At 43.8% G+C, this 60,948-nt stretch overlaps 1 protein-coding gene across 1 annotated transcript; it reads right to left on the reverse strand.

Annotated features, from left to right (window-relative positions):
• Positions 1–48,749: 48,749 nt before the first annotated feature.
• Positions 48,750–60,625, reverse strand: CFAP97D2 (CFAP97 domain containing 2). The gene is made up of 5 exons (XM_065417016.1): positions 60,521–60,625; positions 56,466–56,546; positions 54,065–54,183; positions 51,034–51,226; positions 48,750–48,917 (listed from the first exon to the last, which is right to left on the reverse strand). The coding sequence occupies exons 1-5, from the start codon at positions 60,623–60,625 to the stop codon at positions 48,750–48,752; spliced, it is 666 nt and encodes a 221-aa protein (XP_065273088.1).
• Positions 60,626–60,948: the final 323 nt, after the last annotated feature.

The raw sequence follows: 60,948 nt of genomic DNA on the forward strand, positions 1-60,948 counted from the left end.
GTGTGACAATATTTTAAATTAAAAAAGTTCTGCAAAACAGCACATTCTACACATTTGTATCATTAGTGGCAGAAGCTTGCTAGGAAAGGAACATGGGAAAGGTGTGGAGGCTTGTATCAAAGCTAGGGTACAGAGAATTAATTTTCCATCTAGTCCACTGTAGTCTAAATGCAGAGAATTTGAGAATGCTGACAGAGCTGCCATAATCCGATTAAAAGGCATTTAGGGAAGGGACTGTTACTACCTAGCCTAAGATAATGGGGCCCAGATATTGCACTTCTGTAATATATGTAAAACAGTAATCTCCTGCTTCAAGGATAGGGTCCTGGACTTCAGTTCAATGATGCTTTGCTAGTGTGGACAGTTAACTGCTTTCTTAAGAAGCTCCACCATGGGCAGAAAGCAAGAAAGGAAACTGAGGTTGGAAACAAGATAAACTAGTTGTAAACCTCAAAAAAATTCTTCTACAAAAGTGAGCTCTGTAGGACTGTTTGTCTACCTTGACTTGTTCTCTCTTTTGGGAGATTAATGTGAAACTTTTATAAAAGAGATCATGTGTAACACTGTTCTTATCTAACTAGGCATCTTGGTTTTGAGTGTTTTCTGGGAAACATTTGGTTGATTTTTAGGTGTTTTGGGTAATAAAATCCTGAGATAAGGCCCTCAAGGGGCCAGTTTCAACAACTGAACTGAAGCTGGAGAATCTATCAGTTTATAGAACATTAAAAGATTATTCAATAAAGCACATCAGTAAACAACAAAAAAAAGCAGATTTTTTTTAAAAAGGGAAAATATACTGAATTACTTTTTGAATGATGTTTGAAGACTCCTGTTTAAAATTAAAGGATACAGAAAAAGAGAGAGACAGATTGTATTCCTAGGGACAGTCAATTTTCCTTGCTGGAGTGCCAAATTTAGATTTGTTCAAAGAGTAATGAGTGTTTACAAAACTTATTGAACAGAAATGTTTGCATTATTTTAAAAAAAATCTGAAAGCAGGTTTGTTAAAATTTGAACATCCTCCTACAGTTCTTTGAACCCAAGGAATAAGCATACTGTACTATGCACGCGAGTCAGAAAGTGAAGGTGACCAATCTATCCTGAGTGTCAAAGTCAACTGGTAGGTGCATTTATGGGGGCTAGTTTAAAAATGTAAGTAACATTCACAAAAGTAAATAGTTATGAATCAATTACATTGTAAAAACTAAGAGAAAATAAACACCGGGTTATTTTCAAAACATCTAATGACATCATAATTTTCTGATGACTAAACCATACTAATACTATTATAACAATATTGTTAAGAAACCTATTTTATACTATTCTGCAGTAGAAATTTAATTTGTTCTATAACATAACAGAAAAACAGTGATAACAGATCAGTCATTAAAGGCCAGATGGTGATTTATACCAATGAAAGTACCCGAGTAAGTGCTTACCAGCGTGAGTAAGGGCTCAACAAAATCTATCAAGTTCTGCACATAGCTAGCCTCTCTAACAATTCATATTATTACTGTTACCCTTGATCTTCTCATCTCCTTTTGCTTGTTATCCTCATTTGTTGCATCTTATCTTAAGTGAATAGTAAATAAGCTCTCTGGAGAAGGGATCATATCAACCAGTGTGTTCATACTGTACATAGCAGTAATCCTGACTATGGCCTTTCAGTGGTACCACAGTATAAATAATATCACCAATTCCATATTTTTACTAGGACAAAAAGTTTTAAGGAAGATGAGGGGAAATAAAAAGAACACCTGGAAGTAACTGGCTGCTGCAACTTACATGTACTGCTGGATTTGCTAGCACAGCTTCTAAATTGTTTGAACCAACAACTCTCTGCTTAACAAGATGCACATGTATATTTATTTTGAAGTGTAGACCTGGAGACTTAAGAACAGTCTGCTGTGACTGATCATTGTGCAGTTTCATAGAATCATAGAATATCAGGGTTGGAAGGGACCTCAGGAGATCATCTAGTCCAACCCCCTGCTCAAAGCAGGACCAATTCCCAACTAAATCATCCCAGCCAGGGCTTTGTCAAGCCGGGCCTTAAAAACCTCCAAGGAAGGAGACTCCACCACCTCCCTAGGTAACCCATTCCAGTGCTTCACCACCCTCCTAGTGAAATAGTGTTTCCTAATATCCAACCTAGACCTCCCCCACTGCAACTTGAGACCATTGCTTCTTGTTCTGTCATCTGCCACCATTGAGAACAGCCGAGTTCCATCCTCTTTGGAACCCCCCTTCAGGTAGTTGAAGGCTGCTATCAAATCCCCCCTCATTCTTCTCTTCTGGAGACTAAACAATCCCAGTTCCCTCAGCCTCTCCTCATAAGTCATGCGCTCCAGACCCCTAATCATTTTTGTTGCCCTCCGCTGGACTCTTTCTAATTTTTCCACATCCTTCTTGTAGTGTGGGGCCCAAAACTGGACACAGTACTCGACATTGGTGAGGCCTCATCTGGAGTAAAGGGGAACGATCACGTCCCTCGATCTGCTGGCAATGCCCCTACTTATACAGCCCAAAATGCCGTTAGCCTTCTTGGCAAGAAGAGCACACTGTTGACTCATATCCAGCTTCTCGTCCACTGTGACCCCTAGGTCCTTTTCTGCAGAACTGCTACCTAGCCATTCGGTCCCTAGTCTGTAGCTGTGCATGGGATTCTTCCGTCCTAAGTGCAGGACTCTGCACTTGTCCTTGTTGAACCTCATCAGGTTTCTTTTGGCCCAATCCTCTAATTTGTCTAGGTCCCTCTGTATCCGATCCCTACCCTCTAGTGTATCTACCACACCTCCTAGTTTAGTGTCATCGGCAAACTTGCTGAGAGTGCAGTCCACACCATCCTCCAGATCATTAATAAAGATATTAAACAAAACCGGCCCCAGGACCGACCCTTGGGGCACTCCGCTTGAAACTGGCTGCCAACTAGACATGGAGCCATTGATCACTACCCGTTGAGCCCGACGATCTAGCCAGCTTTCTATCCACCTTACAGTCCATTCATCCAGCCCATACTTCTTTAACTTAGCAGCAAGAATACTGTGGGAGACCGTATCAAAAGCTTTGCTAAAGTCAAGGAATAAACACATCCACTGCTTTCCCCTCATCCACAGAGCCAGTTATCTCATCATAGAAGGCAATTAGGTTAGTCAGGCACGACTTCCCCTTGGTGAATCCATGCTGACTGTTCCTGATCACTTTCCTCTCCTCTAAGTGTTTCATAATTGATTCCTTGAGGACCTGCTCCATGATTTTTCCAGGGACTGAGGTGAGGCTGACTGGCCTGTAGTTCCCCGGATCCTCCTTCTTCCCTTTTTTAAAGATGGGCACTACATTAGCCTTTTTCCAGTCATCCGGGACCTCCCCCGATCGCCATGAGTTTTCAAAAATAATGGCTAATGGCTCTGCAATCTCATCCGCCAACTCCTTTAGCACCCTCGGATGCAGCGCATCCGGCCCCATGGACTTGTGCACGTCCAGTTTTTCTAAATAGTCCCGAACCACTTCTTTCTCCACAGAGGGCTGGTCACCTTCTCCCCATATTGTGCTGCCCAGTGCAGCAGTCTGGGAGCTGACCTTGTTTGTGAAGACAGAGGCAAAAAAATCATTGAGTACATTAGCTTTTTCCACATCCTTGGTCACTAGGTTGCCTCCCTCGTTCAGTAAGGGGCCCACACTTTCCTTGACTTTCTTCTTGTTGCTAACATACCTGAAGAAACCCTTCTTGTTACTCTTAACAGCTCTTGCTAGCTGCAACTCCAAGTGTGATTTGGCCTTCCTGATTTCACTCCTGCATGCCTGAGCAATATTTTTATACTCCTCCCTGGTCATTTGTCCAATCTTCCACTTCTTGTAAGCTTCTTCTTTGCGTTTAAGATCAGCAAGGATTTCACAGTTTAGCCAAGCTGGTCGCCTGCCATATTTACTATTCTTTCTACACATTGGGATGGTTTGTTCCTGCAACCGCAATAAGGATTCTTTAAAATACAGCCTGCTCTCCTGGACCCCTTTGCCCTTCATGTTATTCTCCCAGGGGATCCTGCCCATCTGTTCCCTGAGGGAGTCAAAGTCTGCTTTTCTGAAGTCCAGGGTCCATATTCTGCTGCTCTCCTTTCTTCCTTGTGTCAGGATCCTGAACTCGACCATCTCATGGTCACTGCCTCCCAGGTTCCCATCCACTTTTGCTTCCCCTACTAATTCTTTCCTGTTTGTGAGCAGCAGGTCAAGAAAAGCTCTGCCCCTAGTTGGTTCCTCCAGCACTTGCACCAGGAAATTGTCCCCTACACTTTCCAAAAACTTCCTGGATTGTCTGTGCACCGCTGTATTGCTCTCCCAGCAGATATCAGGGTGATTAAAGTCTCCCATGAGAACCAGGGCCTGCGATCTAGCAACTTCTGCTAGTTGCCAGAAGAAAGCCTCGTCCACCTCATCCCCCTGGTCTGGTGGTCTATAGCAGACTCCGACCACGACATCACCCTTGTTGCTCACACTTCTCAACTTTATCCAGAGACACTCAGGTTTTTCTGCAGTTTCATACCGGAACTCTGAGCAGTCATACTCCTCTCTTACATACAACGCAACTCCCCCACCTTTTCTGCCCTGCCTGTCCTTCCTGAACAGTTTATATCCATCCATGATAGTACTCCAGTCATGTGAGTTATCCCACCAAGTCTCTGTTATTCCAATCGCATCATAGTTCCCTGACTGTGCCAGGACTTCCAGTTCTCCCTGCTTGTTTCCCAGGCTTCTTGCATTTGTGTATAGGCACTTAAGATAACTCACTGATCGTCCCTCTTTCTCATTATGAGACAGGAGTCCTCCCCTCTTGCGCTCTCCTGCTTGTGCTTCCTCCCAGGATCCCATTTCCCCACTTACCTCAGGGCTTTGGTCTCCTTCCCCCGGTGAACCTAGTTTAAAGCCCTCCTCACTAGGTTAGCCAGCCTGCTGGCGAAGATGCTCTTCCCTCTCTTCGTTAGGTGGAGCCCGTCCCTGCCCAGCACTCCTCCTTCTTGGAACACCATCCCATGGTTGAAGAATCCAAAGCCTTCTCTCCGACACCACCTGCGTAGCCATTCGTTGACTTCCACGATTCGACGGTCTCTACCCAGGCCTTTTCCTTGCACAGGGAGGATGGACGAGAACACCACTTGCGCCTCAAACTCCTTTATCCTTCTTCCCAGAGCCACGTAGTCTGCAGTGATCCGCTCAAGGTCATTCTTGGCAGTATCATTGGTGCCCACGTGGAGAAGCAGGAAGGGGTAGCGATCCGAGGGCTTGATGAGTCTCGGCAGTCTCTCCGTCACATCGTGTATCCTAGCTCCTGGCAAGCAGCAGACCTCTCAGTTTTCCCGGTCGGGGCGGCAGATAGATGACTCAGTCCCCCTGAGGAGGGAGTCCCCGACCACCACCACCCTCCTCCTCCTCTTGGGATTGGTGGTCGTGGAACCCCCATCCCTAGGACAGTGCATCTTTTGCCTTCCAATCGGTGGAGTCTCCTTCTGCTCCCTTCCCTCAGATGGGTCATCTACTCCACTCTCCGCATTAGTACCTGTAGAGAGAACATGGAAATGATTGCTCACCTGTATCTCCATTGCTGGTACATGGACGCTCCTCTTTCTCCTTCTGGAGGTCACATGCTGCCAAACTTCTTCATCATCCGTCTGTCCCTGCTGCGCCTGCTCTGAATCTTCAGAACATTGTGGCCGTAGAAGCATCTCCTGACGTCTGTCCAGGAAATCTTCATTTTCCCTTATGCAATGCAGAGTCGATACTCGTTTCTCCAGACCTCGAACCTTCTCTTCCAATATGGAGACCAGCTTGCACTTTGTACAGACAAAGTCGCTTCTGTCCTGTGGAAGAAAGACAAACATGGCACAACCTGTGCAGGTTACAACAGCTGATCGCTCACCTTCCATATCACCTTCCTCTTAAGAGCCTCCTCAGCTGTTGCAAGAACTACTCAGAGAAACCCACAGATGAAAGCCTCAGTGAGCTCTCCCCAGGCAAACTCCCTCTGTTAGCCTCTGCTGTTCGCCGCTCAGCTGGTTCGCTGCTGACTGCCCTTATATACCAGTCAGGCCCACTCAAGGCCCACCTGGAACAAAGCACTCCCAATTCACACTTTTCAAACAAACAAGCAAGCAATCAAGCACACGGTCAAACTGACAAACTGTCCCAGCAACAGACACTCAGATACTCACCAACACAGCCCCCCTAATGCAGCACTTATCGTACCTCCTCTCGGACAGCTCCCAGGCAAACTCCCTCTGTTAGCCTCTGCTGTCCGCTGCTCAGCTGGTTCGCTGCTGACTGCCCTTATCCAAATGGTCAGATTTTTGTTGACTCAAACCCAGTATTTTTATTAAAAAGAAGCAAAGACACTAGTTCTCAGTGAGTACCAGGGGGTCCATGCCCTCCTAGGAAGATTCTCCTCCCTAATACAGTCATCCATGAAAGGCTTTGCCTCTACCCAGGTTACTTGTTCCAGCTGTCTAGAGTAAAACCACTGAGAGTCTTGTGAGAAACCTACAGTTAAGCATGAAGTTTATAAGGAAGGGTGATTAATCTGAAGGATGATGTAGGCAGGGTTAATGCTACCAGGGAGCATGTAAAACTCCTGACGAGTGGAAAGAGTATAGCCTAATTTCACCAAAGCCCCCTCCAATCAGATAGTAGAAGAGAGGGTATAGTTCAAAATTGGGGAGTATTAGTAAAAGGATATTTTGTTAATTAAATAGACATGATCTAGGGCTGGAGAAATGATCTAGGCCAAAGTTGGGGACTTAAAATCCTGACATTTACCAAGACTGAACAGGCATTTTTCCTACTCTGTAGAACTCTCGATCCAATTAAAGAGCTACTATTGAATCAGACTTGAGATTTTAAAAGATGATCTCCTGCCCTCTAGTGTTCAAGAGCTTCTCAGTTGCTGTGCAGTGTTTTGCCTGGTTTTCAGAACACTTTCCAGTCTTGCATCAATTGATTAATTAACATCACATTTTTCTTATCCTGCTGTCTCTCTGAGCACCAGTGATTATTAGAAACTTAGAGAAAGTATTAGTTTGTAGGGGAAAATTACAACAGAGGATTAATTGTGATCTGGTCATTCACTATTGACAAGCTGGAGGTGGAAAAGAGATGAGTCTCTTAAATATACAACTCACCACTGTCTATCTGGTTTAATTTGTCTCTCTTTTTTCTTTTTTGGAAGTCTGTAGTTCTAACTGGTGTACCAAGATTTCTATTATGAATTTTCCATATGTCTCACAATCTGAGTCAATAAAAATGCTGGTCATGATGTGCAACATAGACACCAGACTGATGTAAAAGGTACAAGAGGATACGTGTATTTTAAGTACATCTAAATGACTAAAAGGAAGAGTTGAGGTATTCTGTACCAAAACTCGTATTTAAAATGGGGATTCCCAATGGTGAATCTGCTATTTATCTATAAAGAACTGGCTTCGTGGCTTCTGAGGATGAGAGGGGAATTTGGGCTCTCTAGTGGTGCCACTGGATGCTCAAGGTGCTAACAGAACGAAATCCAATGTTGGTAACTATGGAGGGATGCAGGGGGTGTATTAAACCTAACAGGGGAACTGAAGGGGTTAAGAAACAACTCTGGGCCAAGGTGACCCTGCCCATCTGAACTTACTGTGCATGCTCCAGCTGGAAGTGGATCTTAAAAAGGAGCCAGGCAGCTCAGTAAGGGGCTGACAGGGCAGGGAGAGGAAACTACCCTGAGAACTCCTGAAGAAGGGCATTGCAGAAGCCTTTCCTGGGCAGTGGGGAAGGGAGAGAGGCCTGCTGAACCTAGAAAGGCTGAAGATTCAGTTACTCTTTTTCTTTACTAGTGTGAGTCAAACTGTAAGACTTTGGTGGGTAGGAAGTGGCCTAGGGAGGCAGCTTTAATACATTCCTGAGTGCTGGACTTCGTGGCTTCTTACAGGGCCCTGGGCTAGGGCCCAGACCATAGGTTCTGAAAAAAATAGTGTGTGCTTAGCACTCACCAGCAGCCCACTGATCAGCTGGAGACTGCATTTTTGACTTCTTGTTAACCAGTGTGGTGAGACAGAAGTTTACTTTGTTACTGGCTTGGTATATCTAATGATAGAATAACCACCAGTCTGGGATGGGTCTGCGCTATTTCTCGGCAGTTTGTCCTGAATCTGGCATCCTAAGCTGTGATCCACTGAGGCACGGTGACGGGGTCAATACATGGGCGGAAGCCCTCACTCTCACCCCGTGTTCATGAAGGCGGGGAACCCAATATTTTCCTTGAGACTGTTATCCCAAGTAGGGATAAAGTTAACTCATGACCTCATTGGAGGGCGAGTCAACCCTCCACCAAAGGGCAGACTGCCACAGGGCGGGACAGCAGTCAGTGAGAGACATGGGAGGTGGGGTGAGCAGAGACCTAGTGCTCTAACTATAGGCAACACTGCCAGTGAGCACTGCCTATCACAGTGCACATCGGAAAACATAATCCCAACCATACATACAAAATGATGGGTCTAAATTAGTTGTTACCACTCAAGAAAGAGATTGTGGAATCATAGTGGATAGTTCTCTGAAAACAGCTGCTCAATGTGCAGTGGCGGTTAAAAAAGCTAACAATGTTAGGAACCATTAGGAAAGAGATAGATAAAAAGGCAGAAAATATAATAATGCCATTATATAAATTCATGTTATGCCCACACCTGGAATACTATATGCAGTTCTGATTGCATCATTTAAAAAAAAAGATATATTGGCATTGGGAAAAAGTACAGAAAAGGGCAACAAATATGATTAGGGGTATGGAACAGCTTCCATATGAGGAGAGATTAATAAGACTGGGACTTTTCAGTTTGGAAATGAGACGACTAAGGGGAATATGATAGAGGTCTATAAAATCATGAATGAAGTAGAAAATGGAGAAGTGTTATTTAATCCTTCACATAACGCAAGAACTAGGTGGTCACCCAATGAAATTAATAGACAGCAGGTTTAAAACAAACAAAAGGAAGTACTCTATCCAATGCAACCGTCAACCTGTGGAACTCATTGCCACATGATGTTGTGAAGGCCAAAAGTATATCTGGGCTCAGAAAAGAATTAGATCAGTTAATGGAGGATTGGTTTATCAATGACATTTAGCCAAGATGGTCAGCGATGCAACTGTATGTTCTAGGTGTCCCTAAACTTTCACCTGCCAGAAGCTGGGATGACCAGGGATGGACCACTTCAAATTGGCTTGCTCTGTTGATTCCTTCTGAAGCATCTGACATAGGCCACTGTTAGAGACAGGATACTGGGCTAGATGGATCATTGGTCTGACCTGGTATTGGCTGTTCTTAGGTCTACTTGCTCCTTGGTGTTTTTGCTGATGGTGCTACTATATTTTGTGTGGGTAGTTGGTTATGATGTAGACCAGTGGTCACCAACCGGTCGATCATGATCGACTGGTCGATCCTGGAGCCTCTGCCGGTCGATCGCGATCTCCAGCTCCTAAAAGCCGGCAGCGCAGCGGGGCTCAGGCAGACTGCCTACCTGCCCTGGCCCCACATCACTCCGGAAGCTGCTGGCATGGCTCTGCGGCCCCTGTGGGGGAGGGGGAGAGGCGGCTCTGTGTGCTGCCCCAGCCCCCAGGACCGTTGGGAACCGGCCACTGGGAGCTGTGGGGCGGTGCTTGCAGGCCCGGGCAGTGCACAGAGACCCACTGCCCCCGTCGCCTCCAGGGGCCACAGAGATGTGCCAGCAGCCAGCCGCTTCCAGAGCGGCATGGGCCAGGGCAGGCAAGCAGCCTGCCTGGGCCCTGCTGTGCCGCTGACCAGGAGCCACCTGTAGTAAGTGCCTCGCGCCAGAGCCTGCACCCCGCATCCCCTCCTGCACCTCAAATCCCTGCCCCAGTCCAGTGAAAGTGAGTGAGGGTGGGAGAGAGTGAGCGACAGAGGGAGCAGAGAATGGAGTGATCAGGGCAGGGCCTTGGGGAAGGGGCTGGGTAGATCCTGGGTTGATCTTAAATTTAAAAAGTGATCTTGTGCGTAAAAAGGTTGGAGATCACTGATGTAGACCATGCTCCCCCAGATATGGATACTTCTAATGCTTTTCATATAAACCATCAAACAGTAGTTGGATAACAATGACTATTGGGCACTAGTGACCTACTCCAAATTTGAATCTGAGACCTACAGGTGAAAAGCCTCATATTTCATTATCAAGCCCCTGAGCCATCCCCTGTTTACCAAATACAACTTGGCTATGTGATCATGTATAATAAAGTGTTTCTAAAAATAGCTGAAAATCATGTAGATACAATTTTGCAAAGCTTCATAATCTGAAGTCTAAACCATTGCAGTCATCAAGTCTGAGAGTGCAGAGCGAGAAGGCATGTTGGGCCAAGTTCATTCCTAATGTGTCCCCATTGAGGTGAATAGTTATATCAGGGATAAATTTAGACCCTTGATTGAAATTTATAATCCATGGAGAACCCTTCTGAACAAGACTCTAGGAGTGAATACTGAAACTTCCTGCAAAAGCCATAGACACTTATAATCTTTATCTCTGTTATTCTCCCAAGTGTAGACAGAAAATATTCCATTTGACACAGGCCACTGCAAGAAGCCCTTTTACATAAGAAGATCTAATTTAATAGTTTCTGAGAGTGCAGGAACCCAGAGTGAAATTCCAGCCCTATTGAAGTAGGATTTCACCCCAAATGTCCCAACAATGAGGGTGCTATTTTTTTCACTGGGACTTTTTCTTGACTTGGACATTGTTTTTATTCATTATTCAGGAGTAGTTTTACCTTCTATTTTTGATAAATGGCTTCATTTATAAAATGTTTATTAATTTTACAGAAGAGACATGTTTTAATCAAACAACTAACAACATAAAAACTAATCTCTTCTCAAAAAAGAATGCATGAAATATAAAAACATATACTCAGTCCTTAAAGGTGCATACAGGACCAGTCCTGCTTGTCTGGTTTATATGAATAATCGCATAAAGAGAATAATCTTTGGCCCGCAGTACAACATGTAACAACAAAGTACAACTATGCAAATATAGAAATAAATAAAAATACTCCCACCCAGCAAACAGGCCCATGCATGTTACATTGTACTGATCTGTATGTTCATGTATACATTTCACACATAGCACTATAAAACAACTATCTGTACTTCCCCAAGTCTGTAGATTTTCCCCTATGAAATTTAGAAATGGATTCTATATTGCATTAAAGTAATTCAGTTTAACTTTTATTCCAAATACAATATTTTTGTATGAGACTGTTGTTGCAAGGTCTATCAGGTGACTGTAGATAAATTTTCCATGTCCTTCCATTATTGTAGAATAATCCTTTTAACATTATTAGACTAGGAGAAAGTCATTCTGCTAATGCTTTAGGATTTCTTTAATTTCTGAAAGATGAAATATGGCAACAGAAGGTTCCAATTATAAGGTATATTATTTAATTACTAACATTTTGGACTAAATTAATTGTACCTTTTTGCATTCCAGGAGTATGTCTGTGGTATCCAGTTATAGCTAAGTAGCTCCATCATTTATTTCAAGTATACATATGTGACCTATGTATTATAAAGAACTTAAATTTCAAACATGCAGACAGAATCTGGAACAAAATCTCAAAAGAAGAGTTACCAGTCAATAAGCAGTATGCCATTAAGACAATGTAAATCAATCTTCCATAGATTATATTGGATCCCAACTCACAATTGCTGCATGCATATTTCTAGTTGCCATCTTTTACTTTTTTAATTATAAGACTTTTCATACTCCTCTTTTAGCAGATCTATGAGAATGATTTTAAAGAAAACATAATATGCATATATGCAAAACTTGTATTGCTTAGAATGTTGTTGGGCATAATCCTATTACCACAAATGAGACAGAAAGGCTATGCTACAGGAAGTGGGACAGAAACCTCTTTACATCCTGTTCTTTTATTCTGTCATCTGCATAAAAACATGTAAAAGAAAATCAGCATCTACACCAAGGGTCTCAAACTCACGGCCCACAGGCCATGTGCGGCCCGCGAACCTCCGCAATGTGGCCCACGGGGCTCCAGCAATTTTGGGGCCAGGTCTCTCCCTTGGCCCCACCTGCCGCCCCCAGACGCTCCCCCCACCCAGGCAATTTGCAATGGCCCAGGGCCCTGGCAGCACAGCGGAGCTGAGCAGGCGTCTGCCTGCTCGCTCCACGTGTCTGCCGGCCCCTCCCTGCTGCCGCAGGGCGGGGCTGTGCTTCCATGCGCTGTCCCCACCCCGAGCGCCCCTGCAGCCAATGGGAAGCTGCAGGGGCGGTGCCTGGGGGCAGCAGCATGCAGAGGCCCCCCAGCCCACCCCACCTTGGAGCCCCAGGTAAGCGCTGCACCTCCTCCCCCCTCCCCGAGCCTGCACCCCCACCCCCTCCCCACATACCCCTCCTGCCCCCAAACTCCCTCCCAGAGCCTGCAAACCCACCCCCTCCGCCTGCATCCCCACCCCCTGCCCCAGCCCAGAGCCTGCACCCAGCACCCAAACTCCCTCCCAGAGCCTGCACCCCAGACCTCCCCCCCCCCACCCAAACTCCCTCCCAAAGCCTTAGGCAGGTGGGGGCGGAGTTTTGGGGGGCGGGTTCTGGGCGGCATGAGTGACATTATTGGCCCGCTGGGAGGATTTGAGGACTGGCACTGGCCCTAAGGTAAATTGAGTTTGAGACCCTGATCTACACACTGTTTCTCCAAAACCAAATGTTTTCATGTCAGATGTGACCTGCTGAAGAGACAACAACACAACACAGGATAAAATAGTTATTACTTATTGCTGATGCTGAGGTGTAGCATCAAGGGTAAAAGCTGTGGCAGACTGACTATTTCCTGAAATATGAACTTTACTGAATTAAGTTAAACCTTACTGAATTAGGTTTAAAGCGTTAGGGGTCCATTGTATTAATGCAGTTGTGCGTGTGTTATTGTGGAATTGTATGTAACTTAGGCAGGCCATTAATTCGGTTTTAAACCGGACTGTCTTCTTCTTCGGTGCTTTGTCCCCCACCTGGTACTGAGACAAAAGTAGGGGGGAGGGATAGCTCAGTGGTTTGAGCATTGGCCTGCTAAACCCAGGGTTGTGAGTTCAATCCTTGAGGGGGCCATTTAGGGAACTGGGGTAAAAAAATCTGTCTGGGGATTGGTCCTGCTTTGAGCAGGGGGTTGGACTAGATGATCTCCTGAGGTCCTTTCCAACCCTGATATTCTATGATTCTATGAAAACCAGATGTGGTTTTGTCCAGTATCAGAGAGGGGATGCTATTTTGAAAAGCACGCTGTTCTCCCCCCCCCCCCCCCCACCACCAGTGTGACCTCACATGCACTGTATGCATGAGTTCATGCCAATGGAGGCAGAGCACTGTGATTTTCCAAATAGCGTCCTCTGTCCAGTGTAAGCTTGTACACACATTGTGTTTGAGGTCACACTGGTGGGGGTGGGACACACGATTTCCACAAGTACCAGAATGTCTGGTATTTTGGGAATACGTGAGTGATCACCCTAATGTAACTCCCCTAAGAGGAGGGGGAGTCTCATGTAATTCCTTCAGTTATCAGCACTTTGAAGGCTTTGCACCTCCCGGAGAGCTACACACTAACTAGTTCAAACTGGATTCACTAGGGATCAACATACAAAGAAAGGATTTTTGGATAAATAGCCTGGTTTTAAACTGACTGAGGGCCAGGGGTGAAAGTAACTTACAGGACTTACTGGTACTGCCGGAGTCCGGAGGGGGCGTGGCCTCAACCAGAAAGAGGTGGGGCCTCTCAAGATTTAAAGGCCCTGGGGCACCGGCTGTGGCTGGGAGCCCCAGGGCCTTTAAATCAACCTGGGGCTCCCAGCTGCAGAGGTGGGTGGGAGCCCCTGGGGCAAATTAAAGGGCATGGGGCTCCAGCTGCCGTGGAGCTCCGGGCCCTTTAAATCCCCACGGCAGCTATGGCAGCCGGAGCTGCGGGGGGGGGGGGGGGGATTTAAAGGGCTTGGGGCTCCCCGCAGCCGCGGGAACTCCGGGCCTTTTGAATCCCAGCCCCAGCCCGGCTGCTGGAGCTGCGAGGGGGATTTAAAGGGCTCGGAGCTCCGAGCCCTTTAAATCCCGGCCCCAGCCCGGGCGCCGAGCTGCGGGCGGTATTTAAAGGGCTCTGGCTTCCTTGCAGCGGCGGGGAGCTCTGTGCCCTTTAAATCCCGGCCCCAGCCCAGCAGACTGACAGGATCCCTGGTCCATGGAGGGCCACAGTACTTAGGGAAGGAGGGCTGAAAGGACTGGGCCTACTGAGGCTCCGCAAGACTGGGTGCTTGTTCTAAGCAGAAGCTATGAATCCACAAGGAAATCCTTTGGGTAGGGTTTGGAAGGACTGCTCCTGCTAGACTTTATGTTAGGATGGGGTGAGCTCTGATAAGCTTATTAGCATGTGGGTAGGTTCTTTTGTTGTCTTTAATATGTTTTCTCTGCAGTGCATTTACCTTAAGAATAAAATAGGCTTGTATAAAAAGAGCAGTGTGGTTTCCATAAGTGTGGGAAGTCACAATGTTAACTGTCTCTGAAGAGAAACATAGGTGCCAACTCCCTGGGTGCTCCGGGGCTCAAACACCATGGGGAAAAAATAGTGGGTGCTCAGCACCCACCAGTCACACCTGTCTGGCAGTGCTGCCAATCAGCATTTGGTGGCACCGCCGATTAGCTGTTTGGTGGCTGGGGGAGGTGCTTGAGGGAGGGCAGAGAGCAGTGAGTGGCGGGTGGGTGGGGGTCTCGGGCGAGGGGTTGGAGCTAGGGCAGGAATTGGCGGAGCAAGGGTGGGGCCTCGGGGGGAGAGAAAAGGAGGGGGCAGGACCTCAGGATGGAGAGGGAGTGGAGCAGCCCCCCCACCCCCACGGAAAAATAAAAGTCCGTGTCTATGAAGAGAAAGGAAGTTGTTGTGCTTGGGCAACCTGTCTCTACTGGGAATAACACAGTCAAGGCCTGGAACTGTGCAGCCTGGAAATACCCCAGTCTGAAGAGAGTGAGACGTGTGTCTCCACCCAAGAAATGAAACAACTGGGGAGCTGAAAGTCTGAGAGTAGGTGCCTTGCTGGAATAATGAGGGGAAATGCAGCTGCAGTATGGGACATATGCCTCAAAAGCCAAGACTATACAGTGCTGAGCATCTCCTGCCATGTGCTGAGCAACCTCAACTCCCATTGATATCAGTGGAATAGGGTCTCAGCTTGTTTCTGTATAATCAATAAGAACAGAGGTGCTCAGCACCTTGCAGGTTCAGACCCTTAATAAGCCACTTGTTTGTATTTTTTTTTTTTTTTATCACTACAGGCTTTTATGTTGATGTAAGTGCCTGGCAAAGAGGCTCCTGCGAAACCAGCATTTTACTCTTAACGGCACTGGTTTGAGTATATGTGTATAAACAAAACACTTAAGTGGATTTTGTGAAATAAATGTCATCATCATTGGGACCTACTGTCTAATGTCTCTTGTAGAAAATGGTCTCAAATAGATTTTATGCTCTCTTCTTCTGGTTTTCTTTCCTCTGTAAATGTGCTTCCTTGTGCAGCTGGTTGTTTTGTTTGTTATTTTTTTGTTTTGTTTTCTATGGTATCAGGATTATGATGAGGTGTCACATGGAGTGGGTGTATTTAGGATACCTCTTGGAACAGGCAAATTAGGGAGATAACAAGGAGAAAGCACTTCAGGCTTCTTGAACTAAACCATTGCATAGTCCTGCTGTGTACTGTTGAACAGTTAGCATATTTCAACCCAGAGTGTGCGGGAGTTCAGTGGTTAAGTGAACGGAGCTGTTATAAGGCTTAATTAACTAATGTTTGTAAAGTGCTTGAATCAAAGTTCTGAAATCAGTGAAGTCAATGGAGATTTGTCTAAATAAAAACTGCTCAAGAACTTCGGAAATGTGGGTCACAATGTATAATTTGAGAGCAATCAACCTTACTAGTTCCCACTGATTCTCCTCTTTGATCCTATTCCTGATTTTAGATGCCCCTCTGCACATCTGCTCCTGTCCGCTGGCATGGATCCCTTTCTCTCTTTCCTGATAGCCAGGCTGCATACTCTAAAACAGGGGTCAGCAACCTTTCAGAAGTGGTGTGCCGAGTCTTAATTTATTCACTCTAATTTAAGGTTTCACGTGTCAGTAATACATTTTAACGTTTTTAGAAGGTCTCTTTCTATAAGTCTATAATATATAACTAAACTATTGTTGTATGTAAAGTAAATAAGGTTTTTAAAATGTTTAAGAAGCTTCATTTAAAATTATATTAAAATGCAGAGCCCCCCAGACCGGTGGCCAGGACCCGGGCAGTGTGAGTGCCACTGAAAATCAGCTTGCGTACCGCCTCTGGCACACGTGCCATAGGTTGCCTACCCCTGCTCTAAAATGTCTCGCAGTATCTGGTGTCCTTATCAGTTCTCTGTGGAAACAACCAGCCAGCATTTGTTACCCATCAAATCCCCAAAATGTGAATTCATAACATCCCTAGTTCAGGCATTATAACTGATGCTAACCTGTGTGAGCATGGGGGAGGGGACACGCAGTCGCTGGCACGGGGAGATGAGGGGAATGGGACCATTGCAGGGAAAGGGGAGGAATGGAGATGCACACAGAACCCCTGGTATAGGAGGAGCAATCAGAGCTTGTGGTAAGAGGAGAATGGGATACACACAGAACCCCTGCCACGAAGAAGGGGTTGGGGGGGGGCGAGGGAGAGGTATCAGTCAGTCCCTGAGATAGAGGGGGATGGGAAGGTGGTGGTACACCAGGACCTTGTGCAGGAGAGTGGAGAGATGTAAAGAACCCCAGGTGTAAGCTCAGTCTAAAAGAAGCAACAAAATGTACTACACCCTCCAGCAAATAATTTTTTGAATGTGGTTAATTAACTCATTGCTTGTAGGAGACACAGCAGAGTGAGCTTTAGAAGAGTTTTTTTTTTTTTTTTTTTTTGAATGAAGAGGAGCTGGTGGCCTGGCGAACAGGTTGGGTGAGGAAACCCAGTATGTTGTGTCGCTCGCACCCAAAATCAAATGATTTGTATTAAAGGTGAAATTCTCACCTCTGCCAATGGCCAGCACAAGGCCTAGCCACAATTTAAGCCCCACATATATCCTCAAATAGGGCTTCTATAATTCATAGGCCTTGTGCTGGTGCTGTCCCTCAATGCTCCAGATTTCACCCATAATGTTCGATTCCTGCCACATTTTGTGGTATGTTAAACATGCAGTAAAGCTCACCTCCCTGTGTGTTTTTGATATGCTATCAGGCTACAGCATGCTACACCTTAACTAAATTATATGAGAGAACCAGAAATCATTTGGTGTATTCCTTTCTTTTTCCTGGCATGTGCCTCATTTGCCAAAAATACATCAGGAATCAAACATTATGGGTGAAATCTGGATTTAAATAATGTTCTTTCAGAGATGGTGTTCAACAGCTAAAACACCGTTTTCCCTATTTGGAGCCTCACTTCGTATGTCTACCCAGACAAAACAAAAACCCCAAAATACCCCAAACCCTGTGGCAGTGAGTCCCAGAGCCTGGCTCAGCTGACTAAAGGGCAAGTCTGCTCTACAAAATTAAATCGACCTAAGTTACTTACATACAGCCACAGCAGTAATTAAATCGCTTCTGGGCGTCCACATTACGCTCCTTGTGTCGGCATTGCACGTCCTCACCAGGAGCGCTTGCACTGATTTAACTGTCGGTGTGGGGCATTGTGGGATGGCTTCTGAAAGGTAGCAACAGTCAATGTAAGCAATGCGGTGTCTATGCTGATACTGCGTTGACCTAACTACGTTGACCTAAGCGCTATGCCTCTCACAGAGGTTATTAAATTGGTGTAGTGGGTTAGTTACATCGGTGGGAGCTACAGTTTACTGTAGATACTTACAGAGTTAGGTTGATGTAAGTAAGCTGTTTTACGTTGATCTTAGGGCTTGTGTACATTTACATTTTATAGCGCTCTAACTTGCTGGCTCAGGGGTGTGAAAAATCACCTCCCTGAGCGCAGCAAGTCTGAGCACTTTAAAGCGCTATTGTAGACAGGCTCCGAGTGCTGGGAGCCACGCTCCCAGCACTCGGAGCTAATCCCCTCATGGAGGTGGATTGCCAGGAGCGCTGGGAGAGCTCTCTCCCAACACTTGTGCGCAGCCACACTCGCACTTCAAAGCGCTGCCGCGGGAGCGTTCCCGCAGCAGCACTCTGAAGTTTCCAGTGTAGACATACCCTAACTCTGTAGTGTAGACCAGGCCTCAGGCTTGCAGGGCTCAAGATGTGGGGCTAAAAATAGCAGATTTTTAAAATAACAGTAGATGCTTAGGCTGGAGCTCAGACTCTGTAAACCTGCAAGGGGTAAGGATCTTGAAACCTGGTCTCCAATCCAAGCCCAAATGTCTACACTGCTATTTTTAGCCCCGTGGCTTGAGTCCTGTGAGCCCAAGTCAGCTGACCAGGACGCTAAGGGTATGTCTATACTACCAGCCGGATCGGCGGGCAGCAATCGATCCAGCGGGGGTTGATTTATCGTGTGTAGTCTAGATGCGATAAATCAACCCCCGAGTGCTGTCACGTCGACTCCTGTACTCCACCGCTGCGAGAGGTGCAGGCAGAGTCAACGGGCTAAGACTTGCTGCCCCAGATTTTTGTTTTTGCTGTGTAGACTTACCCACTGAGGCTGTGTTTTGTCCGGGACAATAACAAGCGTTTTAAACATTTTTCCTTATGCCGAAATGTGATTATTTTGTTATTCTGAATGCTAGTATTAGGGATGTGGGTGTCCTTTCAGATGGCCTGAGATGCGACCTGAGAATTACATCTTTCATTAACTGCCAACCTGATTGTTCTGGGGGTCTTGATAAACCTGTTCTTTTGGTAGCATCCTGAACTAGCTTTATGTTTTTGGTTACTAATATATGTTTTGTGACCTTTACGTTTGCAGATCCATTTGTAACATGCATTCTATTTGCCCAGTGTCTGTGATATAGCTAACACATTACACTACTTACTCCAGATAACGGATGAAATAGCTTTTCCACCTGATGTAGCCTTCATTTCCACTTATTTCCAGGGGGTATAGGCATATTTATGGAATGGTGTAAACAAATGTTCCTTTCTACGTCCTTTTGGAGAACTTGTGAGGCCAATGTGATTGTGGCTGGGCTAGGGTTTGTGCAGCTGGAGAGAGTCTTCACAGGAGGCCCAGGTGATGTGCGCATGTTCTCACATACAGGCCCCACCGGGTGAGGTGGAATTCTACAGTTTAAAGGGTAGGTCCAGAGGAGCATTAGTGGGACTCAGCATGCTCCCCTTGGATGCAAGCAGATTTCTCACAAGTTACTGTTGGTCACACCAACAAGGACTATACGCCATATGACTAGAACACTGTATGATTGCAAATACATCCCCTGCCCCATACATTTGCTTGGGTTTATTTTGGGCAACTGCTGCCAGCAGGTGCTACATGGCAACATAGCTCCTTTAGCATGGGGAAGAGGGGAGCCATTGGAAAGGTGGCAGTCTTGGGTCTCCATGCAAAAGTCCCTGTCCCTCTAAGCACTCAATCCTGAAATCAGTGGGAGTTTTTCATGCAAAGGTTTTAGAGGATTAGGCCCCATGTATCCCAAGGTCTTTGTGGCACTAGGATTTTCTTGGATTTAGTGGGTTGTACCTCCTGCCATCTCAGTGTGTGTGAATGAAACTCCCCCTCCAATGGGACAAAGGCCATGTATGGAAACTGAGGCCAACATTTCCAACTTGACTCTTTAAAGTTAGGCACTTATATATCCGTATTTAGGCACCTACATTTAAATGTGCTTGATTTTCAAACAACTACACTTCTGAAAATCAGATCTTTTATTTACGGCCTAACTTTAGTCCCAAGTTTAAAAGATTGGCTTCTGTTCTCAAACTCTCATGTGGGGTTATAATGTGGCCCTGTATGTTACAGAGAGAATGATAACCCAAGTTAACTTAATGAAATTTGGAGATCAAGTATAACAAAATCAGGCCAGAGATATTGTAGAATTCAACTAGGGGGACCAAGTGTCCTGATTTTATAGGGACAGTCCTGATATTTGGGGCTTTGTCTTCTATAAGCTCCTATTACCCCACCACCACCACCACCCGTCCCGATTTTTTTTTCATGCTTGCTATCTGATCACCCTAAATTCAACATAAAGTTTGATAGTGAGAGCCCACTACAAGTCAGATAAGAAGACTAAATATGAATTTAAAATGTACTTGTCTAGTAATTAGTGATCGTGGAAACTGTTCATCATCTTTTCTGAGAATGATGATCAAAACTAAAATTATGCTTGTGTAATATTAATTGCATCAGTATAATATCTTCTACTGTGGGAAAAAATGTGCAGGTTTGTATATACTCTAACCTTGCTTCTTCTCCCAGAAAGGTCAGAAGATAAAAGTATTATGCTCTGACAGGCAGCCAGCACCACTTTACAGCTGTTATTAGTTGCATTCAGCATAAAGGAAATAGACTCTCCCGTCCAACTCACAAAATCAAAGCCTGAAACACACACAGTTCAGCAGAACGTTCAACTCAAACCTGTAGCAGTTGAAATCAGTCTTGGTTCAAGTTCAGACAGGCTTTGTGTCCTGGCGTTGGTTTGCTGGAATTTTGGTTTGGGACTGAACTTTCCATCAAAGATGAGTATGAGCCTTTTTAGGTGTATCTGTAGATTTGCAATCATTCCAAGTAGTTTATCGCCGTTGAATTGAGTGCTGTATTCCTTTTACATAGATGGCCTGACCACATGTCCTCAAGGGATTGCAAAAGCCATTTTACTTGGGTTTTTTTTGTTTTTTGTTTTTTGTTTTTGTTTTTGGAATGGGGGTTGGGTAAACTTAGCTTAGTTTCCCTGATCCAAATAGAAAAATCAGAAAAAAAAATAGTGGTCACCTCACTCTTGATGTAACTCCCATTGACTTCAGTGTAATTACACTAGGATACAATCTATCTAATTATTTTATCATCTCTGTCTGTCTGGCTCTGCCACTGTGTCTTTTAGCATGTTATTTATTCTTAATTCCATCAGTAAGACTTTGTCTGAAGTAGGATTTGAAGGCGTGGTGTTAGAATGTGTTAGAGAACACCTGCTAACTAACACCTTCTAAAAGTCTAGCATAGACAAGACAGTGTATATTTTAACACATGCTAAACTATTCAAATTAAAGCTTAGGGAGGAGCCTAGCCCAGACTGGAAAGCAGCTGTGCCATTTAGGCTCTTTAATGAAGATGTCATTTCAGTAATGCTTTGTGTGCTTCTGTTACACTGAAGTGCAGTGCAGGTAGGGAGGGCAAATAAAACTGTTGATAAAATGGTATCTTGCAAATTCACTATTGCTATTTAGTATAAGTTTCTGGGAGTATCTACAATGTGCTAGGTGCAGTATGAATCCACAAGACAGCAGGCCCCTGCCACTAAGAGCTCAAAGTCTATAAAAGACAGAACAAACAGAGAAAGAAGAACAAACAAGGTGGTCAGGAAGTGATTGTCTGTTTCCTGAAAATGAGCCAAATTCTCTACTGGCATAAAGAAACTGAGATCAGTGGAATTATGCCAGCAGAGAACTTGACTCAATATGCTTTAACACATGTAATTCCTGGATTGTGCAGTACTGTGATTCAGCAAACTGCAATCTTTATGGCAGTTTCATTTACACTTAAAAAATTTAGGTTTTTCCATGAACTGATTAATATAACCAGTGCAGAAACTCCTGTGTTTCTCATTTTGATAATGCATTCAATTTTGTCCCCAGAGTTTGTTTTTAATATGCCAAAGCCATTTTTATTGACTACACGCAACTGCATCATGTAAATTATCAGGCTACAAGTAGAATGGCATGGTATCGCTGCAGCTACACCGCAGTAGTAGTAGTATAGTGCCGACATTTGCTATAGCAATGGTGGTGGTGGTGGGGGGTTCTGTTGCTGTAGTAAATCCACCCTTTCAGGAGGCGGTATCTAGGTCGACAGAAGAATAAGTCCCCACAGGGGCTTAGGTCAGCTTACCTATGTCTTTCAGGGATATGAATTTTTCACACCCCTGAATGGCATAGCTAGTTCTACCTAAGGTGTGTGTGGTTTTTTTGGGGTTTTTTTTTTTTTTAAGGTGTAGACCAAGCCTCAGCCTAAGCATCTGACTTCCAAGCTCTGCCAGTGCCATCATGTCCCACATCACCTAGGCAAATATCCCTCCAGGCCTGCCTGTTTTGTCTGCACTGTGTGTGTACAAAAATGCATGACTACATTGCAATTTCATTATCCTGGCATCACCACCACTACCATGACCAACCTGCCCTTCTTTGCTTATGGAAAGAGTACTATAGAATTGAACTGGGAAAAATCAATAGGACTCTATAGAAATTATTCCACCAACCTATATAATTCAACAGAGAATTTTAAAAATACCCTATAGCATGGATATTATTCTTTACAATAAATTTTGCAGGATGGTTAACATTTTCTATAGAGAGTCTTTAATTCATTATTAAATTCTTGTGGGAAAGTTCTTCAGAGAAATATCCTCCTATGTTTCCCCAACCCCAAGGTGCTGCCACATCACTGTGGTTCATATGCTTGTTCAGGCCAGGACTCTTCTTGTCTTTGTGTGAAAGAGGAAAGATGTCCAGTGGTTAGAACACAGGGTGCTCTCACTTGGGAAACCTAGATTCAATTTCCTGCTCTGTAACAGATTTCTTGTGTGACCGTGGGCAAGTCCAGATCCACAAAGATATTGATTTCAATGACTGTTAGAAGCCTAAATACCTTTGTGGATCTCTCTGTGCCTCAATTCTGTTCAGGTACAATGGGGATAATAGTCTCTCTGTGCCTCAATTCTGTTCAGGTACAATGGGGATAATAGTCTCTCTGTGCCTCAATTCTGTTCAGGTACAATGGGGATAATAGTACTTCCTTACCTCATAGGAGTATGTGTTGTTAGGGTAAATATATTTTAAAAATTGAGAGCATTCAGCTAATTTGATAATGAGGGCCAGTAAGTACCATAGCTAAATTGCAGAAGACTTACTATTCTGCAGCACAAGCAGTAGCAATGGAACACTTTTAATAGAGGGGGTGCTGAAATCCAGCTCCCTTACCCCATCCACGCCCCACCCCGAGCTGGGAGCAGGGCTGTGTCTCCAGAAGGGGGAGACCCAGACAGGGGTAAGGAGGCCAAGGCTGGGGCCAGCAGCCAGGACCCCAGGCACGGGACCAGGAGGCCGCATGCAGGGCCAGGAGCGGAGCCCTGGGAACAGGGACAGCAGCGGGGACCCCGCATAGGGGGCCAGAAGTGGAGCCTGTGTGTGGGGCCAGGGAGCCCCATGTAAAACCTTTTTAAAGTAAGTTAAGTTTTATTTGTGCTCCCCTCTCTCTCCAAATAAAACCTACCATTATAGTTTCCAAAATTACAGCTGTTCTGATTAACCTAATGGGGAAAATGTGCATGAACTCAAACTTTGCCTATGGGTTTGCAATAAGATTCAAACTTAGGGTGTCAGAAAGGAACAACATTTTCCCCAGGTCTCACACTTGTTACTGAGATTCTTGTGATATTTGGTGATTTTCTTAAAGCCCCTCCTGCTGGCTTCATGTTATTATATGAGAATCTCAGCTTTCTTTCTTCTGAAGGCTTCTGGCTCTTATGGTTGCAGAGTAAAGCTTGAAAACATGAAACCAGAAGGCAAATAAAAAGATCCAAAATGTATTAGTAGTATAAGGGCCCTACCATCAATCAAACCCTAACCCCGCCCCTTGACCCTTAAGCCCCGCCCCTCGACCAATTGGTCCCTCCCACCTGTCACCGGAAGTCCCACCCCATGGGGGTATTACTTCCGGGGTCAAGGTGCCACCTGACCGGAAGCAAGGTGTGTCATGTGACCCCTCTAAGAACTCCCCCCACCACCCTGTACCAATCAGGAGGGGTTTCGTCCCGATAGGACCGCCCCGAGGGGAGATTTTGACCAATCAGGGTGACTTCCGGGGCAGGGGTGACCCGTCCGGAAGTGGGTCATGTGACCCCTCTAAAAATTCCCCCCACCACCCTCTACCAATCAGGAGGGGTTTCGTCCCAACAGGACCTCCCCGAGAGGAGATTTTGACCAACCAGGGTGACTTCTGGGTTGGGGTGACACCTCCGGAAGTGAGTCGTGTGACCCCACTAAGAACGCCTCCCAAGGCCCTCCGCCAATCAGAGTGCAGCACAATTACCCCATAAATCCCAGCGCCAGACAGAGGAGGCGATCATCTCTTACCAAGGACACGTGTTTTCGAAATCGCGGAAAGGTTGCTGAGAGGAAACATGGACTCCTTCATCACCCCCGTGAGAACTTCGGACTTTGTTTTAGGCCCAACCACCTTTGACCTTGTGTGGAGCAGGCGTTACATCAGCGACAGTTCCAAGGAGGACCGTTTGACCCAGCCATTGATGGATACGTCGGAACCCGACCCCGAAACCCTCGTGAGACAGCCCGATGAACGTGACGGCCTCTCTTTGTCCACCCCCTCAGAGGTGGAAGGCGATCGCGGCTCGGGGGAGGCACCGGCGGACAAAGCGAACGGAAAAGACGGAGCTCAGGTAAAATGAATGATTAAGAAGCGGCGGTCAAGGAGGGGTGGGTAATGGGGTAGGAACCGGGGGTTGCGTAAATTAAAAAAAAAAACAAGCAGTGGGGGTGCTTACACGGTTTCTTTTCTGAAAATCTCTCAACAGGTCGACGATGCCTTTTTAGAGGCCTTTAAGAACTTACACATTGGAAGCCCTTTGGGAGTAAACATATCGTGCGTCAGCTGCTTTTGCTCATGTCTGAGACACAGATCTCAAGAAAAGGACAAAATGGAAGAATGAACCATCTGAGACTCCCTTATGATAGGGGTCATGGCATTTTTACAGGTGGCTGTAAAAGGTCGTGTTAAACCAGGCGATTAATAAAACTTATTTAAATGTGTCAATATGAATGTGTCCCCTTTCATACTCGTGGTAGTAAAAGACGGTACCAGTAATAGTCATGTCTACACAGACGGCACTGTTAAAGAAAATATATTACGCCCCCGGGGAAGTTGGGAGCTTCGGCGGGGTCAACCCTCTTTTTCAAGCGGCCAGAAAGCATAGTAAAACTTTAAACAGAAGACAGGTAACAGCATGGCTTTCAGACCAGGATGCTTACACTTTACACAAACCGGCTCGAATACGTTTTAAAAGAAACAAGACCATTGTTTCAGAGGTGGATGCGCAGTGGCAGGCAGATTTGGTGGATATGCTCCGGTTCTCCAAACACAACAGCGGTTTTAAGTACATCTTAACAGTGATAGACATTCTATCCAAATATGCCTGGGCCTTAGGCCTAAAAGACAAGACGAGTGGTGAGGTATCCAAGGCCTTTAAAGCTATTTTCAGTGAAGGTTGCGCGCCTCAAAAATTACAAACCGATCGGGGGAAAGAATTTTTAAACAAACCTTTAAGTGGATTGTTAAAGCGGCATGGAGTTCACCATTTTGTTACCAATAATGAAGTCAAAGCAGGGGTTGTGAGTGATTTAACAGAACTTTAAAAACTAGGATGTGGAGATATTTTACAGCCCATAACACCTTTCGCTACATTGACGTCTTACCTGACTTTATAAAGAGTTACAACCAGAGCTTTCATAGAACTATACGTACCAGACCCGTTGATGTTAACCCTTCAAATTCTCTGAAGGTATGGAAAACGGTTTACGGAGATGGTTTTAAAATAAAACCGGTTGTTGCCCCTTTTAGAAAAGGTGACCACGTGAGACTATCTAAAACCAAAGGCGCTTTTGAAAAAGGTTATGAACAGACGTTTACCGATGAGATATTCATAGTGGATGAAGCCTTAACCAGGGGCCAGAGACCTGTATACCGCTTAAAAGATTACGAGGGTGAGGCAGTTACTGAATCTTTTTACCCTGAAGAATTACAAAAAGTAAACCCCAAACGAGACAGGACTTACAGGATTGAAAAAGTTCTAGCAGAGAAAGGAAAAGGGAGAAAAAAGCAGCTACTGGTGAAATGGTTGGGGTGGCCTGATAATTAACAGCTGGGTGGAAGCTTCTCAACTCTGTGACATCTAGACACGAACAAACAAACAAACAAACAAAGAAAAAAGATTCCTTCTGCAAGGACAGAGAGAGAGAAAAATGAGTGATGGCGGGTTTTACATTACTTTGCCCAGCAATGCCAGCTCTGCAGTTTTTCCCCAAAACACCATCTCGAACTTTACAATACGGCTAATTAAGCCCTTGGATCTCCCGGGTGCCTGGGAGGTGGGGTTAGTGGAAATACAATACCCGCACAGCTGGAATACTATCAACGAAGACACCCCTTTCGAAATCACCTTTGGAGCTACAACGTGGAATTTCATCCTACGACGAGGTTATTACTCGACCATACCCGAATTACTGGAGCATATGAACAGCAACGTGGCTCGACATCCCGGACCGCCTGAGGTGGTCATGAACTACGACCCTGTGGGTAGAAAAGTGAGACTTAAATCTACCGATTTTATGTACGTGTTTTCTACTGACTGGGAGCTAGCTAACATTCTGGGTTTGGGCCACAAACGCAACGTCCAAAAATTCCCCTTCTCGGCAGACATCACAGGAGGTTTTAACTCCTTGTATGTATACACGGATATCGTAGAACACCAGTTTGTGGGGGACTTTTACGCTGCGTCCCTGTCCGAGGAAGGAACAACGAGTTTGTTACCATCACCTACGACAAACCTCATTACGTCCCTGTCAGTAAACACCACATCAACACCATCACCATTGAAATAAAGACAGATCAGAACAGACATGTCTCATTTCGCTTCGGCAAGGTGATCGTCAAGCTGCATCTGCGGCCGCGGAGAGAGCGAGGTTTCTAAAAAAGCAAAACCCTATTATGGCGATCCCAAAAAATTATGGCGACCCCACCATCTACAGGAACTATTACAAAGCCCAGGCTGGATACGCCCTTCCTGGATATCATGGGGCCCCCGTGATGTACGGGGCGGGTGTGGGTGGAATATTTCGTAGCCTCTTTCGAAAAGCCGTACCACTTTTCAGGAGGGGGCTAGAGATTATTAAACCCCACGTAAAAACCGCCGCTCAAAACATAGCTAAAGATGTGGTAGGTCATGTCTCCCGTGCTGTTCTGGAGAAGGTGGGGAATACAGCTTCACAGGAAGGATCGGGGCTGATGTACATTAAAAGGAGGAAGAGAAAGAGAAATACGTCATACCCGCGACGCACAGGTCCCCCGAAACTCTTTAAAAGAAGGGCTTTGACACGCAGGGCCGGCCATAAGCGAAAGTCCAAGAGGAAGCCTGGGCGAAAGAGGAGACGCGCTCTGCCTGGTAAAAGAGACATATTTTAATTAACATGGCTTTTGTTCACTGCGGGTCTGAAGAGTGCACCAAATCCGAACTAGACTTGTTTCAAATAGCCCCTACGCAGACCAGCATCGAGAAAAGCATCTACATCGAGGTGCCGCCTCTATCGGCCATTACGGAGTCTGCCCCCATTGACTTTTTTATAGCAGGGAATGGCATAGATTATATGGATTTAAACAACACGCTGCTGTACCTGTGTTGCAAGATTGTAAAAGGAGACAGAACTGAACTCGCCGCGGACGCCGAAGTGGGTCTGGTGAATTACCCCGTGGCCTCTATTTTCAGTCAGTTGGATGTCACGCTGGGAGACCGCCTCATAAGCCAAAGCAACAACTGCTACCCTTACAGGGCCTTTATAGAATCAGTGCTCAATTACAGCGACGACACCCTCGCCACGCAATTTTCCGCCGGCCTGTTTTACAAAGACACTGCTGGACAACATGAAGAAACAGAGTTGGATGGAGGGAATCTAGGGTTTGTGAGGCGTGCAAAGCTGACGGCCGGGAGCAGAACGGTAGAGCTGCTGGGCCATTTACATAGCGACCTGTTTTTTCAAGAAAAACTTTTGTTAAACGGAGTGGATGTGAAAATTAAACTTACGCGCAGTAAAGACGCTTTCTGTTTAATGGGCAGTGCGGCTGAAGGCTTTAAACTGCGCATTGTATCAGCGTCCCTTTTTGTGAAGAAAGTACGGGTGGCCCCGGGAGTCCGTCTGGGGCACGCGGAGGCCCTGCTTACCACTAATGCTAAATACCCCGTGGACCGTGTGGGAATGAAAGTGTTTAGCATCCCCGCGGGCAGCAGGGTCAGTAACCAGGAGAACCTGTTCTTGGGACAGTTACCCAAAATGCTTGTCCTAGGGTTTGTGGATAACTATGCCTTTAGCGGAAGTTACGCTAAAAATCCCTTTCATTTTAAACATTACGATATTAATTTTGTGGCCTTGTATGTGGATGGTGAACAGATACCGACCAAGCCTCTGCAACCGGACTTCGAGGCAGGACGCTGCGTGAGAGAATATATGAATTTGGTACAGACAGCTGGTAAACACATGAAAGATCGTTCTCTGTTAATCGACCGTGAGGAGTTTGCACAGGGTTACACCTTGTTTGCCTTTGACCTGTCTCCCGACCAGGAATGCGCTGATCACTATTCCCTGATTAAAACCGGGAACCTGAGAGCAGAAATACGTTTTGGGAAGGCTTTAACAGTTACCGTCAATAGGATTGTGTATGGGGTTTTTGACAATGTCCTAGAAATAAATCAGAGGAGAAACGTTCTGTTTGACTACATGTGAACATGGACACCGTGCAGCTCTCACGTGTCTTATCAACGGACCCTTACATAAAAAAGAATTTCTTAGATGTGTTCCCTTGCGATTGGCTCCCAGGAGGCAAGCTGTCTCAGAGACCCCTAGGCTTGGTGGTGAACACGCATCCACACAACCAACCGGGTGAACACTGGCTCGCCTTGTATCTGGCGGAGCGTAACCGTGGAGAGTTTTTTGACTCATATGGGCACCCCCCGAACTGTAAATGCCACAGACATGGTGTTTCATAATAGACAATTACAAGACCCCCGCTCCGTCGCCTGCGGCTATCACTGCGTGTTTTTCTTACATCATCGTAGCAAGGGTTTATCTTTTGATCGGATTTTAAATTTGTATTCTGACGACTTAGTGCAAAACGACCAGCTGGTGATGAATTTTGTAAAAAGTAAATTTAAATTCTTGGGCATGCTTAGCCTTGCTCAAACCATGTTTCAACCAGCCCAGACATGTGTATCTTGCAATGATTTTCATAGCCATGTTACCCAATAAAGCACCCCACGTGAGGGGTTTAAAGACAAATGATGTTTGGTGTGGTGTGTTTTTTTTTTTTTTTTTTTTTTTTTTAAACCAATTGAGGAAAAAGTACACAGATTTTTTTTTTTTAAATTATAGAAATGTTTTATTTAAAGCAAAACATTACCAATTTTTTTTTTTTTTTAAATTTAGAATGTGAAAAACGTTACACAGAGCCATGCGGCTCTTTTAGCCAATTTTCGTTTTTTAGACAGCAAAAAAGGGGTCACGGTTTCTCGATCCACCCCGGTGTCAGCAGTCGAGGCCTTGAGGCGTTCCAAAAGATCTCTGTTGGCCGCATTGCCCATGACGGAAGATGGTACGTTCAGTTCCGCCATGGCATTCATAAACACATCCCATCCTTTAGGTACATGTCTGCTAGGAACAGAGCGAGTCTGGGTGACGGCCCTGACTAAGTCGAGCATGTTAGAACCATTAACCACAGAGCCTTTGTACACAAAAGACCCTTTATCGTTCCATGAAGAGAGATTTTTATCCTGGCCCAGCTTATTTAGCAATACTATTGCATTTTTCTTATAACGCTTATTTACGTTATCCAACACCTCCTGAGCAACAGAGTCTGAGTTCTTTGGTGTTTCTGGGGGTTTGGCAGTCACACTTTGTTCCTGTTCCGGTAGAAACAGACTTATTTTTCCTTTATCCGCATCGCTCTGCTTCACGTACATTAGGTACCTTTGAAGCACGGCGCTGTAAAGTTTAGCCTTTTCATATTCAGCCAAGTCAGTTCTTTGAAGAACAGACTTCATTTCAGCATCCAGTAAGCGAGTTGCGGTTGTTCTGATATTTTCCTCTGCCGGAGGGGGAGCCCTTAATTGCTCCAACTGGTGGCTGGGCACCAGGAACATTTTTTCTGCATACTCCATTATCGATTAGTTAAAAGCCCCGTTATCAGAGGGATAGCAAAACTTAACAGAGGTCCGATAAACCCCCCCAGACTGCTTTACCCGATGCTTTTTTCTTTTAAGTGAAACCCTTTTATTACACACAGTTTTTATAAGCGTGCGTTTCTTTTTCAGCACACGCACTTGATTCTGTGTTAAAGGTACGTTTCCTTTTAAGATATTGTGACAATGCGGTTCTGGCGGAACCCAACTGAGAGTGCCAACTCAGGACAAATTGCTCAAACAGGGCAGTTACAGCCTAAGGCTGGGGTTTTTTCCACCTCTAAGGCAAACCAAACCAGCCAGACTAAGAGGACTTCGGTCTCACCCCACTGGCTAACCGCAAGTCTCACAAGCAATCTCCTTAGACACTCCAGTTTCCCAGTATCACCACCAGTGCCACTTGTTATGGGGACAAATGGTTATGAAAACCAATACCCCAGTAAAAGAAAAAGGTTCTCCTGATCCCAAAGGACCAAGCCCCAGACCCAGGTCAATATACAAATCAGATCTTACCCACAAATCACGCCAATCCTTTAGAATCTAAAATCTAAAGGTTTATTCATAAAAGGAAAAAGATAGAGATGAGAGCTAGAATTGGTTAAATGGAATCAATTACATACAGTAATGGCAAAGTTCTTGGTTCAGGCTTGCAGCAGCGATAGAATAAACTGCAGGTTCAAATCAAGTCTCTGGAATACATCCCCCGCTGGGATGGGTCCTCAGTCCTTTGTTCAAAGCTTCAGCTTGTAGCAAAGTTCCTCCAGAGGTATGAAGCAGGATTGAAGACAAAATGGAGATGAGGCATCAGCCTTATATAGTCTTTTCCAGGTGTAAGAACACCTCTTTGTTCTTACTGTGGAAAATTACAGCAAAATGGAGCCTGGAGTCACATGGGCCAGTTCCTGCATACTTTGCTGAGTCTGAAGGCATATTTGCCTTCTCTCAATGGGTCCATTGTATAGCTGATGGTCCTTAATGGGCCATCAAGCAGGCTAGGCAGAGCTAATCCCAGCTTGTCTGGGATGTCACCCAGCAGCATAGCATAAATTTGCCATACAGACAGTATAGAGCCAATATTTATAACTTCAACTACAAAACTGATACACACATATAGACAGCATAATTATAACCAGTAAACCATAACCTTGTCTTAGACACCCCATTTGACCCCCTTTATACAAGATTTGCATGCCACTACAGGACCTTGGTTGCAACAATGATCTATATGGTCCCAGATTATATCAATAACGTCACAGGTATTGAGCGCTATTTCTGAGATGGCCGCTACTAGATCGTCAGAGGCCGAACACAGTATAGCCCTCCTTTGCTGTGGGGACGATTTGCTAAGTAATTTTAAAAGGCCCAGGTTTCTCTTCACGCAGCTAGACATGTTTTCGGTCAGCAGCCCCGGCTGTTAAAAAGGGGCCTGCCGATAAGTCATCTCTTTTTATACCCAGCTGTTGTTCTTTTCAAAGTATAAACCGCTGACCAGTCTGGAGGGAAAAGACCAGTTCTTAGTCTATAAGCTTCTGGTGTGGAAGCATTTAAATCCACCACCAGGTAGCCATAAGGTCTTTTGGTAGCATCCTCAAAAGCTTCTAGAAAGAATTGAGCTTTGCCGGGGTACATTTGCCGAGCGAGCATAGCAATTTGTAATTTATCCCTGGGGTTTTTGAACAGAACCATGTACTTTGTGTTTAGGTTAATCGTGCGACTCTTTTTTCCCTGACAAAATACGTTTTGAACTATATACATAATGCTCAGGTTTCTGTGATGCACGTACTTGGTAAAGGCTTTCTCGATTTCAGCGCTTTCACAAGCCGAGTTCATCAGATCGTCTACGATAATCATATTTACTTTATTAGTAGGAAACAAACTGTCATCGTCAAAAGCATCAGGCAAACCCTCCACAAAATTGATAAAGGGATATTTACAAAGCAGTTCTTTATACAGAGGTTGCCAACAACTGTAACACCACACAATATTCTCAGGCATAACAGACAGTGTGTGTTTGGCATTATCCAACACGTTTTTTATAAAGTAACTTTTCCCGCAGTTGCTAGGCCCCGCGAGAATCGCAGAAAAGGGGTGTTTCCACCTCGTATCCATTTTTTTTTTTTCAAAAGCCGTAGGGCAGGGTTTTAAAACCTTCTCCTAGGACCCTCTTGTTGTAAACCACTTTTTGTGTCTTTTTTTAAGGGTTTTTGTCTCTATTTGCCACTGGTTTTTGTTTCTTACGATAGAGGGCTGCTGCACCTCTATCTTTTTTGAGGTGTTTTCTTGCAGACCCGTGCAATAGTCCAAGACTAGATCTTTCAAACTGTCGAAGTTGATCTTTTCGCAGTTTGCTATGTTTAGGGTAATACCTTTGACTTTCATATAGGCCTTTCCACCCGACAGCTTATACCCATAGGTTTTCGGGCCTGCCGACACAAACTCGGTGATGTGTTGATCTGGCGGGATCTCGCTCGTGAGGTCCCCTAAATAATCCCCCAGAGGGGGATTCCAGTCACCCTCCCTTTTCACAAATATCACCGAGTCAGTGTCGTGGTACAGGCACCGCTCTTGCAAACCGTCTAGGAGGCTGTATAATTCTAAGCGGGCATAAGCGGTGGTGAAACAGGCTATGAAAACATTGGTATTGCCAGAGACAGAGTACCGTTCTTTTGCGTGCTTCCACGACACGCACGCTGTTTCATCATCGATAAACTCGCAGGATGAAACCTCATAATTGGGGGAGAACAGGTACTGCAAGAGTTCGTCAGGGGCTCTCACGATGCTGGTGTTGGGTAGGTTGGATCTTTGGCCGAATTTACCCCACAGAGAATTTAAAAACAGTTTAGCGATTTGACGTTTAGCAGGGTTTGATCTGATCTCGTGTTGGCGTAAATGCACGCCTTTTCTGGTAGAAATCGCTAACGTACTTATTTTGTTTTTCCTCGTCTGTGCACCAACTGGGATACCCTGAAGCCTCTTGTTTCTGACGGAGGTGTAATTTTATGTACTCTGAAAAGAGTTTATCAGATTTTTCATTAAAATGCCAGATTTCATAGATCTTAGCCACCGCGTACCCCTTCGCTATGGCCGCGTTCAATTCCACCGTGCACCAAGTCCCCAGGATGGCCTGCTCCTCGTCAGTATGGGTGCATGTCTCCCGCTGCTCGGTTTCCGCACAGGTTCGGCATAGCGGGAACATAAGCTTGCCACCCACTCTGACAGGTAACAATGGGAAAAAGAGGCCTCGTGGGGGGTACACTTTAACTTTTGCAATTCCAAAATAATTTGCAAGGGGCCCAAATTTGTCATAGACTATATCGGGGTGTCCAATAGGGTATTCTTTGGTTTTGTTTACGAAAGGGTACAGGCTGGTAAAATCATAATAGTGGATTTCTTCCCTGGGGTTAGGCTTGTAATATAGGCGGATAGCGTTTGTCCTCCCCCCAAAAAGAGCATCCCTAGGCACGAGAGGCTGGGGTAACTGGGCTCGGTTTAAAAAGTCTGCAAGCTCCCTGTCTGTTTCTTTCATCACCTCCCACTCGTGCTCCCAAAGAGTCCTCACTACAAAACCAAGTCGTTTCAGATAGTCGGTCTTGAGCGGCGTCTTGTAATAAAGAAACCCAAAAGATGTCCCCGTCATAGGATTTTGTGCTTTTTCACAATAACAGGTGACACAGCCATGGAAAAAACACCCGTTAAACTCAAAGGCTGTGCGTACCCCATCAACATCGGCATAGCCGTCTAAAAGGTAGGGGCCTACCTGTAGTTCCCCACCCTGTAAAGCGTGCCGTATTTGTATATTTTCTTTGTGAGAGATATACAACAGCCACTGAATAGATGGGGTCGAATATCTCTTTTTCTGCCTGATAGTTGTCTGGAGGGAGAAGAGCTACCGTGTTAGGCTCCAAAAACATAAACCTGTACATAGCCATGCAGACCGATGCCAGTGTTGTGTACCGGAATGGATCTATACACAGTTTTATCTCAGTGAATTTACCAGGTTCTTTCTCTACTACATCTCCCTTCTCCGTCATTTTCATAATCTCTTTTCTGTATAGGATAGAGGCCTGTCTCAAAATTTTTACATCCTGCTGACAGTAATACGCGAGCTCTTTCTGCAAGTCAAACGCCTCAGAGCTGTGGTCCCGATACCAGTCGAGAAACTCTGCTTTTTCTCTGGGCATCATGCTTTCTACACCATAGTGCTCCATACCGGGCATAGGCCCCACGTAATTTTGATTTTCTAACGTGTTAAAAAAGTGTGGAAAATACCCTTTGCACCCTTCAAACCCCATCGCCTGCGGTAGCTTGCTAAGCTTTATGGGCAAGAAGTTTAAAGAGTCTATAAAACGAATGCCCAGGGCCTTAACTTCCACGCACATTAGTTTACTACCCTGAGTGATCAGTTCTAGGCCCATCTTTTCCTTGAGTAACTGTCTAACAATAAAGTATGCATCATAACCTTTAGAATTGTGTGCTAGGAACGTGTAGTCCCGAAACTCTTTGCCAATAAAGGTCTTCACAAACACATAAAGACACTCATCGCCCTTAAATTCCCAGGATTTTTCTGGCTTTAGGGACATAGCAAAAATGTAATTGGGAGTGTGCACCCCGGTCTCCTGTGTGCATTCGAAATCCTAAAAAATATACTTTTCTGAAGATTCGGGCTTTCTAAGGTGGTCCATAAAACAGAGGTGCCCATCTACATCACCAACGATCAAACCCTGACACTGCTTACACCGTCTCCCTTTACACCTATGCCGCTTGTCCACGTAAGACTGACACTTCTCACACAAAGTTTTAGACAGGCATTCAACTTGGTTTTTTGATGCACAGTCGATATGTCTGTCTAAACACTCTTTGGACCGACAATACAGTCTACAGCTAGGACACCGCTGCTGCATGCCCACACTGTCTGAGCACGTTACGCTCAAGCAGAGGCGGCAATGATGCCTGCAAGAGTGGTCGTGGCTGTACACCATGTGGCAAAACTCACAATAATTTTTCGCTCCGAACAACTTTTTTACATCCAGAACCCCATAGTAATGCTCATCGTGCAACAGGATAAAATAAGTCTTGGGGTACACTGTGCCCCCCGTTTTAAAAAAGCCCCAGCCGCCTTTCGCCGTATACAGCACCACCTGTATGTTAACTCCTAAATGCTGTTCAAACTTTGCTACGTCGCTGAGCATAACCTTTTTTTGATCTGACCACCCCAGTTTCTCATGTAACTTTCTCGCCTCCGCTAACAATTCCGCGTCCGTAGGTTTACGATCGGACATGATGGCCAAGAGCCCACCCGCAAAACACAAATTGGTACCGGTGTAAGTCAGGTCTACTAAACACTGTCTCTTTTTATGAATAATTTGACTATTAAGGATAGTATTTAAAACTCTACGAGCGCCCCCACCCCTGTTTTTTACAACTGTCACAACAAGGCGCAACGTCCCATCGAGATGCAACTCTCTATTGCTCTGTAGCAGTTTTGAGGTCTGATTTAAGAAATCCTCAGCAGACAGCTCATCCCTAGTTCTTTTGACCGAAAACAAAGAATTAGTTAAATTACAGCTCTCTAAACGTAACTGAACATAATCATCAGGGCCTACCCTACCATTAATGTCATCGAGCACTAACTGTATTCCCCGGTGTATGGCTTCAACAACCTGCTGAGCTGAATTTATTTGCTCAAGATTAACAAAACGAAATTCCTCACAATACACCGACCCCCCAAATCTGGATACTTCACGTTGCCAACTTCTCACTCTCTCCATATACACCTCGGCATTTTCGGGGTTACTTGGGGGTTCCTCTACGGGATCATTAGCGGCATCTTCTACATCAGATGCTATTTGAGAGTCAGACTCTGAGGCGCCTCCATGAGGGTCATTGGGAGTAGAACGGGACCCATCTAGAGAGCCCTCTGGGGAATTTGCTAAACCAGAGTCTGATTCCGCCTCCCCATTTTCAGACAAGTCAGTTTGAGAGCCTCCAGTAGGGGTCATCTCTTTTTGTTTTTGTTTTTTTTCTCTCATTACCTCTTTAGCCCTTTTTAAAATTTTTACAAAAACCCGGGCCTGGAACTTTTTGGCAGCCATCTGTTTATCCCCCAAGCGCTGTCCCCCCTTTTGTTTACACATGAGCTGATGTGTACCCTGGAGGGTGCCCCTTTTACCCAGGCCCCTTTTCACGACTAGTCATGTCTGCTCAGAGCCACCCTTTCCAGCCCTTATGTTTTTCAGCATGGCTCTGAACCAAGCATCATATTTTTCCCATTTCTTTCTAGAATCCTGTTCTTTTAGACTACCCGAGGATACATCCTCCACCACTTTTCTGAGGGAAGCCTCAAGCCCTTCCCAACTACTAGAATATGGGGGAGCTGGGACAAGCTTATGGTTTGGGGAGAATGGTTTGTCAGTTCTTGGTTTTTTATTCACAACCCCTAGAGCGCATGCTCCGGGTTTGTGAATGGGGGCATTTTCGCTCACAGTTTCCTCAGGGCTTGGTGTGGTGGTGGCCGCTGAGGAACTGGAGTGCTGGTTGTGTAATTGCAATACCTCAGCATCACAGAAGCTTTTAGTCCTTGTTTTTTTAAACGCAGCCGCTAGAGCACATGCTCCGGGTTTGCGCACATTCAGAACCCCTAGAGTGCGTGCTCTGGGTTTGTGAATGTGGGTTTTTTCGCTCACAGTTTCCTCAGGGCTTGGTGTGGTGGTGGCCACTGAGGAACTAGAGTTGTGGTGGCATGGTTGTTTTTTACCAGAGTCTTTTGTTTTGTCCTTGGGTTTGACGTATATGAGGTTTGGACCGCCCGGATGTTTCAGCTGCACTCTTGTGCTGTTCTGCGTTGTTAAAGGTCTCAAAGCAGATTCCTGGTTCGTTGGCAGTTCTGGAGGAGATGTCCTTGTATCTCTGACTACAGCATTGTCAGAAAACACTGGTCTACAATTTTTGAGAAGTCGTCTGCTTCAGAGATAAAATGTGCTATTTATTATGTATTTTGATGTGCTGAATTCAAATATGACAATTAAAACAACTGATTGGCTACTGTTTCTAAGATATTTAAGTTTACATTTTATGTCTCTGTATATTGTGTAGATAGTAGAGTTTTAATCATAAATTGTAAACCTAGGTCTTTTCATGTGTTTATGGTTGCTTTACATGATAATATTTCACCTGTCCTGTTTATGTAACACTTTAAAAATCAGCAAAAGGGTTATATAAATAAAATTTATTATGAAACAAAAGGCAAAAAACTATTCTGTACATAGTTTAGTCCTATTCAGTGTCTACTCGGCGCTTCTTGGCTTGTCTCTTGTATTCATTAAATGGAGCATCTCTTGTCACTGTCCAGCAGTAGTCTGCAAGCATTGATGGGCTCCATTTGCCTTGATAGCGTTTCTCCATTGTTGCAATGTCCTGGTGAAATCGCTCACCGTGCTCGTCGCTCACTGCTCCGCAGTTCGGTGGAAAAAAAATCTAGATGAGAGTGCAAAAAATGTATCTTTAGTGACATGTTGCAACCAAGGCTTTTGTATGCCTTGAGGAGGTTTTCCACCAACAACCTGTAGTTGTCTGCCTTGTTGTTTCCGAGAAAATTTATTGCCACTAACTGGAAGGCTTTCCATGCCGTCTTTTCCTTGCCACGCAGTGCATGGTCAAATGCATCATCTCGAAAAAGTTCACGAATCTGAGGACCAACAAAGACACCTTCCTTTATCTTAGCTTCACTTAACCTTGGAAATTTTCCACGGGGGTACTTGAAAGCTGCTTGTGTTTTGTCAATGGCCTTGACAAAGTTCTTCATCAGACCCAGCTTGATGTGTAAGGGTGGTAACGAAATCTTCCTTGATTCAACAAGTGGTGGATGCTGAACACTTTTCCTCCCAGGCTCCAATGACTGTCAGAGTGGCCAATCTTTCTTGATGTAGTGGGAATCTCTTGCACGACTATCCCATTCGCAGAGAAAACAGCAGTACTTTGTGTATCCAGTCTGCAGACCAAGCAAGAGAGCAACAACCTTCAAATCGCCACAAAGCTGCCACTGATGTTGGTCATAGTTTATGCACCTCAAAAGTTGTTTCATGTTGTCATAGGTTTCCTTCATATGGACTGCATGACCAACTGGAATTGATGGCAAAACATTGCCATTATGCAGTAAAACAGCTTTAAGACTCGTCTTCGATGAATCAATGAACAGTCTCCACTCATCTGGATCGTGAACGATGTTGAGGGCTGCCATCACACCATCGATGTTGTTGCAGGCTACATGATCACCTTCCATGAAGAAGAATGGGACAAGATCCTTTTGACGGTCACGGAACATGGAAACCCTAACATCACCTGCCAGGAGATTCCACTGCTGTAGTCTGGAGCCCAACAGCTCTGCCTTACTCTTGGGTAGTTCCAAATCCCTGACAAGGTCATTCAGTTCACCTTGTATTATGAGGTGTGGTTCAGAGGAGGAGGATGGGAGAAAATGTGGGTCCTGTGACATTGATGGTTCAGGACCAGAAGTTTCATCCTCTTCCTCTTCCTCGTCTGACTCAAGTGAGAATGATTCTGGTGCATCAGGAACCGGCAGTCCTTCTCCGTGGGGTACTGGGCGTATAGCTGATGGAATGTTTGGATAATGCACAGTCCACTTTTTCTTCTTTGACACACCTTTCCCAACTGGAGGCACCATGCAGAAGTAACAATTGCTGGTATGATCTGTCGGCTCTCTCCAAATCATTGGCACTGCAAAAGGCATAGATTTCCTTTTCCTGTTCAACCACTGGCGAAGATTTGTTGCACAAGTCTTGCAGCATATGTGTGGGGCCCACCTCTTGTCCTGATCTCCAATTTTGCAGCCAAAATAAAGGTGATAGGCTTTCTTAACCATAGTGGTTATACTGCGCTTTTGTGATGCAAAAGTCACTTCACCACAAACATAGCAGAAGTTATCTGCACTGTTCACACAAGTACGAGGCATCTCTGCTCACTTTGGCTAAACAGAAATGTGTCCCTTTGCAAAATCAAACACTGACAAATAAGAGCACGACACTGTATGATTTCTAGAGCTGATATAGGGCAATTTGTTCAGCAGAGTGATGTAAGCTTCGTTAGGATTGCATCATCCATGACTTCTAGGAATAACATGATGCAATTCATATCATGTATGACGCAATACCAGCTTCAGATTGCATCATTCATTGTTTTGCCTAAAAAGCAAGTACTGTCCAAACCCAGTCATAGATTTATTCATAGATCCAGTCAAAGATGTATTTTAGTCATTTCTGGTTTAAATTGAGATCCCTTCCCTTTATAACTCACTTATCCTCTGCCATTCCCAAGTCAAGGGTCGTATATACTGACCCAATGGCATATCTTGAAAACTAGAGCCAATCAACAATTTTAAGCATCATTTTCGTTCTCAGTGACCCAGAATTAGTAACGTTTGACTACATTTATTTCAGAAGCATTTTGGCTGTAGAGCAGTGAAAGTTGCCCAGGCCTATGACGGGGAAAAACAACATTTTACAAAAACTGAACTTTACTACCTCTCTCCACCCACACCTATGTATTTACTTAAAATACAAAACCTCATAGAACAACCAAGCCAATAAGCAAAATATATTTACAGGGCTTCATCCATCCACCAGTCACTGATGCTGGTGAATTTTCCTTTTCAGCGGTCTCTTTCCTTTTTCTTTTCAGCTTGTTTTCCCTCTGGTCTAAGGATCTCTCATGTTTTGACTGTACTGTGGAGCAAACAACAACATTATTATAAAACACATGAAACCGTCTTGTAAACATACATCACACTTACTTCATTAGGGTGTTTTTTTATTTAAAAAGTCATAGCTTTACAACAAAATAATCCATTTCAGGCTGTACAACAAACAGGTTTTTAAATACATCTCATTTTGCAGAATAAAAACCAAAACTGCTTTTAAAATCCATTTTGCAGAGAAACCCTTGTTAGTTTAAAATACACATACCACCAGTTTAAAACCCACAGTTTGCAACCAAATACTTTTCAAAAACCCCACATGCATTTAAAAGCCACATGGTTGTTCTGACCCCCAGCCATGTGCCTTTGGTTTAGTTAGTAGCATCCACCCCATTTTAAAAACCCATCACATTATGCACAGTAAAAAAAAAAAAAAACCACCTGTGCCTTGCACAGGCCACACACACACACACACACACACACACACACACACACACAAAACAGCAGATTTATAAAACACACCAAACCAAGTTTGCAGCCATATACTTTTCAAAAACCCCACATGCATTTTAAAAGAGCATGGTTGTTCTGACCCCCAACCATGTGCCTTTGGTTTAGTTAGTAGCATCCACCCCATTTTAAAAACCCATCACATTATGCACAGTAAAAAAAAAAAACCCAAGCCTGTGCCAAGTACTTTAAAAAAAAAAAAAAACCTATGCCTTGCACAGGCCCCTCTCTCACACACACACACACACACACACACACACACACACACACACACACACACACACACACACACACACACACACACACACAACAGTAGATTTATAAAACACACCAAACCAAGTTTGCAGCCATATACTTTTCAAAAACCCACATGCATTTAAAAGCTTGTTGCAAAAAAAAAAAAAAAAAAAAATAAAGTTACCTTTCACTATGGGATAAAGTGTTGCAGGCACATGCTTGTTTTGTTCCCCCTCATGTGTGCTTGAGCCTTCAGCTTCAAGAACAAGCAAAAATGTTAGTTAGTATTACCACCAAATCCCTATACAGCCTGTGTAATACCTTTTTTTTTTTTTTAATTCAACAGTATTAAGCACAACTATAGTTAAAATGGTTTTTACCTTGGCCTGGTGGTGAAATGCAGTTTAAAGTTACTGGTTCCATGCTAAACAGATCACACTGCAATAAACATAGGCACCATTATTTACTAAGACAGCAGGGGCAAAGAGTGGCCTTATATAATATATAGTTTCAGAGTTAAAGACAGCAAGTCTTACCTCTCTTTGCAGTCCAGCAGCTATCCAAGAAAGTTTTCTGTTGAAAAGGACAAACTGCAGCATACCTGAGGTTTTTATACCCTCTTAGCCCATTGTTTCAAACAAAACTTCAACATAGTTGCTAACAGGTTAATTTAATCACCCCTCCCATAGCATTCCCTTTTGTGATCTGGGATAGTGAAACCATTTTGTTTGGGTGTGTGTGGTTAAAACCCCATTCAGTTCAACAGACTAAGGATAGCTCAGTGGTTTAAGCATTGGCCTGCAAAGCCCAGGGTTGTGAGTTCAAGCCTTGAGAGGGCCACTTAGGGTGCTGGGGCAAAATCAATATTTGGCCCTGCTAGTAAAGGCAGTTCTATGAGATAAGTATATCTCCATATTAACTCTATTGTACTCAGACACATGTCTGAACTAGCCTTGGTTTTGTAAGCACATTTTTAGGATTTTTTCCCCTCCCCCACCACAACATACATTTCAGCTTTTTGCTATACATGCAAAAACACAAGAGCTAATTCTCACAAACAATTTTTTTTTTATTTAAAAAACATACAGCTTCTTGAAAACAAAACCAAGATGCTTCATTAAAACTTTTTAGCTCACTTAAAGGCCAAAGGCCTTCTAACAAAACACAGATAGTCACAAACCCCCCTTTTTAAAAAATTTACAGCTACCAAGTTTTATATCGCATGTTTGTCCCCTCACCATTCTCTAACTCAATCCTTTTAGATTTCTTACAAATAGTTTTTTTCTTAAGCAGAGTTCTGTAACTCTTTGTGCGCACTAGATGGTCAATATAATGCTCTAAGCAGGCATCTTCCGGTTTGGTCATTTTCCTTAGAACATGGTCAGGGTCTGCACTGAATTGCACAGCATTTATCAAGGTCACCCCTTGCGCTAAATGTTCTTGGGTTAGGCACAGACATTGCATACCATAACCTATGGCAACAACAGTGTTTAATAAGCTTTCCAGACACAGCTCAGCACACAGGCCCCGGAGCTTGCAATTTATATCCACTGAAGTCCAAGTCACACAATCATAGTGCCTTTGGCCTGGCGCATCTATGACACAGCCCTCACAATCTTCAAAAAGCTTTTCCCTAAGGCAGTGTTTAAGGATAGCATAAACAGCAACGCGTACAATAGTCTGCATGACTTTTTTACGCTCACGACGTGGCACTGGCTCAGTTAGTTCTATGCCAAGCCGCCTCCTAAACTCCTCATAGCCATCATCCTCAGAGTCCTCTTCAACAACTCGTATTGGCGTTGAGCAAAAACATGGTGGGGCCAGTTCATCTTCGCTGCTTGATGCAACGCTGTCCGGGTCCTCTAGAAAGGCATTGTCGAGCTGTTGAGAGATTTTCTGAAAAGAAACTGTGTAAGCACCCCTCACTGCTTGTTTTTTAATTTACGCAGTCCCCGGTTCCTACCCCATTACCCACCCCTCCTCGAAAGCCGCTTCTTAATCATTCATTTACCTGAGCGCCGTCTTTTCCGTTTGCCTTGTCCTGTTTCCTCTCAGCAGCCTTTCCACGATTTCTATGCCAAGCCTCTTAAACTCCTCATAGCCATCATCCTCAGAGTTACCAACCCCTCCTCGACCATCGCTTCTTAAGTATTCATTTACCTGAGCGCCGTCTTTTCCGTTCGCCTTGTCCGCCGGTGACTCCCCCGAGCCGCAATCGCCTTCCACCTCTGAGGGGGTGGACAAAGAGAGACCGCCATGCTCATCGGGGTGTCTCACGAGGGTTTCAGGGTCGGGTTCCGGCGTATCCAGCAACGGCTGGGCCAAAGGGCTCTCGGTCGCTCCCTCCTCCTCCTCGGAACTGTCGCTGATGTAGCGCTTTCTCCGCGGATGGTCAAAGACCCTCGGGGCTAAAACAAAGTCCGAAGTTCTCACGGGGGTGGTGAAGGAGTCCATGTTTCCTCTCAGCAGCCTTTCCGCGATTTCGAAAACACGTGTCCTTGGTAAGAGATGGCCGCCTCCTCTGTCTGGCGCTGGGATTTATGGGGTAATGGTGCTGCAGTCTGATTGGCGGAGGGCCTTGGGAGGCGTTCTTAGTGGGGTCACACGACTCGCTTCCGGAGGGGTCACCCCAACCCAGAAGTCACCCTGGTTGGTCAAAATCTCCTCTCGGGGCGGTTCTTTCGGCACAAAACCCCTCCTGATTGGTAGAGGGTAGTGGGGTGAGTTCTTAGAGGGGTCACACGACCCACTTCCGGATGGGTCACCCCCACCCCCAGAAGTCACCCTGATTGGTCAAAATCTCCTCTAGGGGCGGTCCTATCGGGACGAAACCCCTCCTGATTGGTAGAGGGTGGTGGGGGGAGTTCTTAGAGGGGTCACATGACACACCTTGCTTCCGGCCAGGTGGCACCTTGACCCCGGAAGTAATACCGCCATGGGGTGGGACTTCCGGTGACAGGTGGGAGGGACCAAGGGGTCAAGGGGCGGGGCTTAAGGGGTCAAGGGGCGGGGTTAGGGTTTGATTGATGGTAGGGCCCTTATACTACTTGTATTTTTTTTTAATCTCATGAATTCTAAGCCAGTTTTGCTTTTTTGGAAGGCCTTACTCATGATTTTTGAACTTTTGTGGTAGGCAATACTAAAGTTACTCAGTTCAAATACTGGTCTTGTTTAAATTCAGGGCATGCAAAAGTTGATTTATCCTCTTTTCCGATCAATCTGAATTACATAATAGGTCAAATTCTGTTCATAGTTATACTGGTGTAAAGTCCAGAGCAGCTGCACTGAAGTTAATAGATTCCATGGCCAGAAGGGACCACTGTAATCATCTAGGCTGACCTCCAGAACAATACAGAGCATAGAAATATGGTTACCCTGGATTACACCAGTGTAAATTAGAGCAGAATTTGACCCAAAGTCTATAACCAGTCTTTCTGGAATTTAAATATTTTTTTTCAGAATGATCACTTATTGTGATGCTACCCAGGGTTGTGAGGCACCTCATCACTGTCAGCCCTTAGCGTGAAGCAGTCTTGTCTGTGCCTGCTGCGACCAGCTCCCTGAAACCAACAGCTTCTGGAAGCACAATCTCTACCTTCCAGGCCCCTGCCGACCTTGCTCTTTTTGTACAGGAGAGACAGGCACACATCAACCCCCAAATACTTGAAGTGTTCCCTGCATTGTCCAGCCCCTTAACCACTGAAGACTCACAGAATTACCTGGCCTACTATTCCTAATGGAACAGTACATACCACCTTGTGAGATTCAACTTGGGACCAGCACTTCACTTAACACCACTGCACGTAGCTATTTATAGTGAAAACAAGAATAAGCTTATTATCAAAGAACAAAGATTAAAGTGGTAGGAATAAGATATGGGAAACAAATGGTTACATATAAACCAAAATCATAACATGTTTTCTAGAGACTAAACTAACCAATTCCTCTCTTGTCTAAAGAAGTTTATCTCACCCAGAGTTCTCTGTAGCATTTTCAACCAAGCCTGGCTGAGATGCCTTTTTCATGAAGCAAAAGTGCTATCCTTTTATTCCCTCAGAGAAGGGTGCCTGGGTGTCTCCTTTGGCCTCCTCATCCCAATATACTTAAATAAACCTTTGATATGCACCTCAAGACAAAGTTCTCTTCCTGTTAGTTCCTTTCTGAAGTTCCTTCTTACAATTCTCCGTTTGCATTCAGTTCAGACTGAATTGTGGGTCCCATTGGGAAGGAGACAATATTCAATTTACATGTAAATAGACCTCTCCCATCTGACAGAAAACCTGTTTTCACTTTTGTTGGTGCCTAATGCCTTGATGCAGACTTTAAGAACATGTTTTCAGGATATACATAACTTCTTGCATAGTATCTATACACACATGCCAGCTGGCATTAAGAAGTTCTTGGGTCACATGTACATTGTTTGCTTGTTTACTGTAAATATTATTTTGTACTGGTATAGAAGTTTCAGTAGCAAAGAATTTAATTTAATCTTGGTTCCAGTGTTGTGGAGTGAATAACCATTCTGATCAATTACATTTCAGTAGCATTAAGTTAAACATTTTAGGGTGGTATCGTCTTTATATACATGAAATTAAAAACAAAAGCAAACCATTATTAAATTAAAATATTCTTTATTTGCTAAAGATATGTTGACATTTTATAAAATGGTATGATGAACCCATGTGGGATCACATAAAGGCCTTTTCTTTTTTAAGTTTGGCTTGCTCTGCATATACTGATGAAGTTTTTACTTTTTTTTTTTTTTTTTTTTTTTTAATAAAGACAGACTAGTATATTCTGTCTGGTATCAAGGGAATTTGGGATTAATTAGATTATAGCTTTTAGATATTTCTTCAAATCATATCATCAACCATCTAAGTAGGAATGAAATAATTCTGAACCAAACTTTGTGATCTTGAACTTGGCTTACATACTTACTGTAACAAATATGTAACAACAAACAATGGATCCATTATGGATTGGCACTCAGCTGGTGGATATGAACTCCTGTGAATGCAAGATGCTTGAGAATAAGCATTACCTAACTGTTGGGAGTATTGCAATGTCCTGGCATTGTGAGTAATGTTACTTGCTATTGGATGTGGAGCAGACCTGTTCAAGTGTTTGTGATTATATTGCCCTTAAGTGGCTGTCCCATAGAAGATACAGCAAGTCTTAATACTACTACTATCTAATCAGGGTCTTGCAGCTTTTGGGCAAGGCTCCAAAGTCCATTGAAGCCAATGGTAGTTTTTCTTTTCACTTCAGTGGGCTTTGGACCAGATCCTATTAGGGGTTTGTGGGTTTCCTGGAAGCAATGGTCCTAACTTCCAAGTTATATGGCTGATGCCACATGGGTACAGTTTAGCTGGTGACCATGGTGTCTATTATTTGTTTAAGCAGGGTCTGAATGAATGCTTCCCTGACAGCTAGCTGGGAGGGGGAGAGACTGTGGGTGTGGTTATGTAAATACAGTTTGCTCCTCCTGTTTGCTCTTGTTTTGCTTAGATATTCAGCAGATGGAGCAGTATTTTGCTCATTGTAATTAACTTGGCTGGTGTTGGGTCACAAATCACATTAGTACTGAATGCAGGGGGAGTGAAATGCTGTTATCAATGTTGTGATTATTGTGGGAACGCAGGGAAGCAGGACTGTGTTTAACCTCTTCCAAATGGGGGCGGGTCACCCTTAAGAGAGAGGACCTTGGCGAGCCAGGGGCTCAACTGCCCTGTGAAAGTAAGGTGGGGGGGATAGGAGTCCTGGCCAGGAGGCTGCAGGCTGTCCCCATCCCCCTCTCCAGATTGGCTTAACCTGTTCTTTCCCACTATTCAAAGAATATAGCTAAATAGGCTGCATTAGGAGTCTCTTTTGTTATTTTAATTGCTTAATCAGAGCTGAAACCAGTTGTGGTTGGACTGTGTTTCTGCCCTGTTTGCTGAAAGCTAAAATCACTGAGAGCGGAAATCACTTGAGATGGGGCAGTGTTTCTGCCCAGTCTGCAAAAGAGCTGAAAATCACTGAGAGACGGATGTGCAGAGGTCACAGTAGAGAGGCAGGTGACTGACAGTCAGCTGGCGAATGAGTGACCAGCAGGGTGGCAGCGGAGAGGTGCGACAAGAGCAGTGAGCAGGTGGCCAGTGTGTGGCCAGCAGAGCAAGTAAGGTGCCTCTTTACCGTGCACCCAGGGTGGGAGGTGAACTCTGCAAATGTACCTCTGAACTCTGGGTCTGCACTGACCAAGGACAGCCACTGTGAGTGGGGTGCAGAGAAGGGTCAGGAATGTGAAAGTGACTTTTGGGTTGCTGGACTTAAGAACCTGAGGGGGGGAAAGGCACGGCCCAACCTACTTGGGGGGTGGGTCTTTTACTCATGGTTTGTTTATAAACCCTGTTTGCAGTGTTTTCCCAAGTGAATTCCGAGTTACTTCCCTCCTTTTATTAAAAGTTTCTTTTCTACACTCTGACTCAGTGCTTGTGAGTGGGGAAGTATTGCCTCTCTGAGGCACCTAGGAGTGGTGTGTAATTTTCCCAAGTTACTGTGCGGGGGAGGCAGGGGCTCGAGCCGGTTCTGTGTTGTATCGATGGAAAGGAACCCTTAGATATTAAACCTGGCCTTGGTTGCTGCTGGCTCCACCTGGCAGAAGGGTTACATTTGTACCACAGTTTTGTTACAATAAGGATAAATATTTACAACTGAGGATTTATACAGTTAAGAAACTGAAGTTCTCATATCATCAATGCCCTAAACATGGTTCAGCTGGGCTGTACTCCAAATGAGAAAGTAAAATGTGTCTCTGACCTGTAAAATATTACTAGGAGAGTGCTCTGAAAAAAGTAGCCAGCCTCCATGACTGACATTTCGTATGAGTCATTAAGTCATGTTTGTAACTTTTATTTCCAACAAAACAAAAGCCAATACTTGTTAATACACCCTGTTATTTGGCTTCAGATTTTATATTCTCCAAGAGGAGTGAAGTTTCACTTGACTGGCTTTGTATGCTTAGACTATTTTGTGGATTCAGTAGGTGTTTTCCATGAAGTATCACATAAAAAGGCTGGGGGACGCATCCTCTAGACCAGTGGTCTCCAAACTTTTTTGATCGCGCACCCCATCAGTAAAAGAAAATTGAGCACGCATCCCCTGCCTCGTCGGCTCTACCATTTTTGCCAAAGCAAAAAAAAAAAGCGCTCCTCCTGCCGTGCACCCCCAAGGATTCTCTTGCGCACTCCACTTTGGAGACCACTGCTCTAGACCAAGAATTTCCATCTTCTAGGCTGTGGACTAGTGGTGGCCTGGAGAGCACTTGCTGGTGGTACACAGATAGCTGGCTCCAGTGCTTAATTTGTAATGAAAGAAGTGCTGGGACTCAAGCAATTTTTTTTACTTTCATAACTGATGCTGCAATCCCAGAGGTGCTGGGGCTATGAACTCCCAAGCTTAGAGGTGCTGGGCTCAGCACCGGCAAGCCCCGGCACAAATTAAGCCCTGGTTGGCTGATCACAGGATGTTGTTTCTCCTCTTTGTTTCCAGCTTCTAAATTCCAGGAAAAGAAACTAGGAAAATACTTAATGTATTATTAATATTACTTCTCCATGTATGCAATTGCTGTAGCTGACACAAAGCTGACAGGAGATCATGAACAGGGAGGGAGGTGGTCCACCCAGCCATCGCTCTATTAAGAGGGGGTCCAGCCTATGAACACATTTTAAAAAACCACTGCTCTAAACTATTTGCTGTCATCCAAGTCAACCTTCACTGGCGAATCTCCGATGAATACTAATGTGAGAATTAAAATATAGTTATTTTTTAACAAGCTGGTTTTAATCAGCTGGACTAATTACCTGTGGTAAAGTCAATTCATTGCCCCAGCTTTGCTCCCACTTCATTTGTGTTCATGAAACACTATGCAGAGTTACAGTTTGCTGGCAACTATAAAGAGATGTATATATGTTAATAAGGACATGTGCCTAATACCTACACTTACAGTAATTTCCTTAAAATGATAGTATCTATATAAGCTCTTGCAGCTGCCTCTCCCACACACCCTATCTCAAGTTTAGTTCTAGAAATTGCTTGAACTGTGTTCATAGGGGACTGGTTGGAATTACACCATTTCTAAAACAGTTTCTCTCTCTTGGTGATCTTTTTCCTCTCTACTTTGGACGTCCCCTTTTTCTCCCTCCTCTGTCTTGCTTTTCACATCTTCATCATTCTGTTGCTTATCTCTTTTTTCTCTCTCTTGTTTTGATGGGTTCTTGTTTTGTTTTTGTTCCTGAAAGAGAAGTGAAAAATCATTACAAAAATATCTAACATAAAGAATGTTTCAATATCTTGAGTTTTGCAGTTATTCTAAAAGTGGTCCCTCAGCCATGCACTGCTCACAGGAAAGTGTGTGTGATAGAGCATTGGGTGGGGTGAGGGCTGAAATACTTCTCTGGAGAAAGGGAAGGGAACTCATCCTTTTGCCCCTTAGAATTGTTTTGGCTGTCGGGAATGGAGCAAGTTCCAATAAGGTACGCCAGTGGCTAAGTTGATTGAGAGAGCTTAGCAATGAAGGAATTTGCTGGAATCTGTAAAGATGACCCTGATATAGAAGGGGAGGAAAATTCTGTCTCCTGTTGGTGGCATTGGTATGCTCCACCAGAAAGAGTTGAGCAGTCAGAGAGGGGGGAGGAGAGAGGAGGAGCTCACCAAAACAAGTGTAACTTTTCATTTATTAAAGAAGGAGCTGTACTCTGAAAAATCAGGTTATAGGTATTTCAAATTGGATACCCAAAATTAGTGGATACTTTTTATCTTAATCTCTATACCTTCATTCCTCATCTGTAAATTGGGGATAATAATTCTCAGTCACTTAATGAGAATGTTACTAAGATAAATTAACATTTGTGAAACACTCCATTTCACTACTGTAGTGAAGAGTGCCATAGAAAATCCCAAGTGAAAATTAATAACACTGGCTTTAAATCAGGGTTTGAATAGTGTGCAGTAAATAAGGCCTGGGGCCACACATTGAACAATGAAGATAACTCAATACTGAATTGTTGCTCATTTAGTAATCACCATCCATTCTGTGCACTGAATGAAGGAGTGGTCCTGTGGGAAAAAATGTGTGATCATATAATTAAGACTACCGTAATGCACATGCACAAAAGGGATGAATTAAGGTTGTAGAGGCAACCTTAATTCTGGCTTTCCTAACTTTTGAGTGCTTGACTACCTTAGCAACCTTATTAATGTGCTTTTAACATACTGTTTTGTGTGTACAGATGCTCCCCAACTTACGCAAGCATTGCGCTGCATTCCGGAACGCCTTGCGTAAGTAAAATTTTGCGTAAGTTGGGAACGTATACCTGACAATTACGCTCGTTCCCCCCTCCAAAAAAAGCATATGGAACTTTTTCTGTAAGTGCAGATTTGCATAACCTGGGGAGTGTCTGTAATATATATTTACAGTAGTTCAGGTTGCTTAACTCTTTCCATTGCAAGCCCTTCTTTTAATTGATTGTTACTTTGACAAAGTTTTTGGGATGAAACTTTTCATGTTTGCTTTTTGCCTTAGGCTAAATATTTCTTGAAAGTTTCAGCAAAAATGGTACAGCTGTTTACAAGAATAGGTCTTGGAGAAAAAGATTTTTTTCCCCCGTCAACCAATTTTCCCATTTTTTCCCTTCAACCAATTTTTTCCCTTTTAACCAATTTTTCTTCCTCTTTCTTTCAAGAGTTCTAATATTCCATAGGAGTGCAGCTGAGACTTGAAAGTTGGCAGAAGGATGGTCCTGGGGCCAGAGATGTGCCTTTTGCTGTTCCAGGAAAATCCATCCAGATTTGGTTGATTTATTAACCTCTAAAAATCTCCTATTATACATGCTCCGTAGTTATAAGCCAAGCCTCAATGATGTTGAATGCAGAGACATAACTCTCCAGTACTTCTTGCTGCTGATTTACAGCTGTGCATTTTATCAAAGAAAATAAAATGCTGGTTACTTTGAACAGCAGATATTTCGGTGGAAGTCAACCATGATATATTTCTGTAACCTCAAAATCTTTCACTATTTAGTCCTTTTTAAAATTTTGTTGTAGCATTTGGGTATCTCTGTAGTGGGACTATTAAATTGCTGCCTTTTTCTACCTCAGAGGGTGTTGCATTTCAGTGGTGGACAAAATGATTCCTAAATGCTGTAATTTCTATAGTCACTTAATGAAGTTTGAAGAGTCCTTTGGGATCCATTTTGATGAATGATGCTGTATAAATGTAAGATCACTTATTCTGTAGCTGCCTGCCAGTTATAATGATGTGCTCTCTAGAACAAATATGCAGCAAAACACACAAAATGGACAGGTCAAATCTGTAATAGTTAAGAAAAAACCACAGAAATCCAGGTTACCTTTCGATTCTGCAATTTATACCACCCACGAGGATATCTTGCAATGCTGTCCATGTATTTTTCCGCCCTTTGCCAGTCTTCATGCCACCTCTGAACTTGATACTGAGGCTCACACTTTGTAATCCTATCCAGAATGGCCTGGTTCTCTTGGCTCACTCTCAGTAGTTCCTTCTCTCGCTTTTCCCTGTTTAAACTAGAGGGGGAAACACATACAAAGGAAAATCAAGCTTCTGCCCAGTTACAAATGTGCTTGAAGAATTTGTGGATCAAAGCTGGAACCTGAGAGAGAAATTCTCTGAAGCTGTTATACTTCTCCTAAGAGGAGTTTCTTCTCCTTATTAACAAGCCCTCACAACTCAGCCCTGTGTCCTTCTGAAGGAGATACGTTTTGTTTGAAGAAGTTTTACACTCTGCCTCTCAGATGAGACCTTCAAAATTGAGACTCTGTCTGCTCTCTGTATATACTAAAGATTCCTTGGCATTTTTTATAAGATCCCAGCCCTAAACTTATATCTTGTCCTAAAACCAATCCTCTAGCCCCAAACTACTTTTGTTGCTATGTTGAGGGAGATAGCATGCCTCGCTGCTGAGGTGTTAATAAACAATCATTGTAGGCATCTGGCATTAGTCCTCTGTTTCCAATTATTGAAGGAAAATGTCTCACCCAAATTTCAGATATAAACCAGATCAGTTGGTTGTGGGAGAAGGTGCAGAGAAGTGTCTGGTCAAAAGTTCTTCACAAATATTTCATGACTGGTTAGTGCCAGAGTTAAATGATATTTGGTTCTGTTCAATATCTTCATCAATGATTTAGATAATGGCATAGAGAGTACAAGTTTGTGGATGATACCAAGCTGGGAGGGGTTGCAAGTGCTTTGGAGGATAGGATTAAAATTCAAAATGATCTGGACAAACTGGAGAAATGGTCTGAAGTAAATAGGATGAAATTCAATAAGGACAAATGCAAAGTACTCCATTTAGGAAGGAACAATCAGTTGCACACAAAAAATAGGAAATGACTGCCTAGGAAGGAGTACTGCGGAAAGGAATCTGGGGGTCATAGTGGACCACAAGCTAAATATGAATCAACAGTGTAACGCTGTCGCAAAAAAAGCGAACATCATTTCAGGGATGTATTAGCAGGAGTGTTGTAAGCAAGACATGAAAAGTAATTCTTCCACTCTACTCCACTCTGATTAGGCCTCAACTGGAGTATTGTGTCCAGTTCTGGGCTCCACGTTTCAGGAAGGATGTGGACAAATTGGAGAGAGTCCAGAGAAGAGCGACAAAAATTATTAAAGGTCTAGAAAACATGACCTGTTAGGGAAGATTCAAAAAAATTGGGTTTGTTTAGTCTGGAAAAGAGAAGACTGAGAGGACATAACAGTTTTCTAGTATGTAAAAGGTTGTTACAAGGAGGAGGAAGAAAAATTGTTTTTCTTAACCTCTGAGGATAGGACAAGAAGCAATGGGCTTAAATTGCAGAAAGGGAGATTTAGGTTGGACATTAGGAAAAACTTCCTAACTGTCAGGGTGGTTAAGCACTGGAATAAATTGCCTAGAGAGGTTGTGGAATATCCATCATTGGAGATATTTAAGAGCAGGTTAGACAAACACCTGTCAGGAATGGTCTAGGATCGGGATCGGCAACCTTTGGCACGTGGCCCGCCACGGTAAGCACCCTGGCGGGCCGGGCCGGTTTGTTTACCTGCTGCATCCGCAGGTTTGGCTGATCGCGGCTCCCACTGGCCGCGGTTCGCCACTCCAGGCCAATGGGGGCAGCGGGAAGCGGCGGCCAGCACATCCGTCGGCTCACGCCTCTTCCCTCCACCCCCATTGACCTGGAGCGGCAAACCGCGGCCCGTGGGAGCTGCGATCGGCCGAACCTGTGGACGCAGCAGGTAAACAAACCGGCCCGGCCCACCAGGGTGGTTACCCTGGTGGGCCGCGTGCCAATGGTTGCCCATCTCTGGTCTAGATAATTAGTCTTGCCACGAGTGCAGGGAACTGGACTAGATGACCTCCCGAAGTCCCCTCCAGTTCTATGATTCTATGATGTCAAGGGAGCTACAATGATATGTATGCTACACAGCAACAATATAGGTTAATTTTCAGTAAATGCTAGTGTGTGTGTGTAATATAATGCTCATGAGGATATGTACATCCATTCCTCATATATTTTTAATTTCTCATGGGACCATGCTGAAGTCTGGAAACTCCCTGTTATATAGCAGTTGCTGTTCTGGACTTTACCTGAACTACTGAACTGCACCCTTCTGTCTAGAGACACGTTGGAGCCTGATGAGCTATCATTCCCTCATCAACCAGTCTGTCTGTAAATGAATCATGAGGGTTAACAAATGACACTTGACTTGCACAAAACATTCCCATGGCAGATTCCAGTGTCCTCGCTTCACTTCTGAATTCTCTTCTTACTAGTGATCATTCATTGTTCTGCTATACTCTGTTGAGTATGAATTTCTCTTGGAATTAAAATGGTACAAACAGTTTCTCTCCTTTGAGAATTATCTGAGAGTGCTTACTCATTCTCCCTTGAGCAATGACTAAAGTCCTGATTTACTTACTCAATATGGTTACTGTACACTGTTCACTTTGTTGTTCTTATTTCATTTCCATGCTTTGGACCTACGTCTTTCCAGTGATGTCTGTGGGAATAACTGGCAAAGCAAGTGGCAGTAACTCAGTCAGCAACAACAGATTAGTTGGGACATGATAATACGTTTGTTTCATTTATTTCCTCTAAACTAGGTCAACAATCACTGTCTCTATCCCTCAGTTATTATACTGAAGAAATTAATCCAAAAACTGGTATCTGTTTTTCTACAGAGACTAGAAGGATGAACCTGGAGCTGGAATCCCCATGACAGGGCAGGAGAATGAATATCTAAAATATTAGCACTCCTGAGGCCTCCTTTAAATACATGTCCTTGCTGAGCAGATTATCCATTGCTATGTTTATCAGTGTCACAGTAACTTGATAACCCTATACAAGTTCTACTGCTGATGTTACCTTTTGGCCTGATAGTAATTTTTGTTATCAATTCGCCCTTTCGTCCTCATGATGGAGGACATCTTCTCCAGTAGCAAATGATTGTCTCTTTCGATGACTGAAAGCCGTTCCTTCTCAAGCTTCATGCACAAAAGAGGCAGAGAAATATTTGTTATAGTCCAATAAAAACAGCAGCAGAGTGCTGTGGATATTTTAACAAGAGGCTCCATCTCTGGTTCCACACACAGACTGAGACAAAAACTGGCAGGGTAAAAATTCACCCCCAGTGCAGAGGTCCTGCAGAAGAACCTCTTCACCACATAAGATCCACATAAGTTAAGGTTTAAGTAGTATACAGTGCTTTTTTGGGGCCCTCAGCAGTAAGCACCACTTTCCCCTGACTTCAGTGGGCTTTGGATCAGGTCCAGGAACAGGCCATCCCTGTCCTTGGCCGGGTTACAATCTGATTTAAGGTGGGAAGCAACAAGTGGGTTTAATAGGCAAATGAAAGGAGCTGCAGCAGGAGGATGAGGGTAACAGTGATAAAACATGTCGCTGCAGAGACTAGTTATGTGCACACTTAGCTAGTTTTAAGTCATTTTTTAAAATTAGTTTTAAGATCTAAACATGGAGTATATTAACGATATCCGTAAACCCAGTACAACATAGAGATTCATTTGTGTAATGTGAAAAGATACCATGGTGATGGGAGCAATGTAGGAACCTAAAAAGGAGAACAAGGTGGGATGGGAAGACCTTATACCTAGCCCGGAGCTAGCCAGACCTGTGAGAAATGTTTGTGAACAGATGCCCTTTGGTGAAATCTAATCCATTCCAAAAGCCCCTCCCCTCCCTAAGAAGTGCTCTTCAGAAGTTTGTTTCTGTGCCCCAAGGATGCCATGTCTAGCAGGGGTGGTTTGAAAGGAACCAGAGAAGCAGGGACTCTGTAAGAGGCAGAGCAATCATTCTACCATTACCTTCAGAACTAAACTTAAACAACTTGCTCCCAAGTGCCTCTCCTCCCCCAGGGTCATTGAAAAATGTATTTTGTGCCTAATGCTTCACCCCACCCCCACTCCCACCCCACCTCTTTTGCTATTTGTTTCTCTGAAGGCTTGCATGGCCTAAATAAGATAAATACGAAATATTACCACATGCTGCTTTGATAACCTTCAATAGCTAATGTTACTGTAGTGAACTACTGGGGAGGCTCTTAGTGCATCTTTTTTGTTTGCTTGGCTTTATAAGCAAAACAGGTCAGATGTAGCTCAAATTGTATTATGGATATACCTAAAAATGGTGCTGTTAAGTAATCCCATCAGGCTCTAAAAACCCAGAGGGATAGTGACTACAAAGGAGAAGAGAACCTGGTTACAGGAAGATAAACTTACTTGCAACATTAGAGACAGTCTCTCTATATTTACATAGCACCTCTAAAAGCATCATGTTACATGGATGGGGAACTTAGTCCCACCCAAAAGTGTCAGGGTGCCAGTAGCATAAAGGGACATACCCAAGATTGGCAGCTTCAGATTTGACTTTTTTTTAATATGCATCGGCAAACTCCATATATTTTTTTCCAAAGGAAATTCTTCAGTGCTCTTTTACAGTAAAGAAAGGGGGAGGAAGAGGAAGTGGCAACAACCAGCACAGATGCCAAATTGTACAATAGTGTATAAATGTGTATTCATAAGGGAGAAATTAATTGTTTTGATAGCAAAATAGTTTCAAGCTCTCTGGGGGTTGCTATAAAGTAGGATGAGATTATAAACAGGCCAAATCCTGAAGTCCTTACTCAGGCAACACTCTCTTTGCCTGAGGGAGACTGTATATAGGTGTTTTTTTTTTAAAGTGGACAGAGACAATTATTCTAGGAGAATAGAGTTCATTTTTCCATTGTCATTTTCTTTTTATAAAGAAACACTTGCCTTTTTAATCATAGAGGGATAAAGATTTTGAATGAAAATTACCAATCAAAACTATCCCTTGTTACATTTCTTACATTTTGAGTATGCCAACATGTCATAAGATTGCCCTGTGATAATGTTCAGGTTATTATTGTTTCAGTCACTGTAGCTTTTTTGTTGTTTTCTTTCTTTTTTTTCTTTTTGCTGTGCAGGAATAGTTTTTAGGCAGGATCCTTGTGTTCTGGACCTGGCAATTAGAGGGAATTTGATGCATCAAGTCAGAGTTTATTTGATGTGGGACTGGGAGGGCAATATCCACTGGCCCAGTTAGGCAGAGCATGGTATAGGAGTGAAGCTAAAAGTTAGACCATTTAATCTTCTTATACCCCTGTTGATCTGCCTGTCTTACTTACTTGGGGTGGGGTGGGGTGGGGGGAACACTATGGTGGGCATTGGCATATGCATTCCTGTTCAATGCTAATCTACTTAATTAAGTGATATAACCAAAAAGATACCTTTAACTTCTTTAACTTCAAGTGAAGATGGCCATATGTTAGAGGAGTAGTGGTGTCCACTACAGGTTTGGCAGTCTGGATCTGCAGCAGAAAAAAATAATCATTATCCATTTTTGTTGAAAATCAAATCCTTACAAACTGTTATGGGAAATGTTTAAATTGTTTGCCCACTGTATTTTAGCACTAATGTCATATTTGACACATTCATAATGTCAGCAATGCCAAGCCTGCCTAGCAGGGATGCAAGTAGGGTGGTACCCTCCAGTACGCGGTACCTGCAAGAGATTTTTAGCAGATATGGGGTACTGGAAAGACATGGGGCTAGCCCCCTTCGGGGGGGGGGGGGCTGCTCCCTGCTCCTTAAAGGAGCAGAACGCAGATTCACTCTTTATATGGCTTTAACAGCACAATACATATGCTAACAAACTTAAACAAAGGTTTTGTTTAAGTTTGTTAGCTTATGTATTGTGCTGTTACATTGGTCAGGAGTCCTCAAGAGGGGAGGGGTGGGGGGGATGAAAGGTGTTTAAACAGTGTTTTTGATTCTGTTTCTTCCCATTGGTCTGAATTATCCATGACATCCATACTGCATCACATCAAGTCCAAATCATTAGAGGAATGCCTCTGCCTGCACTGACCAGAGGATGTTTGGATTCTGATGTCAGCCCACTTCTGCAGCCTTATGGGAATCAGGTGTTGTTCCAGTGTACACAGAATTCTTCTTTGCAGCCAAACTAGCCAAACTAACATGCATTTTGTTAACTGGAACTGGAGCAGCAAAACAAAGAAAACAAATGCCTCATTTTCCAGCTTTCTGGGTGAGAGAACTATAAGTGAAGATTATAATGCCGGACACTGACAGCCTTAAACCAGCTGCCTCAGGAATCTGCCAAGAACTCTGCTGAAAATATGTTCCTCATCTTAGCAATGGAGCTAAGACTTATCACACGTTTGCCCACCTTTATTTGAATGAAGCTCCTTCTGATCTGACAGCTCAGCATTGTCTGTTTCATCCAGAACAATTTACAAACTTGGAACCTAATCCTGTAAACCCTTAATCATTTGATCAATCGCATTGAAGACAATGGGACTATTTGCATGACTATGGACCACTTTTTTGGGCTGGTAAAAGTTTCAGGAGTCTGCTCCTATAAAGGAAGTTGAATCCTCCATTGAAATGCAATGTTTGGGTACAATACCTTAGAGCAGTTTAGGATACAGTTCTGCTTAAAATTTGTCTTTTAATAAGTCATACATATGTTGAAATAGCTCCTCACCCAACTCCCATATTCCATATAAACTAAACAGACTGAATACTACATATTTTGGGGGGGGGGGAGTGAGTAGTTAAGCATGTTGATGTTTGTATATACAAAGGGGGGTATCAGAGGGGACAGGGAGAGCGTGGGAGCCCTGGGCTGGAAGCGGGGTGGGGAGGAGTCACATGGGGAGGTCACATTCCCCTCCCGCCCCTTGTGTCCCTCCCATGAGTGCAGTATCAGCAAGAAATGATTTCTACTTGCACCACTGCTGCCCAGGGAGGTAGTGGGAAATGAAGATAATAGGGACAATTGTTTTCCATCTCCAATAAAACTCAAACCATTCCTCCCTGAGAAAAGGAAGAATACATACGGGTGCCAGGACTGCTTATGCCTGCTTTACCCAGGAGTGCTGAAGTCTAGTCTGGTTCCAGGCACAGGTTCCCTAACATATGTCCCTGGAGCAATAGATACTTTGGGCTGTTGCAGGGATGCAGAATCACTGGAATGTAAGAATGACCTAGCTACTCCCTCCCCTGCCCCCAGTGTATCTGGAAATGTCCCTGACTCAGGGCCTCCTGAGGAGGTGTGGATCTGGGTGTGGGGAACCATGCAACTCCTGCAAGGGGGGGGGGGGGGTTCTTGTGTTCAGGGTATTTTTCATGACCTCACTGTTATAGCAATGCCTTCATATGTATCCTCCGATGCAAAACTACTGATATAATCACCGAATAGAGTTTGTATTGCACCAGATTCAGTGGCACAGTTAAAATCTCCTTCCCCCAACACGTCACATGAATATTCAGGTCAGGTCTGACAGGAAGATCACTGCAAATGGTAGGTCATATGAATAGTCTTGGGTCAAGAAGTCCCTGGAGGTAAAAACTGGGGAGGAGGGAAAGAGAGAGAGAGAGAGTGTGGAAGACACCACTCTGTGAGACTCTGGGAGAATAGATTAATGAAATGCATGATTTTGTTGCTTTAGTTAATAGTATGGGATAAACACTGCTCAGCTCATTAATACATTATATATAATATAACAATAGAGTGTGTGTGTGTATGTGTGTGTATAATATGAATAATTATTTGAACTATGCCCTCTCTGATGGACTCTGCCTTTCAAGAGTTGCTTACCCACGTGATGTGTAAATAAGTGCAGAACATTTACACACTAAGCAAAAGGGGTTGTCAAGTAAGTGCAATTTATATGGTAACAGCACAGAAAACTACATTCCATAAAGCGTTGCCTGGAGTCCACATGTAGCCTTCCAAAGCTCCTAACGTAGCCTGGCACAGCACAAAGCTTTATGAGTCAGGGACCAAGCCTGAATCCCTGATGACTTCAGAATTGATGAAAACTTCTATAAACTATCAGGTCAATCTCAAGACTATATAACAAGGCAATAGTCATTCATTAGATTGATTGCAGTGATGTTTGGAGCTGCAATACTTGAGCTGAAATTACACTATCTATTTATTCAAGTTGCCTAAGTGCTGGTAATATGTTTGGCTTCCTTTTGTTGCAGTTTCTAATAGAAGACCTGATCCTGCAAGGTGCTGAGTGCCCTCAACTGTCATTGATTTCCATGGGAGAGGAGGGTACTTAGCATAACAGGATTGGATCTCAGTTAACAGGCAGTTTATTATTGGCTAGCAGGGCAAAATTTTTTGTCAAAACAATTTTCCATCAAAAATGCCATTTCAACTAAACCATTTTTTGTGTGTGAAATAGTATAATTTTAATATCATCCTGTTTTTATGGATTTTGGAATAGAAAGGTTTTGGATTTTTTTTTCATTTCGAAATGACTTTGTTTCAACATTTATATTTTATTTTACATAAAAAAATTAAATTGAAAAATGGTCAAAATGGAAATGAAATATTTTCAGTTTATCAAAATAAAATGTTTTGATTGATCCAAAATGACTATTTTTAAAATGTAATTTTGCAACAAATTTAGAAATTTTGGCTTTCCATCATGATTTGGGACTTTTTTTTTTTTTTTTAAACATCCTAAAATATGTCACGGGACAGAAAATCCATTTCCTGACGAGCTCTAGTTTTAAGGTTTGAATTCCTTGAGATGAATATGAAGTGTCCTACTTTCTAAGGGGTAGCTGTATATCCACAATGGATGTAGACTATGTCAGCCCTCCAGCATCAGACCACTCTTAAATAGCCCTAGTCATATTCAATGGCATGGCATGCTGGAGGTTAATTTAAACTAAAAGGAACTTTTTAAAACTTAAACTTCTGATCTTGCCATTTTGGTTAGAGACAAAATGCAGGATTTGATATTATATTTCATCTTTAAATTCTCCCCACCCATCAGTCAAACCAGTGGAACAGAACATGGAAAGAAGAGTATATTTTATATGGTAACAGCATATAAAACTGACAATATCTGTAAATAATGAAGAAATATTTCCTTACAGTAAGGTCAATTACACTGTGATATCTTCTTAAGGAAGCAATGCAGTTGAATCCTTGTCACAGGAGTTTTTCAGACTTAGACTATACAAAGCACTGAGGAAAGGCCTGAAGGGAATAATCCTACATTGCCACTGAGATGGACTGGATGATTGACCAGATCTTTTCCATCTTTAAATTAGCAACCCGCATACAATGCACGCTATTATTAAAAAACTTCTCTTTATATGGTAGGTCAACCCTGATCTCTAAGGAATACTTTCACACTAATGTTATAGAATACATAAGCATTTTCATTAACAAATTTGACTTGCCTATTTACTCACTGAAATAAATTTACTCACTGTACTACAGGGTTGTACCTACCCTTTTCTTGTGCTCTTCATAGTTTGCTTTGTCCCATTTTTGCTGAAGATATTTGTTGCCACATGGTAAAATTGACTGGTAGGCTCTATGCATCTTAAACAACATAAAGCATCTCTATAACTGAGGTTCTTCTAAAGAATGAGTGATATCACTCTGAGCCTTCTTAAACATAGCCCTGGAGACTGGGTATGTTTGCAGCAGGTCATGTGGTGGTTGTCATGGTATCACTGCTAAGAAAAAATTGAATAGCCAGTGGTAGCATTTTAAACAATATGTTTAGAGCATAATAAACAAGAGCTGAACATCTTAGCAAAGGATTCCAAGGGGTATCATCTCAATATATTAAATAGCTTAGCAATTATACTTCACTGGTCATGCTTAGCTCTGCAGTGATTAAGGAAAGACAGTGTCTCAATATGATATTATTA

Source organism: Emys orbicularis, chromosome 1, assembly GCF_028017835.1.
Source record: "Emys orbicularis isolate rEmyOrb1 chromosome 1, rEmyOrb1.hap1, whole genome shotgun sequence".
Lineage (NCBI taxonomy): Eukaryota > Metazoa > Chordata > Testudines > Emydidae > Emys > Emys orbicularis.

Coding starts and splice junctions, on each gene's coding strand:
- CFAP97D2 (XM_065417016.1), bottom strand. CDS start 60,625: ATGTTGTTTAAGATGCATAGAGCCTACCAGTCAATTTTACCATGTGGC. Junction 56,547..60,520: donor ATGAAGAGCACAAGAAAAGG/GTAGGTACAACC, acceptor TTTCTGCTGCAG/ATCCAGACTGCCAAACCTGT. Junction 51,227..54,064: donor AATTACTATCAGGCCAAAAG/GTAACATCAGCA, acceptor TTCCCCCTCTAG/TTTAAACAGGGAAAAGCGAG.